The 72,089-nt window shown below is 40.3% G+C and overlaps 2 protein-coding genes and 1 long non-coding RNA gene across 6 annotated transcripts in view; 1 reads left to right on the top strand and 2 right to left on the bottom strand.

The window, feature by feature from the left end:
• The window catches only part of LOC125380023 (putative uncharacterized protein DDB_G0282133), a 4,312-nt gene extending 915 nt beyond the window's left edge, over nt 1–3,397 (bottom strand). The window contains exons 1-4 of the mRNA XM_048395995.1: nt 3,320–3,397; nt 2,363–2,733; nt 547–1,983; nt 126–512 (exon numbers count right to left, since the gene is read on the bottom strand). Of these exons, the coding sequence (XP_048251952.1) occupies nt 126–512; nt 547–1,983; nt 2,363–2,733; nt 3,320–3,397 (2,273 nt within the window). The remainder of the gene's footprint in view (nt 1–125; nt 513–546; nt 1,984–2,362; nt 2,734–3,319) is intronic.
• A 17,958-nt stretch (nt 3,398–21,355) lies between these two features.
• Nucleotides 21,356–65,866, bottom strand: LOC124138733 (proteoglycan 4-like). 4 transcript variants are annotated; one of them, XM_048396181.1, is made up of 5 exons: nt 65,826–65,866; nt 27,247–27,350; nt 26,210–26,327; nt 22,960–23,414; nt 21,356–22,851 (listed from the first exon to the last, which is right to left on the bottom strand). In XM_048396181.1, the coding sequence occupies exons 1-5, from the start codon at nt 65,846–65,848 to the stop codon at nt 22,112–22,114; spliced, it is 1,440 nt and encodes a 479-aa protein (XP_048252138.1). In that variant the 5' UTR covers nt 65,849–65,866; the 3' UTR covers nt 21,356–22,111. The 4 variants fall into 4 exon arrangements, with proteins under 4 accessions (XP_048252138.1, XP_048252136.1, XP_046361535.2 ...); XM_048396179.1 differs by lacking the exon at nt 65,826–65,866 and adding exons at nt 30,026–30,125; nt 30,278–30,464 and having other exon boundaries at nt 21,356–23,414; XM_046505579.2 differs by having other exon boundaries at nt 21,356–23,414.
• On the top strand, nt 37,674–59,378 carry LOC124138735. Its single transcript, XR_006861684.2, has 4 exons — nt 37,674–37,777; nt 58,245–58,301; nt 58,666–58,921; nt 59,129–59,378. It is a non-coding gene; the product is annotated as an uncharacterized LOC124138735 (long non-coding RNA).
• Nucleotides 65,867–72,089: the final 6,223 nt, after the last annotated feature.

Raw genomic sequence — 72,089 nt, 5'->3', positions numbered from 1 at the left:
CTGTTTGTCAGCGTTCTGGCTGGTGGTGTTCTGTTTGTCAGTGTTCTCCCGGTTTATGTTCTGTTTGTCAGCGTTCTGGTTGGTGATGTTTCTGTTTGTCAGTGTTCTGGCTGGTGTTGTTCTGCTTGTCAGCGTTCTGGCTGGTGTTGTTCTGTTTGTCAGTGTTCTCCCGGGTGATGTTCTGTTTGTCAGCGTTCTGGCTAGTGGTGTTCTGTTTGTCAGTGTTCTCCCGGGTGGTGTTCTGTTTGTCAGTGTTCTCCCGGATGGTGTTCTGTTTGTCAGTGTTCTCCCGGGTGATGTTCTGTTTGTCAGTGTTCTCCCGGGCGGTGTTCTGTTTGTCAGTGTTCTCCCGGGCGGTGTTCTCTTTGTCAGCGTTCTGGCTGGTGTTGTTCTGTTTGTCAGCGTTCTGGCTGGTGGTGTTCTGTTTGTCAGCGTTCTGGCTGGTGGTGTTCTGTTTGTCAGTGTTCTCCCGGTTTATGTTCTGTTTGTCAGCGTTCTGGTTGGTGGTGTTTCTGTTTGTCAGCGTTCTGGCTGGTGTTGTTCTGCTTGTCAGCGTTCTGGCTGGTGTTGTTCTGTTTGTCAGTGTTCTCCCGGGTGATGTTCTGTTTGTCAGCGTTCTGGCTAGTGGTGTTCTGTTTGTCAGTGTTCTCCCGGGTGATGTTCTGTTTGTCAGTGTTCTCCCGGATGGTGTTCTGTTTGTCAGTGTTCTCCCGGGTGATGTTCTGTTTGTCAGTGTTCTCGCGGGCGGTGTTCTGTTTGTCAGTGTTCTCCCGGGCGGTGTTCTCTTTGTCAGCGTTCTGGCTGGTGTTGTTCTGTTTGTCAGCGTTCTGGCTGGTGTTGTTCTGTTTGTCAGCGTTCTGGCTGGTGGTGTTCTGTTTGTTAGCGTTCTGGCTGGTGGTGTTCTGCTTGTCAGCGTTCTGGCTGATGTTGTTCTGTTTGTCAGCGTTCTGGCTGGTGATGTTCTGTTTGTCAGCGTTCTGGCTGGTGTTGTTCTGTTTGTCAGTGTTCTCCCGGGTGATGTTCTGTTTGTCAGCGTTCTGGCTAGTGGTGTTCTGTTTGTCAGTGTTCTCCCGGGTGATGTTCTGTTTGTCAGTGTTCTCCCGGGTGATGTTCTGTTTGTCAGTGTTCTCCCGGGCGGTGTTCTGTTTGTCAGTGTTCTCCCGGGCGGTGTTCTCTTTGTCAGCGTTCTGGCTGGTGTTGTTCTGTTTGTCAGCGTTCTGGCTGGTGTTGTTCTGTTTGTCAGCGTTCTGGCTGGCGGTGTTCTGTTTGTCAACATTCTGGCTGGTGTTGTTCTGCTTGTCAGCGTTCTCCCGTGTGATGTTTTGTTTGTCAGTGTTCTGGCTGGTGATGTTCTGTTTGTCAGCGTTCTGGCTGGTGTTGTTCTGTTTGTCAGTGTTCTCCCGGGCGGAGTTTTGTTTGCCAGTGTTCTCCCGGGTGGTGTTCTGTTTGTCAGCGTTCTGGCTGGTGTTGTTCTGTTTGTCAGCGTTCTGGCTGGTGTTGTTCTGTTTGTCAACATTCTGGCTGGTGTTGTTCTGTTTGTCAGCGTTCTCCCGTGTGTTGTTCTGTTTGTCAGTGTTCTGGCTGGTGTTGTTCTGTTTGTCAACATTCTGGCTGGTGATGTTCTGTTTGTCAGCGTTCTGGCTGGTGTTGTTCTGTTTGTCAGCGTTCTGGCTGGTGTTGTTCTGTTTGTCAACATTCTGGCTGGTGTTGTTCTGTTTGTCAGTGTTCTGGCTGGTGTTGTTCTGTTTGTCAGCGTTCTGGCTGGTGTTGTTCTGTTTGTCAGCGTTCTCCCGTGTGTTGTTCTGTTTGTCAGCGTTCTGGCTGGTGGTGTTCTGTTTTCTCAGCGTTCTGGCTGGTGTTGTTCTGTTTGTCAGCGTTCTGGCTGGTGTTGTTCTGTTTGTCAGCGTTCTGGCTGGTGATGTTCTGTTTGTCAGCGTTCTGGCTGGTGTTGTTCTGTTTGTCAGTGTTCTCCCTGGTGATGTTCTGTTTGTCAGCCTTATGGTTAGTGATGTTCTGTTTTTCAGTGTTCTCCCGGGCGGTGTTCTGTTTGTCAGCGTTCTGGCTGGTGGTGTTCTGTTTGTCAGCGTTCTGGCTGGTGGTGTTCTGTTTGTCAGTGTTCTCCCGGGTGATGTTCTGTTTGTCAACGTTCTGGCTGGCGGTATTTTGTTTGTCAGTGTTCTGGCTGATGTTTCTCTGTTTGTCAACGTTCTGGCTGGCGGTGTTCTATTTGTCAACGTTCTGGCTGGTGTTGTTCTGTTTGTAAACGTTCTGCCTGGCGATGTTCTATTTGTCAACGTTCTGCCTGGCGGTGTTCTATTTGTCAACGTTCTGGCTGGTGGTTTTCTGTTTGTCAGTGTTCTGCCTGGGGGTGTTTTGTTTGTCAGCGTTCTGGCTGGTGTTGTTCTGTTTGTCAGCGTTCTGGCTGGTGTTGTTCTGTTTGTCAACATTCTGGCTGGTGATGTTCTGTTTGTCAGCGTTCTGGCTGGTGTTGTTCTGTTTGTCAGCGTTCTGGCTGGTGTTGTTCTGTTTGTCAACATTCTGGCTGGTGATGTTCTGTTTGTCAGCGTTCTGGCTGGTGTTGTTCTGTTTGTCAACATTCTGGCTGGTGGTTTTCTGTTTGTCAGTGTTCTGCCTGGGGGTGTTTTGTTTGTCAGCGTTCTGGCTGGTGTTGTTCTGTTTGTCAGCGTTCTGGCTGGTGTTGTTCTGTTTGTCAACATTCTGGCTGGTGATGTTCTGTTTGTAAACGTTCTCGGGCAATGTTGTGTTTCTCAGTAATCTGTCGGGCGGTGTTTTGTTTTTAAGCAGTAGGACTCTTGAAAATCCGGATAGAGAATATGTCTTCAGCAACCCATGCTTACCGTAAAAGGAGACCATGCTTGTCGTAAGAGGCGACTAACGGAATCGGGTGGTCAGGCTCGCCGACTTGGTTGGTGCATGTCATCTTATCCCAATTGCGTAGATCGATGCTCATGATTTCAATCACTGGATTGTCTGGTCCAGATTCGATTACTTACAGACCGCCGTCATATAGCTTAAATACTGAATGCCGCGTTAAACAACAAACAAACAAGCAAACAATCGTCTATACATTCCACCGACAAGAATAATAATGTATCCCTTTGATGTGAGACCAAATATTGTACTCGGATTAACACGGAGTGATTGAATGATGAATATATGTTGATTTCACACTGGTGGCTATTTCATTTACTTAAAACTATGTATCCCCTCTTAGTAATGATCAAAATGGATATTAAACTAATTAAATTTGGAAAACCAAACACATCGTCAATTAAACAACGTGTTGCCGTTTACTGACATTCATGATGTTCACGACTCGACATTGCAGGTTACGGAAAGGTGTGACGAACAGTGTACCTTCATGCCCCTCCGTCATCTCCGTCCGCACAGCGTCACTGATGAACCTTACAACTTCAGACAGACAGACAGACAGACACAGACACAGACACAGACAGACAGACACAGACACAGACAGACAGACAAACAGACTTTCGCCTTCGGCAAGTGACTTTGTTCAAAATGTGTCTGTTCATCCAGCAGTGCATGGGTACCTGGTAGGGTGGCATGGTAATGTGGCATTAATTAATTAATTAATTAATTTATTCATTCATTCATTCATTCATTCATTCATTCATTCATTCATTCATTCATTCATTCATTCATTCATTCATTCAGACAGACAGACAGACAGACAGACAGACAGACAGACAGACGGTACAAATGAGGTGACATAATAATTTGCCACGTGGAATAGTTGCAGGAAATAGTAAACTAGGCTCTGTATAAAAGAAACACAAGATTTAGAAAAAAATGCTTATGTCAACTTCTTTATTGTGAGGTACACAACGTTTCAGAGTATATCCTTACTCGTTCATCAGGTGAATGTCCTAAGTCTTCACCTGATGAAGGAGTAAGTATATACATGTACTCCGAAACGTTGTGTTGCTCATAATAAAGAAGTTGACACCAATAAATTCTCTTCCTTTGAGTGAATATAGTTAACATCCTTCGAATTTAGAACATTGATCAACTTATGCCCTTGAGCAGCACGAACCAGGACATTTGTCCATTGCACTGTACAAAGCAACACATTTCATGATGTTCACGACACATGGGGCAATAACTCCATATGTGAGACTAACGCCTGTTGCTTCTCTCTGTCTCTGTCAGACACAAGCCTGACACATGTCGGTCTGACGCATTCTGTCATGACTACACGCAACTTGCAGGTAGATGACATGGCTATATCCAATCTTCATTACTTCTATGTGTCTAAAAGAGGCATTTTAAATAGAATAACCTGTTCATGTATTTGGAAATAGCATTAGAAATGGCACTTGAGTGATTTATGAAATTTATGAAGTTGAGTGAATGAAATCCCCTCTTAATTATTCCAAGAAATGACAAGAAAGTGTGGTTTTGTCTGTCCCCTGCTTGATTTATGATGTTACCCGAACGACTTGTGTGATGTTACCCGAACGACTTGGGCTCGTATATCATTTTTATTGTTTTACGCCGCTTTTGTCAATATTCAGACAACATCTCGGCGGGGACACCGAAAATGAGCCTCGTACAATGTTTCCATGTTGGAATCCAAGTCGGGTTTCGGCGTGACGAGCGGACGCTTTAACCATTAGGCTACCCCACCGCCAGAGACTTGATAAGTTTACATTTAACATAAACATATCACGCTGTTCAACCGCATTTGTGAAGATGTCAAGCCCTAATATTGTAATCAACATCATATGTTGTATACAACCTCATAAAGACGCGGGCAACACATTTCTCTGTCCTTAGTCAACCAACCACCCAGTCATACCTCACACTGTCCTTAGTCAACCAACCACCCCAGTCACACCTCACACTGTCCATAGTCAACCAACCACCCCAGTCATACCTCACACTGTCCTTAGTCAACCAACCACCCCAGTCATACCTCACACTGTCCTTAGTCAACCAACCACCCCAGTCATACCTCACACTGTCCTTAGTCAACCGACCACCCCAGTCATACCTCACCCTCTCCATAGTCAACCAACCACCCCAGTCATACCTCACACTGTCCTTAGTCAACCAACCACCCCAGTCATACCTCACACTGTCAGTCAACCATCACTCCAGTCATACCTCACACTGTCCTTAGTCAACCAACCACCCCAGTCATACCTCACACTGTCCTTAGTCAACCAACCACCCCAGTCATACCTCACACTGTCCTTAGTCAACCAACCACCCCAGTCATACCTCACACTGCCCTTAGTCAATCAACCACCCCAGTCATACCTCACACTGTCCTTAGTCAACCAACCACCCCAGTCATACCTCACACTGTCCTTAGTCAATCAACCACCCCAGTCATACCTCACACTGTCCTTAGTCAACCAACCACCCCAGTCATACCTCACACTGTCAGTCAACCATCACTCCAGTCATACCTCACACTGTCCTTAGTCAACCAACCACCCCAGTCATACCTCACACTGTCCTTAGTCAACCAACCACCCCAGTCATACCTCACACTGTCCTTAGTCAACCAACCACCCCAGTCATACCTCACACTGCCCTTAGTCAATCAACCACCCCAGTCATACCTCACACTGTCCTTAGTCAACCAACCACCCCAGTCATACCTCACACTGCCCTTAGTCAATCAACCACCCCAGTCATACCTCACACTGTCCTTAGTCAACCAACCACCCCAGTCATACCTCACACTGTCCTTAGTCAACCAACCACCCCAGTCATACCTCACACTGTCCTTAGTCAACCAACCACCCCAGTCATACCTCACACTGCCCATAGTCAACCAACCACCCCAGTCATACCTCACACTGTCTGATTCAACCAACCACCCCAGTCATACCTCACACTGTCCATAGTCAACCAACCACCCCAGTCATACCTCACACTGTCCTTAGTCAACCAACCACCCCAGTCATACCTCACACTGCCCATAGTCAACCAACCACCCCAGTCATACCTCACACTGTCCTTAGTCAACCAACAACCCCAGTCATACCTCACACTGTCCTTAGTCAACCAACCACCCCAGTCATACCTCACACTGTCCATAGTCAACCAACCACCCCAGTCATACCTCACACTGTCCTTAGTCAACCAACCACCCCAGTCATACCTCACACTGTCCTTAGTCAACCAACAACCCCAGTCATACCTCACACTGTCCATAGTCAACCAACCACCCCAGTCATACCTCACACTGTCCATAGTCAACCAACCACCCCAGTCATACCTCACACTGTCCTTAGTCAACCAACCACCCCAGTCATACCTCACACTGTCCTTAGTCAACCAACCACCCCAGTCATACCTCACACTGCCCATAGTCAACCAACCACCCCAGTCATACCTCACACTGTCCTTAGTCAACCAACAACCCCAGTCATACCTCACACTGTCCTTAGTCAACCAACCACCCCAGTCATACCTCACACTGTCCATAGTCAACCAACCACCCCAGTCATACCTCACACTGTCCTTAGTCAACCAACCACCCCAGTCATACCTCACACTGTCCTTAGTCAACCAACCACCCCAGTCATACCTCACACTGCCCATAGTCAACCAACCACCCAGTCATACCTCACACTGCCCATGGTCAACCAACCACCCCAGTCATACCTCACACTGCCCATAGTCAACCAACCATCCCAGTCATACCTCACACTGTCCTTAGTCAACCAACCACCCCAGTCATACCTCACACTGTCCTTAGTCAACCAACCATCCCAGTCATACCTCAAACTGTCTTTTCTCAACCAACCACCCCAGTCATACTTAACACTGCCCATAGTCAACCAACCAGCCCAGTCATACCTCACACTGTCCTTAGTCAACCAACCACCCCAGTCATACCTCACACTGCCCATAGTCAACCAACCAGCCCAGTCATACCTCACACTGTCCTTAGTCAACCAACCACCCCAGTCATACCTCACACTGCCCATAGTCAACCAACCAGCCCAGTCATACCTCACACTGTCCTTAGTCAACCAACCACCCCAGTCATACCTCACACTGCCCATAGTCAACCAACCATCCCAGTCATACCTCAAACTGCCCATAGTCAACCAACCACCCCAGTCATACCTCACACTGTCCATAGTCAACCAACCAGCCCAGTCATACCTCACCCTCTCCATAGTCAACCAACCACCCCAGTCATACCTCACACTGTCTTTTCTCAACCAACAACCCAGTCATACCTAACACTGTCCTTAGTCAACCAACCACCCCAGTCATACCTCACACTGTCCTTAGTCAACCAACCACCCCAGTCATACCTCACACTGTCCTTAGTCAACCAACCACCCCAGTCATACCTCACACTGTCTTTTCTCAACCAACCAACCCAGTCATACCTAACACTGTCCTTAGTCAACCAACCACCCCAGTCATACCTCACACTGTCCTTAGTCAACCAACAACCCCTGTCATACCCAACACTGTCAGTCAACCAACCTCCCCAGTCATACCTCACACTGTCCTTAGTCAACCAACCACCCCAGTCATACCTCACACTGTCCTTAGTCAACTAACCACCCCAGTCATACCTCACACTGTCGATAGTCAACTAACCACCCCAGTCATACCTCACACTGTCCATAGTCAACCAATCAATCCAGTCATACCTCACACTGTCCACAGTCAACCAACAACCCACTGTCCTTAGTCAACCAACCACCCCAGTCATACCTCACACAGTCCATAGTCAACCAATCAATCCACTCATACCTCACACTGTCCACAGTCAACCAACCACCCCAGTCATACCTCACACTGTCCACAGTCAACCAACCACCCCAGTCATACCTCACACTGTCAACAGTCAACCAACCACCCCAGTCATACCTCACACAGTCCACAGTCAACCAACCACCCCAGTCATACCTCACACTGTCCATAGTCAACCAATCAATCCAGTCATACCTCACACTGTCAACAGTCAACCAACCACCCCAGTCATACCTCACACTGTCAACAGTCAACCAACCACCCCAGTCATACCTCACACTGTCCACAGTCAACCAACCACCCCAGTCATACCTCACACTGTCCTTAGTCAACCAACCACCCAAGTCATACCTCACACTGTCCACAGTCAACCAACCACCCAAGTCATACCTCACACTGTCCATAGTCAAACAACCACCCCAGTCATACCTCACACTGTCTTTACTCAACCAACCGCCCCAATCGTACCTGACACTGTCCATAGTCAAACAACCACCCCAGTCATACCTCACACTGTCTTTACTCAACCAACCTCCCCAATCGTACCTGACACTGTCCATAGTCAACCAACCACCCCAGTCACATCTCACACTGTCCATAGTCAACCAATATGTTGACATATATATCAATAGCAAACTTCCCAAGCTGATCAGTATTCACATTAATCAAGGCAACGACTGCACTGGTGTATCGTGTAATGCAACATACATGTTATGGTTGTTTATCTCTTCTGTCATATGTCCGCACAAAGAGTGTAATGGATATTAAAATGCAAAGACACAGTGGTCCGTCAGATTAAATGATGCATACTAATAGGTGATGGTGTGTTCCTACCAAGTGAGCTAATGTTACACTCCGTTGCCTGGCGACGGTACCGACAGGGTGCACATGCTGAGTGAGTGAGTGAGTACGCATGCTGTATATGTATGCCTTTTTTGCATACACACATATCTGTCACCTCCAGCCATAACACTATCCACCAATCCATGTTTTGTCAGAGCATAAATCTTACTGGAGCCTCCACGCGTCCGGGAGTCAAAGTCGGAACAGATTTCAAGATGAAGAGAATATATATATAATCTCCTAAATGTCACATTCAAGCTGTAGATTCCATGCGGAAATGTTGGCTAGCCGTGGATATTCTTGTCTGTGAAAAACTGCATGAGCACCTCCACACAGTCTGGAGGAAACCTGGTAAGATGCAGTGAAAGTCGAGCCGACGATCAGAAGCGGTACTCTTAAAACACAGCATAACTCACAGCATAACTCGATAAGACTGCGATCAGACGGAAGGGGGAATATGAGTGAGTGAGTGTGTGAGTGAGTGTGTGGATGTTTGAGTGAGTGAGTGAGTGGACGGTTGTGTAAGAGAGTGAGTGGGAGAGTGAGTGGGTGAGTGAGTGATTAAGTCAGTGAGTGAGTGTGTAGATGGTTGAGTGAGTGGGAGGGTGAGTGAGTGAGTGAGTGTGTGGATGGTTGAGTGAGTGGGAGGGTGAGTGGACGGTTGAGTGAGTGAGTGAGTGAGTGGGAGGCGTTGAGTGAGTGAGTGTGTGGATGGTTGAGTGAGTGAGTAAGTGAATGGGAGGATGAGTGGGTGGTGTTAAGTGAGTGAGTAAGTGAGTGGGAGGGTGAGTGGACGGCTGAGTGAGTGAGTGAGTGAGAGGGAGGCGTTGAGTGAGTGAGTGTGTGGATGGTTGAGTGAGTGAGTAAGTGAATGAGAGGATTAGTGGGTGGTGTTAAGTGAGTGAGTAAGTGAGTGGGAGGGTGAGTGGACGGCTGAGTGAGTGAGTGAGTGGGGGGCGTTGAATGAGTGAGTGTGTGGATGGTTGAGTGAGTGAGTAAGTGAATGGGAGGATGAGTGGGTGGTGTTAAGTGACTGAGTAAGTGAGCGGGAGGGTGAGTGGACGGCTGAGTGAGCGTGGATGGTTGAGTGGATGGTGAGTGGGAGGGTGAGTTGGTGGCTTTGAGTGAGTGAGTGAGTAAGTGGGTGGGTGTGTGGGTGGGTGAGTGAGTGTGGATGGTTGAGTGGGTAGTGAGTGGGAGGGTGAGTGGATGACGTTGAGTGAGTGAGTGGACGGTTGAGTGAGTTGGAGGGTGAGGTGAAATGGGGTGAGTGGACGGCTGAGTGAGTGAGTAAGTGGGTGGGTGAGTGGACGGCTGAGTGAGCGTGGATGGTTGAGTGGATGGTGAGTGGGAGGGTGAGTTGGTGGCTTTGAGTGAGTGAGTGAGTAAGTGGGTGGGTGTGTGGGTGGGTGAGTGAGTGTGAATGGTTGAGTGGGTAGTGAGTGGGAGGGTGAGTGGGTGACGTTGAGTGAGTGAGTGAGTAAGTGGGTGGGTGAGTGAGTGTGGATGGTTGAGTGGGAGGGTGAGTGGGTGACGTTGAGTGAGTGAGTGGACGGTTGAGTGAGTGGGAGGGTGAGTGGGTGACGTTGAGTGAGTGAGTGGACGGTTGAGTGAGTGGGAGGGTGAGGTGAAATGGGGTTTAACGTCCCACTTATGTAGCCGATTTATTGATGGTTGAGTGAGTAAGTAAGTGAGTGGGAGGGTGAGTTGGTGAGTGTGTGGATGGTTGAGTGAGTAAGCATGTGAGTGGGAGGGTGAGTGAGTGAGTGAGTGAGTGGTGAACCATGCCGTCGAGCCATAAACCCAGTCACACGATCCATGAAGTCATAATCTGAGAGGGTATAAAGTATGAAAAACCAATTATCACAATAAGGGCGAATCCTAGATTCGAACCCATTATCATAAGATCCTGACACGCTTAAGGGACGCAACTCGAATTCCGGCGCCTTCGACGACTCGGTCACCGCTGTCCCCTGTCCCTTGTCGTAAAGAGCGACTGACTGGATTTGGGGTCAGACTCGCTGATGTAATTGATGCACGTCATCGCAAGACAAATGCGTAGATCGATGGTCATGATGGATTGTCTGGTCCAGATTCGATTATTTACAGACCGTCGTCATATAGCTTGATAATTCCAGTCTGCGGCGTTGAACAACAAACAAAATAAAAAATAAAAAAGCTGATGACTAACAGCATAACATCATAGTCAACAATGACACCACCTTCTTATAAAGGCTGCCGAAAAATACGGCGTTATGCGATACATATGTATTGTACCGCCTCCTGTCCGCCATATTTGATTGAAACAACTGATACAGCCGCACTCGGCAGGCGTTACTGTTACAAAAGTATGTCAACGAAACTCAAAATTAGCAGAAAAATGGCTCCGCTTGTATTTGTGTAGGTTAATATAATTAAATCACAAAATGAATATAAAGGCAGTTCATAAGCATCGAAAATTAGACATCTAAAAGGTATAAAATAAAATTTACATAATGGCGTGCGACTACCTCATCAACGACATTCATCGGAGCCACATTTCAAACACACACGTAGTATTATGTATTAACTTTAGTAACTAAAAATTACATTTACTTACGAAAATATTTAATTCAAACAGTTCTTTGCGGCAAGGATCTGATATTTAAGAGAGGCGGCAGAAAATAACGTCTGAAAAACTAAGAAACTGTTAGTAAGGACTGAGCCCTTACCAAAATGGCCGAAGGTGTCTGGTATAGTGCTCTGCTATACTTTGCACTCAACTATTCAGATTTATAAACCCAGCATGAGAGATGACATTTATGAAACATAATATCAGCATTCCTGCCTTCATTGTCATAGGTAGAGCTGGACGACATAAGTAACTAGGAGTAGGAATGTGTTTAACACAATGACACAATGCGGGGCATCGGGTACAGAACACGTCACACAGAAGCCTGGGGCATGTGTGGACGCAGGATGCCAAGACCCCCACAGTTTACTACCCTACACGTGAGGCAACACTAGTTGAACTTTCCACGTTCCGAATGAAATGATCAAAGCTGGATCTTATTCAGGATATGGGGTTCTCTATGGCCGTATGTAGGTGACGTTAGGTGACGTTTGGTGACGTTAGGTGACAAGAAAATGTGTTAGTTTCGGAATAAATCCATAAATCAGGGTCCCTCTGCAGACATACATTCAGGTAATGATCTCGGGCAACGTAGGCAACCACGTCAAGAAAGAATAGTGATTTAGGTGAAATGACTTGGTTTGTGTGTGTTTGTGTGTTTTGTGTGTGTGTGTTTGTGTGTGTGTGTGTGTGTGTGTGTGTGTGTGTGTGTATATGTGTGTACGAGTCTGTGCATGTTTGTGTGTGTGTGTTTATGCTTTTGTTTGGATGTGTGTGTTAGTTGTGTGTGTGTTTTGTGTGTGTATATGTGTGTACGAGTCTGTCTCTTTGTGTCTTTGTTTATGTTTTGTTTGGATGTGTGTGTGTGTTTGCTCTCTCTCTCTCTCTCTCTCTCTCTCTCACTCACTCACTCTGTGTGTGTGTGTGTTGTGTGTGTGTGTATGTGTTTGTTGTCACAAGATAAGGTCGCACACAGTAATATTCTGTCTGTACGATCTGGGCCAGACGTTCCATATATGTTTGCCCATTCGTGCATGTGTATGTGTGTGTTTGTGTGTGTGTTTGTGTGTGTGTGTTTGTGTGTGTGTGTGTATGCGTCCAAAGTGTGCAAGACAGTTTGATATTGAAATCCACGTGTTTAATATTGCCGTGCACTGAACAACATGTTTTTAAAACAGCCGAACATTTTGGGGTATTTTTAACGATTACTTACGCTATCAAACATCATCATTCAATTTGGCCTTCACCACCTTCCGTGTTCTAATGACTCATGTAGTGTATACAAACCCTCTCTGTCATAACGAGCGATTTAAGTTACATCTACGAACCTTGGTACAAAATATAGCGGCGTATGTGTTACTGACACAACTGTCACGTGATGGATGCGGCTGCAGTATAATGTTCTTATTTTACTTTAGTTATAACAAACATCTTTAATACACTACAGGATTAAAATTAATCTCATATAGATTATTAAAAACACAGCTAAAGGCTGACGTCACATCATATAATACACTACAGAGTCAAAAGTGTTTTAATACATGATCCGAGGCGGAATCTGAATGAATGATTGATGAAATATACATAACGTCAACGCCAGAGAATAACCAGTCTCGCTTATCTGACAGACTGATTCCATTGGGCATAAACGTGAAAAAAGCGATGCAAATTACACGAATGGATCACTGAAAATCAGTGATGACACAGGTGTTCGCGAAAGGAGTAAGCATGTCCTGCTCTATCGGTAGAACCCGCCACTCACACAAACCAATCATGTCATTGTATGTCCCATTCAAACAACTCATCTTGAACATAATTCCACAGCTATGTTAAATGTTTTTTTATAAGATACCAAATATGTCTACCTTCGGAATATGTTCCTGAATTTTTTTTTGCGAGAGTCTGGTTCGCTCTTCATTTAGTCATAGAAATACATCGCTATATATGTGAACTTATCTTGAACGTGACGTTAAGATCAATTTCTTCTCATCACCTTCATATAGTTAACTTCATTTTAAGGGACCGAACATTTGATGTTCTGGGGGGGGGGAGAGGTACCTGGGGTTTTATTTTTTCAACTACATCTACAAAGCCAGATACTTTTTTATTTAGAACTGAGCCTAATTTGTTTAAAATAAAAACACAATGCGACAGTGTAATTTTGTGGTAGAGAGTTTCCTTTTTTGTTTAATAGTCTGAAGCATAGTCATGTTTTTTTTAAGATTATCGGGGAAAAAATTGTATTTTACGATACAATCCGAGGACTCCGAGACCCGTGAAGAATCCGGGGTAGAATAGGTTTTCAGCAACCCATGCTTGCCGTAAAAGGTGACTATGCTTGTCGTAAAAGGCGACTAACGGGATCGGGTGGTCAGGCTCGGTGACTTGGTTGATGCATGTCATCGATCCCAATTGCGTGGATCGATGCTCATGATATTAATCACTGGATTGTCTGGTCCGGACTCGATTATTTACAGACCGCCGTCATATAGCTGGAATATTGCTGAGTGCGGCGTTAAACAACAAACCAACCAACCAAGAACAATGGGGTCAATTTTGACGTGATAAGCAAACATTAGATTTAATACACGAAGGAGCAAGCGTGGCTATCCTTGACATGATCATGGCGGTTTCGTGTACTTTGATGTTTATGTACTTGTCCGACTCATGTACGTTCAAAGAACGGGCACTCTGGTCACCAGATGTCCGGTATTTCCGAGAGCCAGTGCCGTTACCTACTAACACCAGAATGTTGATGTAGAGCCGTCATCTCAAGGTTGTCGCCGTGTATGACGGGGACGGGGTCGGGGTCGAGACGTTAGAGTCCGAGCGAGGGACACCGCTAATATTTCACACTTCATTCATTACCATAATGTATAGAGTTTCGTCACACAATAAAACCCATGTTGAATCTCTGCAAAGCATCCCCGTGACCCGTAAGCCATACTGCCTTATAAGGTAATCAGGAGCGTTGACTGGAAATTTCAAGGTCACGGACGTTTTGCGGACAAATGCAACTGTGAGTGATTATGAAGGATTTGCTAAAAGGATAACAAGTAATTTTGTTCTCATGAAAATCTCCAGCCCTTTAGGGTGAAAAGGGGTCATGATACTCTGAATGTTTTCTTAATAAAAACGACGTTTCTTAAACGCTGCTCAAGAGAGTGATGGAGGAGGTAGTGCGGACGTATCTCAACCAAGGTCATGGTTAACGAGGTATCAGGTGCCTGGAGCAAAATACAGCCCTGTATTTTGTTTTTTATCTAAAAGGTTAATGAAGAGACGTGCACTTTTAAATTCACGATTTAGAGTCATATTTCCTTACAAACAGATAGTCTGTTACATCCTCTCCGAACCGAGGAACACAAGACATAGCACCTCTCAGATGTGTTTGATGTTCAATTGAAAATATCTTAGTTATCTAAGTCGGCAATATCGTATCAACATATTGAACAGTACTGGCGCTTAGTCAGCACTTAAAAAATATTTCAACATGGTTTTAGTTTCAAGAATATAATTTAATTTAAAACTTTTAAAAATTAAAAATAGACATCAAAAGACATCTTGTGTTTGAATATCAATATATTTGCTCTATTCGGCACAAATTTACATTTTCAAACATGGAAAGGTCATGTGGTTGCAAATTTATTTCTTACCCCAGTCTTCTTTGAGCCAATATATTTTTACAAAAAAATGCCCAGCCACAGATTACATTTTCAAACAGTTGCAGGAATGAGTGAAAGTTATATAGACAATCAAATATAACAACAGTTCTTTCAATTTTCAATTGCATAACAAACACATTCGGCATACTTTCTTTTGCTCCTCAGTTTATAAACATGAAAATGTTTTTCATTTTCGTATCACAACAAACAACCAGGCACCTCATCCTCCCCGGAAAAGAGACAAAAGCATTTCCATAATCACAAGACATCGCTGACAAAAGCATTTCCATAATCACAAGACATCGCTGACAAAAGCATTTCCATAATCACAAGACATCGCTGACAAAAGCATTTCAATAATCACAAGACATCGCAGACAAACGCATTTCCATAATCACAAGACATCGCTGACAAAAGCAAAGTTCATTGTGGGATTTCGACTTGTATAAGCACGTATTTTATGAATCATAATCAAATATTGGTGACATCAGGTGTCCTGCAAAACCGATGACACCCGTACCAAACACATGCAAAAGCAAATCAATTGTTCACCTAACATCACAGGACAACTAATTATGTCATGGCTTGATATACAGAGCAATATTCAGACAAACGTACATTTTATTCTGTATACGATGATTAACAAGGCACAGTTTACATTAATTAACGATTTGTTTTCTTCATATAAATATCCTATCCAAATAAATTTAAGGAACACCCGATTCTTTCGTATTAAATAATCTGTCATCAAGAGAATACAAGACAGCGCTACACATAACACCAATGTTATTGTTCTGTAGAAGATCTATATGAGAGTGTACAGATCTTTAAGAAACTTAGAGATATACGTCAATATAACACCAATGCTATTGTTCTGTAGAAGATCTATATGAGAGTGTACAGATCTTTAAGAAACTTCGAGATATACGTTGTCCTATTGTCAGAGTCATGATCACAGATAAGTAAAACATGCATTCAATGTCCAATATATTAAGCTTTTAGATTTAGATTTACAATACATAAAAAGGCGGTAATACTCTACCTTGTCATAACGACCAGTTTCATATGTTAAAACTGTTATTAAATGTAAATAATATTAGCATTGTGATGAATCAGTCATAGAGGAATGCCATGACCCCAACAGAATCTCTTTACCATCAGTCCCGTGAAGATCCGGGTTAAAATTGGTCTTCAGCAACCCATGCTTGCCGAAAGAGGCGACTAACGGGATCGAATGGTCAGGTTCTCTCTTGTTTCATGCATGGCATCGTATCCCAATTGCGTGGTACAATGCTCATGATGTCAATCACTGGATTGGTCTGGACTCGGTTATTTACAGACAACTGTCATTTAGCTGGAATATTGCAACAAAACAAACAAACAAACAAACAAACAAGCAAACAAACCTGATTGGACTCTTAAACAGGTTTCAAGTGGAATCTGTCACATACATTCAAGACCTTGTCATTAAATCATGTTCTTCCAATTCTTAAGAAATATTTCGAAACTATTATCGGTATAGATCCACTAATGTTGCAATGGGAAGTTTCCAATGTTTGAAGCATATTAAGAAGTGAAAGTTATTATTGAATCAAAGCTCCTTGAAAACAATGTGCAGACAAAACTGCCATTCTGGTCGCCTTGTTTGAGGTTAATACAAGCTTGGTTGGAATGGAATTAGATAAGTTCACCTGTAAAATACCATTTCTTATAAGAGCGAAACGGGCCACTATTATCTAAAAAGTTTATTTTTGTCCAGATTGGCCTTCATACCTGATTCATTACAAAATAGTTCAAGGTCATTTATCTATTTCTGTATTTCAATATAAGTGTCGGAGAGAGCAGAAACATCAACATCAAGCATAGTGAGTGAGTGAGTGAGTGAGTGAGTGAGGTTTTACCCCGCTTTTAGCAACATTCCAGCATATATTACGGCGGGGGACACCAGAAATGGGCTCCACACATTATACCCATGTTGGAAATTGAACCCGGGCCTTCAGCGAGACGAGCTAACGCTTTAACCCCTACGCTACCTCAGCAGACATAATAACAGGCATCTGTGGTAAATGTTAAACATATGTTATGTTTTGGATTACACTTTCTTTTAAAGTACAAATCCTAGTACCTTTTTGGGTGGCGTCCGGAATTCGAACCAACACTCTTAGAGTCAGGCACCTAATCGCCAGCACACTAAGTCAGCAATCTAACCAACTCATCCACCGATGCTTCCGAGAAATGGAAGTCCGACAACTGGCAGTTAGTACAAGTGTAACACCTGACCACTATCTAAAAGGCATTGAGTGTTCAGTGATAAACATTCCTTCACCCTCACTTTACATGAGACCCGTGAAGATTCCGGGGTAGAATAGGTCTTCAGCAACCCATGCTTGCCGTAAAAGGTGACTATGCTTGTCGTAAAAGGCGACTGACGGGATCTGGTGGTCAGGCTCGCTGGCTTGGTTGATGCATGTCATCGATCCCAATTGCGTGGATCGATGCTCATGATATTAATCACTGGATTGTCTGGTCCAGACTCGATTATTTACAGACCGCCGTCATATAGCTGGAATATTGCTGAGTGCGGCGTTAAACAACAAATCAACTTTCCATGAGAACCCATAAGTTATGACCAGCCATGAGATAAGGAACCTTATGGGTGAAAACTCATTTTTTGACTTTTCATTATATTTTAAAACTACAGCATCTTCTGAAAAAAAATACAATTCACAAGCTTCAATTCATATTTATTACAGATACATGACATTAAACACTTGGAGTCATTTTCCGACTTATAACTGTTTATGTAATAATTGCAGTCATTAGACATAATGTCCGATGAATTGAAAATGAACATGTATGCTGAAAGGTTTAGAAATACTGTTTTATTACATTACAAACTAACGATAGAAAAATAAGATATATTTGTATAGTCCGCACACATTGCGATCTTCACTGAAGTAAGTTGACGTCAAACGTCTTTATGACGTCAAAGCACAATTGTATCCTTGTACCCATATGGTCCTCTTCTGGTGGATCACAGTTATTGATAACAGCGAAGAACATTTGGGGACTTAAAATGCAACCCTGACGGGTATCGATATAAAAAAAATCTGCTGACAGGCCTTTTCAAGTTCTTACACAGGCTGAAAGAATATCATACATAGATGCTGTTAAAACTTTCCACATCTTCCAGTTTTGCAGAGAATCTATGAAGACACATGACTCAGAGGGGCAAAAGCTTTAGCATAATCGATAAAAAAGCAATATGATCTACCTCTTTACCTACAACTTTGTTCAATTAATATAGAAGCTGACCCGTTTGACGAACTCCTGGTGTCCACACGCAATGGTGTCGTGAGCCGATAGTGTAGATTTTCCAAATGTGTTCCAATTTCTTAGTTCTCCTGGTCGAACACCTCGTATGAAGAACCCAAGGACAGTACCATCTTGACAGTGTAGTCGTTTGACACTTAACGGCAGTATTCGTTTGGACAAGACGGGTATTTGTCAATCAGTAATAATAGACGTGCCTAATAATAAACGAGGGTAGGAATGTCGTAGAACGCCTCAACTTGGATACTGTTATATTCCGGCTAAACCAAATTTGATCTGTTTTGTTTTGTGTGTTTGTTGTCTAACGCCACACTCAGGAATTAACCAGTTATATGGCGGCGGTCTGTAAATAATCGAGTCTGGACCAGACAATGCAGTGATTCATGTCATGAGCATCATCAAAGCAACTGGGATACGATGATATGCATCAACCTAGTCAGCGAGCCTGACCAACCGAATTGGCATAAGCTATACACAGTAGTTCGTGGGAATAGCTAAGATATACACATTTATGACATTTTCTAGCATAATAAAACTTGCAGGTATTGCCAAGGGTAATAGCATATAGTTTTTGTTTTTAGGTTTTACTTTTTCCAAGTATTTTAATACCGTGTGTGAGGTTTTATTTTTTCCAAGTATTTTAATACCGGATGTGAGGTTTTATTTTTTCCAAGTATTTTAATACCGTATGTAAGGTTTTACTTTTTCAAAGTATTTTAATACCGTGTGTGAAGTTTTACTTTTTCCAAATAATTTTAATACCGGGTGTGAGGTTTTACTTTTTCCAAAGTATTTTAATACCGGGTGTGAGGTTTTATATTTACCTTGCAAGATCTGATGTGTTGAGTAGCAGACAAAGTTTGGACGTAGTGTTTCAAACGTCTACTGTTCTAAAATCGAAGACAAGAGTTAAACCCTTTTCATTATGGATGACGGGAATCGAACCCACAACCTTCTGATCAGTCGTCAGGCACTCTAACCATTGGCCCACATCACTGAGGTACCGTGTTTAAGCGTATATTTCCTGGCCTGATATATTTTACGAGCGTTTGTGTAGACTGTCGTAAGACACGCTTATACATAATATTAAACAAATATTAATAAATGTTATTTCTACGGTTTATAAGTCGGATACAACACCCGGTGTTGGTAAAAAATGTAAGCCCTCGGTTCATTTTCGCCTCTACATAAATCGCATAAAATATAATGGACCAAATCGGTATTGGTGGTTCAGCAAATATATTTTATGGCATCTTCTTTTCTTTCCAGAGAAAAGCGACGTCTCTTCCCCATCCTCTGTGCAAATAGAGTGAGTGAGTGAGTGAGTATGGTTTAACGCCACTTTTAGCAGTATTCCAACAATATCACGGCGGGGGGCACCAGATATGGGCTTCACACATTGTACCCATGTCGGGAATCGAACCCGGGTCTTCGGCGTGACGAGCGAACGCTTTAATCACTAGGCTACCCGACCGCCCCTTGTGAAAATAGAAAACACAACACGCCATCTACAAACTGATGCCGTATGTTGAGTTGGTGGATTTCTAGGTGACTCGCTTCTGTGAAACCCGGTTACTCCGGTCGGTACCATTCTCAGAGAAATCTACCGGATTAACAAATCTGGATTAACGAATCAAGGATAAACTCTTTTGTTCCTGAAATCCTTCATCTCCGTCCCAACAGTGAGTGGTCGGAATCCGGGGGTTCCGGACCAGCAGGGTCCTGACTATAGGAGTTCCACTGTATTCCTACCCAGTTGTGTGGCTTCTGGGTAATATATTGACATGGAAGATGTCTCATTTTTGTCTACAACGTATCTTGAGCTAAATTCGGCCAATCGAATACAATCGAATAATGCTTCTTTGGAATACCCAAACCTGATATTTTCTAAGTAAATGTATACAACCGTCTCATCAGATTTGTTTTTGAATATTTTTTCAAATCCACACTCCGCAATATTCCAACAAAATGACGGCGGTCTGTAAATAATCGAATCTGGACCAGACAATCCAGTGATTGAAATCTTGAGCATCGATCTACACAATGGGGATACGATGGCATCCATCAACCAAGAGAGAGCCTTTAGTCGCCTCTTACGACAAGCACGGGCTGCTCATGACCATTTCTGGATGGGATCTTCATTTGCACATAATTAATTAATTAGTGCTGCATCCCCACGTGACTACATACTGAATAGAACTACTTACATATGAATGCTATTTTCACGGGGTGGAGTAGGTCTTCAGCAACCCATGCTTGCCGTAAAAGGCAACTATGCTTGTCGTAAGAAGCAAATAACGTGATCGGGTGGTCAGGCTCGCTGACTTGGTTGATGTATGTCATCGTATCAAAATTGCGTGGATCGATGCTCATGAAGTCAATCACTGGATTGTCTTGCCCAGACTCGATTATTTACAGACCGCCGTCATATAGCTGGAATATTGCTGAGTGTGGCGTTAAACAACAAACAAACCAACAAATTTCACGGAAAAGGGATGAGGTGAGGTGAAATGGGGTTTAACGTCGCGTCCAAGATTATTGCACTTATATAGCGACGTGCATGTACGTGTATGTGTGTGTGTGGCTGCTTGTACTAGTCCGGACTGATGCCGATTTATAGTGCTAGCTCACTGGGATACCATGCCGCAGTTTAACATGAATACCCCACTCAGACACAGTATACTGACTCCGAGCCGACCAGTCCTTGTTTTAGCCCCTTTATGCCGAGCGCCAGACAGGGTAACAACAAGTACCATCTTTTAACGTCTTTTGGTATGACGCGGTCGGGGATCGAACCCCGGACCTTCCGCTCTCCGGGCGAACGCTCTACCACTAGACCACGGAGGCGGTCGGAAAAGGGATGAAAGAGCATTGACATTGCATCATTAACGAAAGAAACGAAACGAGCGAAGGCACTGTACACATCTGAGAGATATTTAATATCGTTTAACACTATTAATACACAAAAGTAACAGGAACTACAGGTTTAAAAACATTCCATCTGAATTGTATGTTAATTGTATTGACGTGTCTTATGCGTCTGGGTCGTGATAAGCATATTGGACTTGTGGTAACGGATTGACCAAGACAGTTTCGTGCCAAATATGCTAAAATACATTCAGTAAGATACGTTTTCAAAATTTTATTTTCATTTTCAAAACAAATTAAATCATAAAATCAAATCAATATAATGTGAACTTTTATCCCATGTACCTGACCGTCCAGTACTGTGACCACTATTGCCTCCGACTATCGGAACAATGACCTGTTCTTGACATTATTCACTATACTCACACTGGTATTATAGTGCCACTGATAGTATAGTTTCATTCCCACTAACACCATTACTTACATAGGGTATTGTTTCGGTATTACTTATGGGACCAGGGGCGGTCGGGTTGCTTAGTGGTTAAAGCGTTCTCTCGTCACGCCGAAGACCCGGGTTCGATTCCCGACATGGGTAATGTGTGAAGCCCATTTCTGGTGTCTCCCGCCGTGACATTGCTGAATATTGCTAAAAGCGGCGTAAATGGGACCGTGTATTTCAAGATTTAAAGGTTCAGTTTTCAAGGACTGTGACATTTGAAATTTCCGATACATCTTCTATGTAGTATTTAGTGACATAACAAGCTGTATCCTATGGGTCTTCGATTTGTAATTGTTGTGTTCTGTCCGATGGACGAAAACGCACCTTTACACAATTGCGTGTTGTAAATGAACACATAAATGAATGTAGATGTATAACATTTAGGCATAAATGCTTCTGTTGGATTTGTTTTACTGATAATGACCTGGTGTATGTCATCTTGGTCAGCCTGCTTGTAGATCTCCTGAAAACTATCTATTCATCAGTTCAATTCCTACGTTACTCGCCTGTTGGAGATCATTTCTTTCTCATAGTAGGCATTTGAAGGTCCGATGTATCCGGAGCTTCTGTGGGCAATGGAGGAACACTGACTTCTTCTGTTGTCAATACTTCCTCAGTAGCGTCGCCTGTTGGAGATCGTTTCTTTCTCATTGGAGGCATTTGAAGGTTGGATGTATCTGGAGCTTCCGTGGGCAATGGAGGAACAATGACGTCTTCTGTTGTCAAGATCTCCTCAGTAGCTACGTATTCCGCCGATCGTTTTTTTCTGAAAGCAAGTGTTTCTACTTGGGTAATGTCTGATGCTTCAGTTTCTGCCTCGGTGACTCTTTCTTCACCTTGTGTTATTTCTTCAGTAACCATACCATTGTGTGTGTTACCATCTGATCTCTTCCTTCGCACAAAATCTGTGTTGTCCGTTGAAGCTGCTGGTGATTCGGTGGGTATGGAAAGAATCACCACTTCCTCTGTTGTCATCTGCTCTGCTGTAACATCAACGTCCGCGTCTCTCCGAGTTCTCTTCATCCTTGGAGATGTTGTATCTCCCCTAGCCTCCACATAGCCTCGTGGAACCTCTTGAGGTTCTTTGTCATATTCTTCGGTGAACATTTTATCGTTTTTCAGAACTCCAAGAAGGTTTAAGCGTCCCTTCTTTACCGTCTGGTCACTACGGGATACAGATGCTGAGTCTATTGGATTCATGTCACTGACTGAGCTGGTATCTGGTTCGTTGCTCACACTGACATGTATGTCCTGGTGTGATATTGTAACGTCAGTATGGACAGGTGATTGTCCAACACCAGGCTGTGGCGGAGCATGGGCAACAAGCGCAGGGACATCGGGATCACTCATGGTCTGGTCCTGATGTGATATTGTAACGTCAGTATGGACAGGTGATTGTCCAACACCAGGCTGTGGCGGAGCATGGGCAACAAGCGCAGGGACATCGGGATCACTCATGGTCTGGTCCTGATGTGATATTGTAACGTCAGTATGGACAGGTGATTGTCCAACACCAGGCTGTGGTGGAGCATGGGCAACAAGCGCAGGGACATCGGGATCACTCATGGTCTGGTTGCTATCAGACTCCGGGACATGGTCGACTCCTTGCATTGGATCCAGATTCTGCATTGGCACTGGATTAGCTTGAAGACTCTGGCTGACTCTGGGGTCCAATGCGACCTTCTGTGACTGGTCCATTATCTCCACTGATGTGAACGGAGGAGCATGGAAGCCCTGTCCCCACTTAGTTGGTGGTACTGGTGGAAAGTTAAGATGATGTGCAGGGCAGTTGTTGTCCACTGCGATACAGTCAGCATCACTGCAACACATAGTAGCACTTAAAGTTACTGTCAGTGTTAAAGTAAAACTAGACTAAGCTCCGTGATCTGATACGCGTTTCACAAAGCGATCTTAGTTCTGTGATTGTCTTAATTCCTGTTCTACCATAGATCTAACGAAGCGCTAAGAGCACTTTGTGGAACGCCCCCAAACCCCCATCCCCCCACCCACCCCCTGGTGCCTACTCTGTAAGAACAACGAGTACGTCCTTTATGTGTGTGTGTGTGTGTGTGTGTGTGTGTGTCTGCTTGTACTAGTCCGGAGTGATGCCGATTTATAGTGCTAGCTCACTTAACATGAATACCCCACTCAGACACAGTATACTGACTCTGAGCCGACCAGTTCTTGTTTTAGCCCCTTAATGCCGAGCGCCAGACAGGGTAACACCAAGTACCATCTTTTAACGTCTTTTGGTATGACCCCCGCACCTTCCGCTCTCCGGGTGGACGCTCTACCACTAGACCACAGAGGCGGTCCTGTGTCTCGTTGAAGTATATGACATGATGTTATTAGTTAAAGTGTCTTTCGTAGCCACGTCCAGTATATTTTTCTGCTTGCCTAATATGACAACGTATGCGGCAATTAAATAAAACATAACGAATTTATTATGCCGAAACGTTTACACTATCTGGTATTATTTTATCGCAAATGTCATGTCAAAATGAAAACTTGACTCTTACAACCAGTGAAAATGACAGGTCCAGTACATGTGTTTCCGATACAACGCTTTAATGTAAACACAAACGTTAACAATGGAATATATAATGCACTAAACGTGAACGTTTAAACAAGTATTGTAGCTAAAATGAATAGAATTATCATAAACATGTCCGCATGCTGAATCAGAATACTGCGGGCCACTGTAACCTGATAGCAGTCCGCTTTTCCCTATTTGCTATGTGACGTCATTGCCGTCACGTTTCTTTTTGTGTGACGTCATCCTATATTATGTTCTATGACGTTGCTATTTGTAAATCAGTGACCTGATGGGTTTTAACACATAACAGCCACTACAAGTATGTTGCTGTGTGTTGCTTTGTTCTTTTGGGGATAAGGTAAAAATTCTATCCATTTTATCTGTAGTTACGTTAAATCAATTTTTCAGGGCATTATCATTTGCTGAAGTCTTCTGTCTGTTCAACTGCCCTCCTTCGCCGACTACTCTATATGTTTAATTAAACCACGCACGTGATTTCTTTAATAATTGATGACCTTGCACATTAATGGTATACAAACACAAAACAGTTTCGAATCAACGAATTTTGAACCAGAATGTTCATGTGAAACATGTGAGATGACTGTTACTGACGGTATACAGTCTCATATTAGGTCAGTAACAACCATCTTGGATTTTTACTGACAGTAGCAGGAAAATATTGGGCGATGCATGAGCCGACCCACATATTTTTCTGCTAACCTAATATTATACCGTATACAGTAACTAAAGACACCATAACGAATTTATTATTTATTATTACTTGCCCGTGAAGAGATCACCCGTTTAATAAACATACAGCTTTATTACACATTGTGTAATACCAAAACGCGTGCTTATGTACTCTCGGAACACGTTTCACGAACAAATATTGAAAGCTCTCAACATCCCTTGGCTTATTCAACGACATTGCGTGTGGAGTTGATAGATCACTGAGAGGAGCTTATGCACACTCGATGACCCCAGCAACCTTGTTGCTAGGCTGACGTCACATGGCATTGTTTCGCCGATGGATCTTGCATCAAAATTCCACAAATTACGTCATCGGGTATTGTGACGTTATTGAAAACTTTGAGGTGCAAGGCCCGTTCCACAAGGCGATCGTATTGTAGCGCAACGACAGTCGTTGGTCTAAGTTAAAGTATGTGAGATGCGAAAGTCTTAGCCCTACGATAATTTTGTGAATTCTAAAGGTAGACCCGTTGTATGGTATGAAATGCATACGTTTCAACTTTTGACGTGTTTGAAGTATTATTCTGTTAAACTCATGTCGTGGATCATGTAGGTGTCAGCCTATTCGTACTCAACAGTATAACTAAACTCGCTCCCGTGTAAAACCAATTTTATGAAACTCGTGAATAGTTGTGGTATCTGACTCGCTTTCGCTCGTCAGATACCACAACTATTCACTCGTTTCATAAAATTGGTATTACACGGGAGCTCGTTTAGTATTCTATATTTATGCTGCTTTGTTTTGCTATCTATTCTATTGCTTTTCCCTATTACATTCATTTGCTATGTGACGTCATTGCAGTCACGTTTCTTGTTTGTGACGTCATCCTATAGTATGTTCTATGACGTTGCTATAACTCAGTGACCTCCGTTGTAAGCTTGTTTTACTCTATATTTCTTATAAATAAAGTCACGAACGTGTCTTTGCTCATCACAATTAATGATAAACACAAAACTGTGTCAAATAACGAATTTCTGTACCAGAATTTCCATGTGAAATATGTGAGGTGGGTGTTGGAAAATCCAAAATGGCTGTTACTGACGGTATACGGTCTCATATTAGGTCAGTAACAACCATCTTGGATTTTATGACGGTATACGGGCTCGTGTGGGGTCAGTAGTTTTGCTCTCTGATTGGTCAATCTCAGTTTGAGGCATAATAATAATAAATTATATGGCTGATTCAAGACCGGTAGAATAACAATTTAATCTGATAATCTCCCTGCTCTACCCCACAGAAAATATATCCACATTAAAGTTAAATAATTCATTTTGAATCTACATTGAATTAAAAGATGTCATACATGTACAATGCTGGTGTATCCTACCTGCAACAGAGGAACATCTTGTTATAACAGGCACACCTCAGTCCACATCTGGTTAGAATAGTCCCATCTACAGCCACCATGTCAGGACTCGATAAACGAACCCGGATGAAACCATCTCCTACAATATGCAGAGAACGATTGATCAGGAAAGTAACAAACTATGTTCACCCATGATGGTTACCTTTGCTGTTTAACGTCGCACTCAGCAATATTCCAGCTATATGACTGCAGTCTATAAATAATCGAGCAATTGAGCAATTGAGATACGATGACATGTTTCAACCAAGTCAGCGAACCTGACCACTCGATCCCGTTAGTCGCCTCTGACGACAAGCATAGTCGCCCTTCGGGTAAGCATGGGTTGCTGAAAACCTGTTCTACTCCGGATCTTCACGGGTCGCATTGTCATCTGCCTGCTTTATTTGTTTCGCCAAATTGGATGCAAGCAAACCTCACAGCTCAGTGATTGGTGTCATGAGCATCGATCTACGCAACTGGGATACGATGACATGCATCAACCAAGCCAAATTTATGTGCACTAAGGTTGTAAATGGCCTTTTTCAAAATTTGAAAAGAAAACAGCGGATCTTATTTGGGGCCAGTTGTTCCTTCTGGAAATATGGTAACAGAAAACTTTCGGCCATGCTAATTCGAAACTTCATCGCCTAAGAATACTGAGTCTCGATCACCTGCAAATTCCATTGGGCGTAAAAGGCAAATTAGTCAAAACAATCGTATGACTGCATCATTGCAATCTGCGATGACACCGGGTGTTCATGAAAAGGGTTTACATGTCCTGCTCTAGTGGAAGCACCCTCCACTCATACAATTTGCATGAAAACGTAAGCACGCAACTACAGCTCTTATCAAACATTCAAAGGTCGCTGAAAATCATTCTGTCAGACATGGAGGAAGTGTTAGGATACACACCGAAATGTTGCCTCAATTTCCTTGTTCATGACGCCAACTTCTAAATACCGCTTAAAGAAGATAGTAAATAGCAACTGAAGTGCACTATTTCCTCTTATATTACCTACCTGTGACGTATACTGAGAGTGACTCATCATGACAGTCTCCGTATGTGCCTGACGTCATAAAGCCGATGCACGCCAGCAGGACGTTCCCCAGCCGCATCTTGTTACTGAAACACGGGGGACAACCCTGGTATAATATAACACACACATAGATGTGGTATGGGATATGGGCCGGCTGGTTGATACGTGGACATAAAGTACTGAAACACAGTGGACAACCATGCTATAATATAACTCACACATAGATGTGGCATGGGATATGGACCGGATGATTGGAACATGGACATAAAGTACTGAAACACAGTGGACAACCATGGTATAATATAACTCACACATAGATGTGGTATGGGATATTGACCGGATGATTGGCACGTGGACATTAAGTACTGAAACACAGTGGACAACCATGCTATAATATAACTCACACATAGATGTGGTATGGGATATGGACCGGATGATTGGCACGTGGACATAAAGTACTGAAACACAGTGGACAACCATGCTATAATATAACTCACACATAGATATGGTATGGGATATGGACCGGATGATTGGCACGTGGACATAAAGGACTGAAACACAGTGGACAACCATGATATAATATAACACACACATAGATGTGGTATGGGATATGGACCGGATGATTGGCACGTGGACATAAAGGACTGAAACACAGTGGACAACCATGATATAATATAACTCACACATAGATGTGGTATGGGATATGGACCGGATGATTGATACGTGGACATAAAGGACTGAAACACAGTGGACAACCATGATATAATATAACACACACACAGATGTGGTATGGGATATGGACCGGATGATTGATACGTGGACATAAAGTACTGAAACACAGTGGACCACCATGCTATAACACACATACACACTAAGCGTCTGTTGTGGACTTGATGATTGACATGGGAACATACAGTACTGAAAAACAGTGGACAACCATGTTATAACACACATATACGTGTAGAGTGGGATAGGGACCGGACGATGGTCACACAGAGATACAGTACTACAAGACAGCGGCCAACCATCCTAAAACACACATATACACTTAGCGTCTGTTATGGACTGGATGATTGACATGGGAACATACAGTACTGAAACTAATGGCCAACCATGATATAACACACATATAAACTTAGCGTCTGTTATGGACTGGATGATTGACATGGGAACATACAGTACTGAAACAAAATGGCCAACCATGATATAACACACATATACACTTAGCGTCTGTTATGGACTGGATGATTGGTATGGGAACATACAGTACTGAAAAACAGTGGACAACCATAATATCACACATACGTGTAGCGTGGGATATAGACCGGATGATGGTCACACAGAGATACAGTACTACAAGACAGCGGCCAACCATGCTACAACACTCATATACACTTAGCGTCTGTTATGGACAGGATGATTGACATGGGAACATACAGTACTGAAACAAAATGGCCAACCATGATATAACACACATGTACACTAAGCGTCTGTTATGGACTGGATGATTGACATGGGAACATACAGTACTGAAACAAAATGGCCAACCATGATATAACACACATATACACTTAGCGTCTGTTATGGACTGGATGATTGACATGGGAACATACAGTACTGAAACAAAATGGCCAACCATGATATAACACACACATATACACTTAGCGTCTGTTATGGACTGGGTTATTGGTATGGGAACATACAGTACTGAAAAACAGTGGACAACCATAATATCACACATACGTGTAGCGTGGGATATGGACCGGATGATGGTCACACAGAGATACAGTACTACAAGACAGCGGCCAACCATGCTACAACACTCATATACACTTAGCGTCTGTTATGGACTGGATGATTGGCATGGGAACATACAGTACTGAAACAAAATGGCCAACAATGATGATTGGATGATTGACATGGGAACATACAGTACTGAAACAAAATGGCCAACCATGATATAACACATACGTGTAGCTTGGGATATGGACCGGATGATGGACACACAGAGATACAGTACTGAAACACAGCGGACAACCATGCTACAACACACATATACACTTAGCGTCTGTTATGGACTGGATGATTTACATGAGAACATACAGTACTGAAACACAGCGGACAACCATGATATAACACATACGTGTAGCGTGGGATAGGGACCGATTGATGGACACACAGAGATACATTACTACAAGACAGTGGCCAACCATGCTACAACACACATATACACTTAGCGTCTGTTATGGACTGGATGATTTATATTTATAATCAGACTAGGCAGGGCGGGACAACTTAGGAATGGCCAGGAGTCCGAACTTGACCACACAGAAGGAAGCGAGCTACAAAAACATGTTTTATATCACTGGAAAGCTCTCGAGGAGACGAATCCAAATAATGTGTGTCCCAGTGTGTTCACATGTTCATAAGCTCAAAAATTGGCTCAGAAAATGCATTACTGCAGAAATTTCTGGCAGAATTTTTTTTATCTGCAGAAATTTCTGGCAGTATTTTTTTTTTCTACAGAAATTTCTGGCAGAATTATTTTTTTCTACAGAAATTTCTGGCAAATTTTTTTTATGCAGTAATATTTAGCAGAATTATTTTAATTCAGGAGAAATAAGATTCAATCATTGGATAGTTTAACCTTGAGTTGCTTCAAATGACCTTTTTCCTCAAAACAAACATTTTTAGTTCACATGATTACAAGCAATAAAATAAAACTAATTTCGTGAGATATTTCAAAAAATTATTTATTCACATGCTATATTACAAGACAATTCCTTGGGAGACTTTGCACTTTTCATTCTCATGAATGAGTCGTATTTTCTTGGGTGAGGTGATTTTTTCAGAGATGGGTCCTGTCACAAAAGAAAATAGATGTATAGATGAGATGGATCCATATTGTCTAATATAATGGATAATGGCAGCCTATACGCAGCTAGAGTTTAACTTTACAATAGAGCCTGCGGAATAAAATGTATTATGAATGTAAATAGTGTGCTTTACTTACGTTTTCTTCTCAACATACTTGAAATGAAATTTTTTTTCGTCTGGTCATTGAAAGCTATGTGCACATATTCTGAAAAGATATGAAAAAAACATTAAAATGCTTTTCATTTCAGTAATTAACACATTCCACAAGCTTTAGACACATGAACAAAGTAAGATAAGTGAGGTGAGTTGAAATTGGGTTGAATGTCGCGCCCAGGTTATTGCACTTATATAGCGATATGTGCGTGCGTGCGTGTGTGTGTGTGTGTGCGTGCGTGCTTGTACTAGTCGTCTGCATCTTCCGTTTTGTACAGGTCACTCCATAAGTTGTCAGTGACTGCATACTTGTGTAGGGGGCACTCAATGTTCACACTGTCATGAAGCTGAAATTATATAAGGATGAGTATACTGCGAAAATTACATTGGATTAATTCGTTAAAAGAGACTTATGTATCATGTTTGGGAGAGGCATTCAGATAAGCAAAATTTGCTTGTTTGCCAATCCCTCCACTTTTGGAAATAAATATGTTTATATCAAGAGACTTCTAAACCATAACCGAACTCAGAACTAACCCCATGTGTCGTAAATGGGTGCTCTAAGGTAAAAGGATGGTAAACACGTGTTTCATTGGCAAGGGATACTCAACCCTTATGATCGGAAAGGGGGTCCAAGGACAAAGGAGAGACCAGACCTACTACCCAGAGGGGCCAGCCTGGTACAAGACTTAGTGTAAAGCTAGCCTAGTCTATGTCATCAGCAGCTGGTCACTGCGGCGGAATGTGGTTTTGGCGTTGCTGTTCAAGTTCGAATTTCCGATAGGCCTGTCTCCACTAAAAAAAAATAGATAAATTTTCGGACAGCATAATCTGGTGTCAGATCTTAAAAAAGGTTCCGAACGACTGTGAAACCATGGTAAGAAGTATTATTATTAATGAAGCAACCTTCCCAAATGTGTGTGCTGCATAAGCTGGAGTGGTTCCCCTTGAATTTTTCAGAATATGAAACGACAGACGAAACGAAAATTAGTTTCGCTTGACATATCCAGTTGGGGGTTATTCTTTTTTAGTTTGGTGGAAAAATGATATGAAACACTGGGGTCTGACTGACTGTAAATTGTGCATTTTCTTTTACTTGCAAAGATCGTCCCTCAAAGGATCCAAATGATGCGGACTATGTGCCAAGTCTGTTTTCCTTCAAAACAGAGAATGCTGCTACCACAAAACAGAGAATAAACAGGCAGAACCGTTTGAAAGAGAGGCAAGAGAACGTTCAGCGCAGTATAGCTGCATCAGCTCTTCTGTCTATTGCTAGTGTAAGTTCTCACTGATGTATTATTTTCATGGAATACCATATGCCTTTTAGTTTAGTGCAAGTAAAATTATACTTTACATACTATAGTAATCTTCCAGGGTCGGGCCTTGTGCTTTTAGCTCCTAAATTTGAAAAAAACACCACATTTTCAAATATAATGGGACATTTTAACATTGTGCTGTACGGGCCGGTGTGGTTGTACCTTTGGTTATTTGAAATTTTCACATAAGGGCCCATGTCAGAAAATTCCTAGAGTGAACCCTGATCTTCTCACAGTTACTTGTTTTCTTGAACATTTTGAAGATAATTTTGTACTGTTTAAATTAAAAATAGACATATTATGTTAAAAAAATACAAATTATGTTGTTTTTGTCAACTACAAATATTTGATTGTAAAAGACAGTATGTGTTTCACAAAAGAGTTTGATAATGTGCATAATTACAAAGCATGTCTGTGCTAAGTTGTAAAGACTTATATTGTTTCTGCAGATTGATGATGATAACAGCCCTGTCAGTGTTAGTGTCCAGACTGATCCAATGATGACAGCTCGATCTTGCTATCCTGCATCATCGCAGACTAACATACAGAACCGCGAGATGGAAGACCTGCTTTCCTGGAAAGAATATGCCTTGCATCTTGAGATGACCAACCGTGTCCAGGAGAAGTACATCAGCACATTGGAAAAGCAAGTTGACCTCACACAGACCCTAGTTCAGTCCTTACAAGTTGACATATGTAAATTGAAGAAAACTGTATCAGAGCTTAAAGTGGAAAATACCTGAGTATGCTGCATGAAGAACATTAAAAAAACTAATGACAAACAGTTGTCATTATATACAGGTCTACAGAATGTTAGTGTATTTATGGACATTTGCAGCGAGACTTCTCATCATGTCAATAGGAAGAAGAACAAGCTTTCTGATGAGGATGAACTCCTCCTAACTCTGATGAAATTGAGGAAGAATTTATGCATGCAGGACTTGGCATACAGGTTTGGTATATCTTAGTCATCGGCTACGAGGATCTTTCACGCATGGCTTGATGTACTGTACATCCACCTTGGAAGACTAGTGATGTGGCCTGATACTACTGAAATGCACCTACCCAAGTGTTTCCGCAACAAGATTTTCAGAAGAGTAAGATGCATCATTGACTGTACAGAAATCTTCATCGAGAGAGCCAGTAACAACAAAGCCAGATCCCAGACTTACTCAAGGTACAAGCAGCACAACACAGTGAAGTTCCTTATTGGTATCAGTCCATCAGGAGCCATCATCTTTCTGTCCCCTGTATGGGGTGGACGAGCCAGTAACAACAAAGCCAGATCCCAGACCTACTCAAGGTACAAGCAGCACAACACAGTGAAGTTCCTTATTGGTATCAGTCCATCAGGAGCCATCATCTTTCTGTCCCCTGTATGGGGTGGACGAGCCAGTGACAACAAAGCCAGATCCCAGACTTACTCAAGGTACAAGCAGCACAACACAGTGAAGTTCCTTATTGGTATCAGTCCATCAGGAGCCATCATCTTTCTGTCCCCCGTATGGGGTGGACGAGCCAGTGACAAGACCATAACTCTTACAAGTGGCATCATTGACAAGTTTGTGCCAGGTACACATGAAACAATGGTATTTGTAAAATAATTTGTATATATGCTTTATTTCCTGATACAGTTTTATTCGCGAGGAAATTGGTATTTTATCAATGAAGCGTTGAATCAGGGTTGCATATAGATAGTTTTAGCTAGAGACATTTTTATTAAGATTTCATAAAATAATTAGTGCAAATGTTCCAAGGAATCTTAACTATACTTTGATTACATTCTTGGCATAGTACATTTTGAAAATATGATGTGTATTTGTGCATGTATAAATGTAGGCAGTAATTATTATATAACTAAAAGTGGTATACATTTCTACAGGTGATGTTGTTCTGGCTGACAGGGGCTTTTTCATCGACACTGAATTAGCAACTCAAGGGGCACAGCTTATGGTACCAGCGTACACAAAAGGCAAGAACCAGAGTATATTCCAATGTGCGGATACATGTAGACTGGGGTGTGATGAAAGGTCCTCTCCCTATCACTCTTGTCAAGAAAGCGAACACTTCAGCAGAGACCACTGTCGGAAATATGGTTCAAGTATGCGCAGCTCTTGTGAACCTGTGTCCTCCAATACTAGAATAGTGGTCTACATAGTATACATGTATATAACATAAGTATTGGTAATGAAGTTGTGCTGAGTAGTGGATCAATTTCAGTTGACTTGATAAACATAATTGATCCTAGTACTACTGCTATGTTCTATATCCTTGTTCTGCTAAGTTAATTTTGAACAAGTAGATGTTAAATTACCGGTACATGGTAAACACTTTTTGATACAAAAAAAAGGAACTGTTGATGTTATCAACATGTATTAATGTACAGATATATTCAGCTTTTTGTCTTAATATTTCATTTATCATGACAGGTGAATTATATACGCATTGAAGCACATGTAACACGTGTGGCGTCTCCTTGGGCAAGTGACTTTGTTTGAAATGTGCCTCTCTTCACCTAGCAGTGAATGGTTACCCGGTAGGATGAGATGACAACGCGGTAGGATGAGATGACAACGTGGTTGTTAACCTTCTATCACCTAAAAGGCAGCTTGGGTTGTATACTGTAAACAGGGAATTTTTTGCGACCGTTTTATTATTGCGAGTTTTGTGAACGAGACTCAATCGCAAAACTTAGTGTATGTATAAATAATACATACATACTTTATTCATTGCAACACGTCATCAAACGTTGAAATCTTCAACCAGAACCACAAGTTACTCTAAAAGTTAAAATCACAAATGAATGCAGAATGGTCACACAATACATCACAAATGACAGTGTAAACAGACCAATTAGTGTCACTGTTACCTCACAGTAATCAATTATCAATTATCAACACATCAACTCGCAAAAATATCTTGTCGCAGTATTGTCTTTGGTGTGGTATTCGGAATATTTTAACGGCGAAGAAATAAAGCTGTCTACAGTACTCCCCAGGGAGCTGAGAATGATTCTTGAGTGCACATTGACCCAGTGACCAGGGTAATAGCGCTTTGAGCATGCCCCTGAGTGGGGTGGAAACGTGCAATATAAATAGCATATTATTATTATAATTATTTATCACATATAAACAAACTAAGAAATGAGGTGTTTATATTTGCTGCATATCACTCTTTCCACACAAGTGCTACAACTTAAGTGCTTCCAAACATAATTATTGATGTGTGATGTGTAACAATAAGTTCATGAACAACTGAACATGATGAAGACAAATGGGAAAAAAATTAATTGATGAACTTTGAGATTTAATTTAGTGTACTTTGGCTTTGTAGGGTTATATAAATGGACAGTAACATTAAAAATGCATTTATGTACATTTGTTTGTTTGTTGTTTAACTCTGCAATCAGTAATATGTTAGCTATATGACAGCTGTCTGTAAATAATTGAGTCTGGACCAGACAATCCAGTGATTGACATCATGAGCATCGATCCACACAATTGGGATATGATGACACAGTTCAAACAAATCAGCGAGCCTGACCACCTGATCACGTTTGTAGCCTCTTACCACAAGCATTGATGTACATACATTGCATTGTATTATTCATACTTTATGCAGCGACGCCTTTCTCTGGATACTGGGTGAACATGGTTCATCTTATGGTCATGTGCTCTAGTCAGTAGTTCAGGTAAAACAATTCTCAAAAAGTAGAAATCTAATTTCACTTTCAGTGAGTTCCAAAATGTAGTGTCTTTTATGACACGTTCAATATGGATACCCTTTCTGGACCAGACAACAAAGTCACAATAATTCATATCACAGACATGTAACTGGCCTTGCACCTGATGATAATAATTGTGGCTAGTTTGAAGCGAGTTTATACAAACAGGATCATATTTTACATGAGGTTTTAGATAGAACTGATTATCACAAATTTCACAAGGATGCTGGTCTCTGTATTTAAAGAGACACTTAACCTCCACAAGACCCTTACCACAACAGTCACATGTCACATATATGAGTCAGGTGTAGCACCTAAGTGGGGGAAATCTGGGTTGATGACAAAACCGGATTTCTGTAAGACAAGGTTGGTATGACCAGACATCATAATAGTTTTATATTGATCAAGAGCGTCATTTTCGTGGTCCAAACCCCACTCACAGGGAGCATACACTCTAGCTTGGTCATGTTTATTACTGTCAGAGTCAGTAGTTTGGTCATATTGCATGATCTTTTTCAATAACGAAACCTGACTGGGTTTACACTGACAATGATAAATACTCCCAAAATAAGAGGCAGTTAAACGTCCTATTCTGTACTCAAACCAGGTAGCTGATCCACTCTGACAGATGGTTTCTTTCTCCAACACTGTAGCTTCCTGCTGTGTTATTTTTAACTCATCAGAAAAAATATTCTCACATTTACATTTCAACTCTGCCTCAGTCAAATGTTTATATTTCTCATCAAATAAAAGTGATAGTGGAGAAGGAAGTTGGGCATGTTCTTCTTGGGACCAGTCGGTAACCGGGTTTGTAATAGTAAATATGGCTGCGGAGGGTACACTTTTTCTCAACTTTACTAAAAGACTAGAACTATCTGCAAATTAAACTGGTTGTCTCTGGGCCAGAGGTGGTGCCAAGTGCACCTTCTTGACTTTGGAGAAGTTTATGTCTGCCACCATAGCTGGTTCAACCTGAAAAAAATATTCACATACAGTTGCTGAAAGGAATTTCACATTTAAGTTAAAAAATCACATTACACAGTTTTAAAATACTGACATGTTTTCAAACTTGTCTGTCTTGAGGAAAAATACAAATCAGCCTGATATTTAAACCACCACTATTATTTTTTTTAGACTAAGTCAGTAATGTAATTCAACAATGAAATAGTTCTCAACCTCCATTACCAATTTGTTTAAAACGTTATAAAGGAATATGGGACATACTGTGGTGTAAAATCAACACCAATATATTGTTCTTTCAATTTTCATATTTTGCATGTTACCTTCTTTGTGAATGTCTGATTCCAGGAACAGGGCATGGACGTACAGGAAACTTTGTTGTACTCAAATCGTACACAGGCCTCCACTTTAAATAGGATACCAGCAACATGTGAACAGACTTCACCCAATCTGAATTTGAACAAACATTTAACTAAACTTTGAACAATTAATTTACAATTTTTGTCTGAAATATATGAAATTGAGTACAATGGGATTTATTAACCACAACAGATGATCATATTTGAAAGAAAACCTATTTACAGAAATATTTATTAAATAAATAAATCTAATACCCTGCCATGCATGTACAGTGTGCACACTCCACCCTGCCACTCTTATCCGGACCAACCCAGGCTTCATGGGGCTTCTCTGTCACAGCTTGGGATCTGTGAACCTTGGCCTGAAAAATCAATCAACATTTAAAAAAATTATAAATTGCTGTCACAGACATTCTGCGATTGGTTGATTTTAATATTTGATATTCAGTGGTTTCTAAATAAGATGTTATTTTTGTTTAAACACAAACTATGGATTAAGAGTACACTGACCATGGAAAACACATACTATGGCGCCGCATAGAATTATATGCCACGACCGTAAAGATAGGCCTAATATAATGCATGTTCAGATAAAAATATGAACATTGATGACTTACCTTAATTATGCACTTGGTCTGTGAAGAGTTGTACCTGATGAGACACGTATGAACCCATCCACTTTCAAACAAAGTATAGGCCTCTAGTGAACGAAAACATCGCAAATTCTTTCTGGTAAAAGGACCAGGCGAATCTATTAGATACGTGTATAGATCGCCATACTGCAAGTTTGGCCACTGGGAAACGTCGTCAATCCAGTACTTATGGTTATATATGGTTCCCAATCTAGCGAAAATCCAAGTAAATTAAGTTTTTCTTCGTAACGAAGCTTGTCTACTGCACAAAGATGTTTGTAGTAGGTACTCATGATAAATGTGTAAACACGGAACGTAAATACGGCAGCGCGAAGTTTGACAGCTCTGACCTTGACAGCGCGGTTCACTTCCGTGGTCTTTTGCTGCACGCACGATGCGCATGCGCGACCGGAGACGGAACAGCAAGTCTGCTGCAACTCATCTTATGGCTTCGCGTGGCATTATATTGGTGTTACGTACGTAGTATACTAGGTAAGTGTTGCCCTCGTTGCCCACACGGCCATGACTTAATTAGGGTGCGAGTTGGTGGGTGGCTCGGTCTACTCGGTGGTGCTAACAGTAGGCGTAGGGCTAGGCAAGTTTACGAGACATACTCTCACGTGGACCTAGTGATAGAACCCTTTCTTCGTTTTGAGAGGACATGTCGATATCGAATTTCGCGAATTTTCTTCTCGAATTTCTGAAAGCCCAGGAATATTGCAAAATCTATATTAATAATTGCTGTTTCCAACTGGATACATATAAAAGTGATCTTCAAAATGGAACCGAATTTAGCATGGAAACAATATTCGATAAACGTAAGGGTTTGGCAAGGAGTATTACTGATAAGACCTTGAATAACGTATCAATACCAACTATATACATACACTACCAGGCATTGCAATTGGGCATTTATTGTTGGTTTGAATCCCTGTTCGCCCAATGTTTCTAGGTTGTCAGCACCATATCTGTGCTCGTGGGTTTAATCGGAGTGGTAAACGATATAACTGGAATACTGTTAAAAGCGGTGTTAAACCAAACACAATCATTCAAGACTCACAACTTTACCGTTGATCCAATGTTTTCTGGTGCGTGTGGGGCTATGTTAGTGATGAGTCACAACTGTATATTTTAGGTTTCCCAAACATGCTTCTAACATTTTTATTCTAAAATGATATGTCATATTATCACAGGAGCAGTAATCATAACATACAAATAAGTTGACAGCATTGATTGCTTATTCCTATGTAATAAGAACGTGAAGTGGCCCACACAAGCAGGTGTGTCACGTCTGTTAACAGGTGAATGGGTTGTCTGATATGGTCTTGTATGATAACACATGCTGAAAGTAATTAGTACTATTGCACATACACAGTATCAATGAATGTATTTCTTTGAACTATTGTTTCATTATTACTACAGTAGTATAGGTAATGATGGTTCTGGCTCACTTCCACTGGAGCCGGATTCATATACCTATACTGCTACTACAGGGGGCATTTTTTATGCCAAAATGATTATGCGATTCAATGATAGTCATGAGTTGTATTAAACGAAACATCAATATTAATTAATAATGGATAAAATTTACTATAACCCACGAGGATATTGGAAAGGTAAAGGAGCAATAAAAAAATTAGCCACCGCGGCTAAGGTATCTAAAGATGTGGCCAAGGATTGGTTAAAGAAACAAGCGATGTGGCAAATATATTTACCGGCACCGCGTTATATACCGAGGAAGAAGTTTGATATTTTTACAACGAATGAAGTTCATCAGGCTGACCTCTTGTTTCTTCCCCATGATAAGGTAAAACGCAAAACGTATAAATACGCTTTAACAGTAGTGGATGTGGCTAGTCGATACAAAGAGGCTGAGCCATTAACCTCGAAAGAATCAACAGAAGTAGCTAATGCACTGAGTCGCATATATAAACGCGGACCGCTAAAATGGCCTATGCTATTTCAAGTAGATCCCGGTCGCGAGTTTATGGGATCGGAAACTAAACTGTTAACAAAGCACGATGTCGAAATCAGGCGTGGTGAAAGAGAGGCCCACCGCAGTCAAGCTATCGTCGAAAGATTTAACCGGACATTAGCTGAACTTTTGTTTGGCTATCAGTATGGGATCGAAATGAAATCAGAACGATAGAGATCAACCGAATGGGTGACACGATTATCAGCCGTTGTATCAGTGCTGAATAATGAAGTAACGAGATTAATAGGGAAGAAACCATCCGATGCTATTAAAATGAAATCCGTGACTTCCGAATCTTCAGCACCGAGGAGAGGCAAAGAACGAAAACTTCCGGATAGAGTAAGGGTAAGATATTTATACCAGGCAGGTGAACTCGAAGGAGGCCTACGTCGCGCAACCGATCCCATATGGTCCCTTAAGACGTATAACATTAGTCGATTGGTTACGGAAGAAGGAGAGCCTATTCTTTATTATCTTCAAGATGGACCGGGTAGGGCATTTGTACGAGAAGAGTTGTTCATAGTTCCCGACAGTGCGGTATTACCACCATAACCATAAGCATAGGTAGTTACACCATCATTATCAATCCATCTCTTTGTATCTAAGGGGGATAATGATGTCTTGTTCATTCTTAATCCATATATCCTATGATTGTAACTTCTTAAAGAGTTCATCTCGTGTTTGAACGTTCTACCGTTGAATAATGATTCTTTATACTGTTCGTGTTTGATATGCTTTTTTACAACGTACTTCTTAACACCCTTGGCTTTTCTTATCTCTCCATTATCAGACTTCTTTTTAGAATACATCTTAGGTCTTAATACTACATACTCCGCTATAGGGGTCCCAGCACATTCATCCTTCCTCTTACCTAACACCTTTTTATTTACAACGCTGTGCAGTGGATTATCTTTTGGGTAACCGCTCGTGTCGTACATATCTATTTTTTCTGCCATATCTTTATACACATCCTCGGTTTGTATTTCCATCAACAAAGAATCTGTGTCGGTATATAACACCTCGCATCTATCGCCGTATTGCTTCTTAAGTTCGTTGTAATAAAAGTCATACATAAAGTGTTTTGACAAGTCGAGAATACTCATACCAACGTACACCGGTCTGTTGAATTTTATATTACTCTTCTGCATATGCAACGCGGCTAAGTCGTTATCGAATATCTTGCTTCTGTTAAAAGCCGGACTGGCTATAAGTTTCCTGAGTCTTTCTTCCTCATTAGATCTGACTAATTTAACATCAACACGCTTCCTTAGATTCTCCATAGTTTTACCAAATACTGAGTTATTCATGAGCTTATAAAGATTCTTTTCGAAATCGCTGGTAGCTATCTTTCTTAAATCTGTGTTCAACCTTATATAGGGCTCCATCCAAGGGCTTTGATCAAACTTTAGAACTCTGTGTATTTTCTTAAGTTTCATACCTAACAATAGATACAACTGGACATTTCTGTAGTGAACTATATATTTTGTCTTATCCATCAAATTTGGTACGAGTTTTTCTACGTTAGCTAACCTACTATTACCCATCAAGGAGCGTTGATATTCCGACATCCAATCTTTATTAACCATTAATCTTTCGGGAGCTAGCGGATAACTGTTATGATCTTTATGTAATGAACTTGGATATTCCAAGTCAACTTCTAGTATGTACCCTTTATTCTCATCATTATTATGGATATTAATAACATTGATATTATCAATATCATTGACCCACTCAAAACCACCCGTGGGTAAAGGTTGACTCATAGCCCATCCGTACAAATTGTTAGCGTCAAGATATAATATGTGCGTGTCGGGTTTACTAGGATCGTATCCTTCCACTAATTTATTATTAGCCTTAGAATACCTTTTCGCTGCCATCGATATACCCCCTCTTAATCCTTTCTCAATAAACAAGTGCATATCGTAATCTGTGAGTAGTTTTAGTTCTACGCCGGTCTTCTTCAACAATGCATCCCACGATAGTCCGGGACTGGAATAGTACCATGCCGGGTCCAAGCCGAATTGTTTTAAACATGTCTTTCTAAATATCTCGAATATATCGGCGAGTAACAGTACATCGGTTTTTAAGTACAGATCGTGATAATCGCCTAAATTCTTACAACCTAATTTATCCCACACCGTCAGAGCATGTTCATAATCGGCATCTGTTATTCTAGATTCTGTTAAGTTACTATAGAATGATTCGAGGGGTGGTAATTCAGTTTCTTCGAATCTAGACCAATCATCCATATATTCGTAAGGATATACACCTTTTCTCAGCAACAAATGACGAGTTATCTTATCAGTATATCGATTTGTTATCGCAAAGTCATCGGGATTGTTCGCATTAGCTAAATTGTCCAGGGAAGATAACAGAAACTGTACGGAGTCTATGAATCTAAGCCCATTACTTTGCTTTATTCTAGATTTCCCATCCTTGTCCCTATAATGTATAGGTTTAGTCAAAGAGAACGATATGTATTTTTCCATATTGTTAGGAATGCACGTTAAACCGCCGTCGGTCTTTGAGATAGCTTGCATAATGAGATGTGAATCGTATCCCCTAAGGTTGTGAAACACAACGGGGATGGGTATTGTTTGAGAATTCATTTTTAGTTTCAAGTTACACTCGTTATGTGCGGCTCCCCGATAATTACCCGTGACGTGACAATGATCTCTTACGGAATCCCCATCCAGGGGTTTATTGCAAACATGACAACTCGTTGACTTCTTATGGGCCCTCCAATCATCCCTCGTCATACGCATGGGTTTCTTACACGATAATTTTTCCCTGATTATTCTCTCTTCATTTTGTAGATATTCTAGGAACTTTCCCGCTGCATCTGTAAATCACGGGCGGGTTTGTTTTCCCATCATACCTTACAACTATATTTCCAAACCCACAAGGAATATGTTCTTGAGTTTTGTACGTAAAACTATCTTGATTATTATGGTTGTTATTTTCTATGGGTTTGATAAGGGCTTCGAAGTTGGCGTAAATTACGTACGGTACTGGCATTTGATTACAATAATGTTCAAATTTTAATATATTTTTTCCCTCTTTAGGCATATCGATCCTGATAGCGGTCTGTCCAACACCTCTACAGTCTTCTTTATGCGCTTCTAATAGATCTTGTCTGCTGTACCCATGTAGGCATCTTTCACAGAAATATTTCTTTCTAGCATGTTTTGTTTGATCGTATAATAGCCTGTTTAAACTCTTTATCCATGTATAATGATATTTTCCATCTTTTTCGATCAGAAATGAATTGATTCTGGGAATATGTTCCGGAGCGCAGCTTATCCTGTGTACAACAATTCCTTTAGAATGTCCGAAAACATTTATAGCTAAATTATTTTGCTTTTCCACCTTATCAATTTGCGATATTGGTGTAGGTTCGTCTATACCATGAAAGTTGAGTCCATCGTTTTGGGGATAGCTAGAAGGTCTATCCGGATTTTTGTCTATGGGGAACAATGCAGATCTTATCATCATTCTTAAACAGTCATCGGATTTATTTTTTACGTTAATTATGGCTTTTTTCTTCTTATAATACGGGGGTAAATCTATATAAGATCCACCTTTGAAAGGCATATAATTCGCTATATCTAAATATAAACTATCGATTTTATCCACACCCCAACCAGAACCTCTATTAGTCCAGCGTTCTAAAGTTTCCTGTATTCTCTAAATTGATGTATCTAATGATGAGTTTATAGTATCGGATTCGGTTATAACTTCTTCATGCTACGGAAATATGGTTCGGTATATTCAACGCTATCGTCTGTGTTACCTTTACTCAATGACATTTTAATCGTCAGCTGGTATTTTATACTATGTAAATCATCTAACTCCTCGTTAATTTTACTCGATATGATGGGCTTAATATCGTTAACATCCATGTTGGAATTAATATCCATCTTCCAACCTCTTAGATATTTACCAACACCGGCGGATGTGGGTACAAATATTAATTCTTGTTGTTGTTGTTGAATATCATCATCATCATCATTATGTTGAATATCAACATCATCATTAGGTTGATTATTATCTAGTAAAGCGATCAATTCAACTCTTCTCATTCGAGAATAACCTCTCAGCCCACTGTTTCTCGCTCGAACTTTGAGTTCTCTAACAGTCTGGGGTTTGTTGTATTCCAAACCGAGTAAGGTTATCAATTCAGCTTTTCTCATACGAGAATATCCACGTAGACCACTTTGCTTTGCCATAGCTTTTAACTCTCTGACAAAAACCATTGTGGTTGAATGGTATATGCAAAATGAGACAAATGTCTAATTGGTTGTTTTCATATATCTAAATACGTATTCTCCCAAACCTATTCCTCTCATTGATGTAATCTTTCTTCCTAGCATAAATAATCTGGTTCCTGACCCTATCAGCACCGTGTTTCTTACATAAACAATAACGACCTTTGACCCCTATCCCGCATTCAGAACACGTATAGTTTATGTGTCCGCGCCTGATGTAATAATTGTGTATACCACAGTAAATATCAACACAGCGTCGATTACATAGAGTCGTCTTCCCCATGAGTGTAAATTTGCAATTATTTATGGTTATACATCTATCATATCATTTGTCTAAATGCAATGTTCATACATCTATCATATCTTTTGTCTAAATGCAAATCACAGCTACACTGGTGAGATATTGATTAGGCTATTTATAGATTAGCTGTCACTCTGACTCTCCTAACTAGCCACAGCTGTCACTCTGACTTATGCATAATTGTATAGCTGAAAATCAATAGAGCAGATAACCCAATAATTATTTATGGTTATACATCTATCATATCATTTGTCTAAATGCAATGTTCATACATCTATCATATCATTTGTCTAAATGCAAATCACAGCTACACTGGTGAGATATTGATTAGGCTATTTATAGATTAGCTGTCACTCTGACTCTCCTAACTAGCCACAGCTGTCACTCTGACTTATGCATAATTGTATAGCTGAAAATCAATAGAGCAGATAACCCAATAATTATTTATGGTTATACATCTATCATATCATTTGTCTAAATGCAATGTTCATACATCTATCATATCATTTGTCTAAATGCAAATCACAGCTACACTGGTGAGATATTGATTAGGCTATTTATAGATTAGCTGTCACTCTGACTCTCCTAACTAGCCACAGCTGTCACTCTGACTTATGCATAATTGTATAGCTGAAAATCAATAGAGCAGATAACCCAATAATCACAAATGTGACCTCGCGGTTCTATTGTTCCTCTGACGGTGTATAAAACTGACTCATTGTTGGTCTCGGTATTGGGTCTATTTTTTCCCCAAAAACGAGGTAGTATTCGTGCATGGCATATTCAACATCATTAAACGTTTTAATTGAATGTTCTTCCTTAATCAGTTGTTCATGAATAAAGTCTAATCTCTTAATTTTATGCCGCGTATATTGTGACTGGGCTGCTTGGAGTTGTTCCATTGCCTTGTTATGTCGTTTACGTTCCTCTTCAACTTCTTTAGCGTTTGATTCCCTCATACTAGAAAAAAAATAATTACTCCCCGAAAAAGCTAGAGCATTAACAACAGCTCCACCGACCATCATCGCAATTGATGCCATATTTATATGAATATAAATATTCAAATGTTTAATTACTTCATTATGTCTCCGGGATAAGTCCTTGTTTGATGAACATATCCTTCGTTGCCATTGCTAATCCAATATCCAGAACCATCATACCTATATCAAATCCATTAACATCTAGCTTGGGAGGTGTGGCTTTAGTAATCATTTTAGCCATACGAGCATAGCCAATGGCCAAGCCGGTGACCACCGCTGAATGATAAGTCGCGTTTACCAACATTTTACCGTCTGTAACTGGAGTAGTCATGCTTCTTATAGCATTATATGAGGTCTAACCTCTAATTGAACTTGTTGTTGTATTGGGGGTGATGTTTTCCCTTCTCCGGTCTTATAAAAGAACCATACAGCCGCTATACCAGCAACTCCTACAAGTGCCCATGTTTTAATCGGATTAATTTTTGAATTATTTATTAATTTCGCTTTGCGCGCCAGTCCTCCCTTCCTTCCTGCAGCTATTTTCAAAGGATTCTTTGTCACTCTGGGTTGTTTTTGTGTTTGTTGTTGTGTTTTCTCCTTCACTGGTGGTGGTTACTCATTCACTCGTTGTTCCGCAATCTGTTTTGGTTCCTCTTTCACAATCTGTTGTGGTGTCATCAGTTGTGATTGTGTCTCCATTTATATTAATAAGTGGGCACGTATGTTTAAATTGACAATACCTAGCCGTTATTAAAGTTGTGGTGAACGGAGCTAGGAACATTCCGAATCTATGATAAAACTCACAGCTCACTGCGCTTATAGCGTGTTCGATGAATGGGTCTATCTCGAGAGATTCGCATAAATACATGCGATGTTCTGCCGGGATGGGGAGAAACGTACTAGCTACGACTGTGTATAGTTGTAATATAGAAGACCCTATCGTTTTAGTCATGGTAGCTCCCAGTCTAGACTCGTAACGCACGTACAGTTTTTTAATCTCTTCGTCGGTCATGTTATCAATTTTTTCGATGGTATAATTTTCCCCCAAATATTGGGAACATTTTCCACCGGCTACCAAAGCCGTGAGTCTTTCTCTATGTTTATCTAAAGATTTTTCTACATCAGGCTCAGATACTTTGAGCATTTGTTCGATGAGTTCGTCGCATTCCATTATGTAATACCTAAGGAGATATTTAAGTCTAACATAATATAATATGGCATATCCAACACATCCCGTAATAATGAACTGTTGCGAAAGAATGAGGATTTCGAACCACATTTTATGTAATATTAACCGCTAATGTTCAATTTGCTATAATTTTGCTACATTTTTGCTACATTTTTGCTACATTTTGCTACATTTTGCTAAGCAATTGCATAAGCAGCTGGTTGATTGGTTTTTAATACGAGTTTACAGTGCTTCGTTGCCGCTAACAGTTTTCTGACTTTATCTCGTTCAATCTTGGTATAAATAACATCATTTTCGCGTAAACATTTCTCGAATGAATCTCTGTCTTTGCAATGAAACAGGACTACCCATTTGGTCTGCTCTCTGAGATCTTTCAGGACAGAGTTGTATTTTTGAGTAGGTACCCAAACGCTATGCTGAGTATGCTGTCCTGAGAATGCTAAATACGGAAGCATATCTTTCTTTTTTGTGAGTTCTTTACTCGCGCTGCAATCGTCTATTACGAAAAGGGTTGATTCTCCTTTGTATTTTTCGTGACATACTCGGAGACAGTCTTGTAAACGATCGCCCGGATCGACTCTGTGTACCCCGTTGTCATTCATTACCCAATCTCTCAATAGGTAGGTTTTATTAACGCTTATAGTCGGGCACAGAATAATAATATGATCGAAAACGTCCCGATAATGACTTTGTAAAATATCTAGAATAAAAGCTGTTTTTCCTCAGCCCGTTTGCCCGCATATGATAGCGCAGTGAGGATCTTTAGGTAAAAGATTATTAATAGATTGCTTGCACGAATCGTCCATTCTGTATATTAAGTTGCGCATCCATAATCACGTACAAATATATGTTTAATTTACCAGCCTTTTCCTGAAGCTTCGTTATCTGTATGGTGGCACCCTCGCTAGCATTTTCTATTCTCCTCCCACTGCCGTGTAGTTGGTCATCGTCCGTTGTTCGCATGTCGAGCCATAGCACGTACTTCGTGGTGAGGTATTCACCCATCGATACACTCCCGAGAGACAGATCTTTCACGACCGCGTTAACTTCCGGGGAACGTTTTATAGAAGGAAGTTTTTTAATCTCATCCCACTGGTGATACGCTAGCATTCCTTGGCTGTATAGTTGATTAGTCAATTCTACTTTTGTAATCTTTGGATTGTAGAACTTCTCGGTATTTCTTTTAAACGCATCGGAGGGGTCCTCGAACAACATTAAAATACACTTCAACGACCTCGTGGGGACGTTTAGATTGATATTCCACATCGTATCTTTTTTGTCCCTCGTGATCTTTCGATGTCGCAGCACGCGATCGTACAAAATGGCTAAACTTCCCGAATAATGGTTACGAATTTGTCTGGCTAAATCAGGATCCATTATCATATCGTACTCCAGAGAGATATTATCAATGGAATAGCTAGCATCTTCAGCAGCTCTGATTACTCTTCCGTAGTCATTAAAAGTGAGTTCGTATTCTAACCTATTGCCTAGGGATGCTTGATAAAAGGGCATGTGGGAATCTAGTAATTCAAAGTCTAGGGGAATATAGAATCGGTTACCTAATGCGTCGGCAACGGCCTTATTTTTTTCGTTGGTATCAACACCATTTTCAGCACCTACACGCAGTCTCAATGTGTTCTTATTACAAATACCTTGGTACTGTAAGTTTTCCCGCTCTTTATCCGTTCTCCAGAGATCCATGTAGCAATAGTATACATCGCTATCGTTGATACTCAAAACCTCATTACCGCTAATTTTAATCGCGATTTTCTTAACGATAGCACGACCTATGTTCTGAACGGGCTCCCTGTTAACGTCGGTAGAAGTCAAACTAATCATAAATGTTCCCGGAACTAACACATCGTGTGCGCCGAGATTAGGAAAGCGAACCAGAAGCGTTTGATTCTGATCGATGGTACAAGGGTTATTAGTTATAGTTACAGACTGACGAATTGCTTTGACCCCTAATGGATCTCGAATTCTACGTTGTGGGTTTAACTTGCGTCCGTATTGCGAAGACATTGTTACATTGAAAACATGTACCCTATGTTTAATATAAAAATGACTGATTTTGATATTAATGACTTTGATCTAAGTACCTTTGATGACTTTGATAACCAGAATCCAATCGAAGATACTGATGAAACCAGGTTTAGTTGTCTTAACGATGAACTTTTACAATCAAACGTCAATGATTATTACGATGCCTTAAAAGAAGATAAAAATTATGTCAACCCAATAGGCCGTGACTATTCAAAGTTTACGATAGATAGTAAAGGAATATTGCGACTGCGTGATTCTCCGGATATTGATCTTATGAATTCTCGTACTCGTAAGCCCCTAGCCTTGTCTACTATAGCCGGTAAACACGGCACCGTGTTTGTTCGTGATATATTAGGTTTTGTAGACTACTCGCGGCTTTCCGCGAAGACTACTAAGGTTCTTCGAACCGTGCGTACTGATTTCGGTAATACAGATGATTTGGAAGCAGCCTCGATGGTGGCCTCGAACGGACTCGGAGAAATCTTAGATACCTATTACGATAATTCCACGTTACAGGTATCAGAGTTTAGTATTAGGGATTTACGAGGTCTTGACAAGGCATTGCAAACAATGCGGGGAGAACTGATAAATAATATGGCCAAGATATCCGAAATCGACAAGCATATAGCTCAAGAGAAAACAAAACTTGAACAGGAGGGCGATGAGTTCAGTAGACGCTGCGTAGCGGAAAGATTGCGTAACTTAGAAGACGAAAGATCGGCCCGCCTCGAAGCAGCTTCCAGCTTCCAGTAATAGAAAGGCACTTCGTTCGCAAATCAGTCGAATTCGAGAAACTATCAAACAAGTCCTCAACGATGATACTACACTGGCCGATAAAATTAAAACATTGTTCAGAGAACAGGGAATAACAATTACCAGTATTTTAACCGCGTTGGGATTTATTATATCGACTTTGACTCTCTCGTTAACAGGTGGCAGTACACCGCCTAGTGATAAAAATGGTATAAAAGAGTGGATAAAAAAGCATTTAAAAGCATTAGGTTCAGCACTGGGAAAGCTCGCTGAGAAAGCCGCGGCCGCACTTCCCGGTATAATAGGGAGTATTGTTTCCTGGCTATTGAATTTATTAGCTAAGACCACCACTTGGCTTAGGCAAAACTTGTGGGGGCTGATCGTAGCAATTGCAGGGCTGTTGTATGTATTCACTAAGAACTATTTAACCAAATCAGTTCGCTAAGAACTATTTATCCAAATCATGAGTAAACCAACCGTGACTCCACCCACTACAAGCGCTGTTTTTTCATCGATATGTTGATGATTTTTAACCTCAATATGCGGTGGCACTTGTGCTTCAGTAGATGTTTGTGAAACATGTGGTGTTTGCGGCTTGACTATTCCCTTTTCGCCCGTGATTGTTTGCGTTATTAATTCGACGTTCATATCTGAATTTATACCTGGTTTTTGTTGATCGGTAGCGATAACAATTTTATTATTATAGCCTATCACTTGACCGATCTTAAGTTCCATATTACTCGGAGACATGTATAGTCCCGGCGCATAAACAAAGTCCACTTTGGATTGAGCGTACTGTAATGCATCTTGAAAACGCTTTATAGACGATGGTATGTCAACTGGTAAATTAATGGCGTCCTCCACGTTTGCGACAAACTGTTTTTGCGCATCGAGCGGCGTCCCAGTACCGATGATTCCCGTTCGTGTTTGCGATTGTGCACCGAGAATTGCCCATACATAAGTTCTTATCGATTCATTAAATCTTACAAATCCTGGGTTAGTAAAATTATTTTCCGTTTTATCATTAAGAAATTCATTCCAAGCGTCTCCAGGTGGTTGCTCAACCTTTTGGATGGTGAAAGCAACACCACCCTTAAAGTTCATACGATCATCTCTCCACTCGTTACTTGAGAGAGCAAAGCTCGGAAGGAGCCGACCCCTTTTCAGTAAATCATCGCTGACTTCTTTAACAGAGTATGCACCAGCGTACGGAATACCTAGACCATCGTTTGCTCCTTTAATACGCCAATCTTTACTCGTAGAAACATTAAATTCATTACAAATACGTTCATACGCCCCCCTATTATACGGATTATTTGATGCATTCCACGCTCGATCCTGCGGTAATGGAGCACTAATTTCTTTAAGTATACGTCTAATCTGATAGTACACGTGAAATAATAAAACAGACTTATTTAGCATATATCCTGGGGCATTAACAGATACACCACATCCCGTTGTGGCACACCATACGGCAAAGTTTAACTGATTCTGCCAAAATTGCATCGGATTGTGAAACCAATCGTGCACCATTTTATCGCTAGTTGGCGTGATCCTGTACTTTTCAAAGATATCGGGGAATTTAACGGTAAACTCAGCACCAGAAGCAGTTACTATAATCGATTGATTAGTAATGTGAGTCGATTTCATATTTAAGTTATGATATAGTATCATTGTATATTTAATATGTATGTTACACTCCCGGGAATAACAAATGGCCAGTCTATTGAACTGCTTCATACTATCGATAACTCGGATGGACAACTCGAAGTCGCCCTATGCGAGGTAACAGATTACCCACTGTGGACCAATATAAGTGCTGCGAGGGGTAATAATAAGATATTTATATCAAGTGAAAAAACCCTCATTATTATACCTGATGAGTATAACAGCGTACGCTCACTCAATGATGAATTTTTTAAGCCTAATGGAGCTAGTCTCAAACAAAATGAATCGAATGGGATGTTGAAATTCAAACATGGAGAAAAAAGAGTAACTTTTTACAAGGACTTAGCAGTTACATTTGGATTTGCAGGGTTAGTAGTATTAATACCAAAAAAAATAGTGCCCGATTCAGTTCTGCCCGATTTTGTTCCCTATAAAGAGTTGTGCATCCATCTTGATCAAATAAGCACGACGAATAATATTCAACTAGAAAGTCCTTCAACTCTGCTCAGAAGTGTTCCAGTGAAAAATGAAAAATATAATAGCGGTAGAACGGAATCTTTCTCATCATTACAATATAAAAAATTAAAGTGGGGTATTATTTCAGACCTCAAAATTTCTATATTAGATGTAAAACACCAACCTGTACATATAGGATACTTAAGTGTAACACTCCATATTATAAATAATGGTTAATTCCATATTTAAGTTATGATATAGTATCATTGTATATTTAATATGTATGTTACACTCCCGGGAATAACAAATGGTCAGTCTATTGAACTGCTTCATACTATCGATAACTCGGATGGACAACTCAAAGTCGCTATCTGTGATGTAACGTATTACCCGCTGTGGACCAATATAAGTGCTGCGAGAGGTAATAATAAGATATGGATATTAAATGAAAAAAATCTAATTGAAAAATTCATTATTATACCTGATGGGTATTACAGCGTATGCTCACTCAGTGATGAAATTTTTAAGCCTAATGGAATTAGTCTAACACAAAATGAGTCGAATGGAATGTTGAAATTCGACGCTGGAGAAAAAGGTGTACGGATTGTAGGGAACTTATCAGCTACACTTGGATTTACATGTGGAATTTTAGCAATATTCAAGGCAACATTTGATGGAGAGACATTGTCCGATTTAGTTCCCTATAAAGAGTTGTGCATCCATCTTGATCAAATAAGCACGACAAATAATATTCAACTAGAAAGTCCTTCAACTCTGCTCAGAAGTGTTCCAGTGAAAAATGAAAAATATAATAGCGGTAGAAAGGAATCTTTCTCATCATTACAATATAAAAAATTAAAGCGTGGTATTATTTCAGACCTCAAAATTTCTGTATTAGATGTAAAACACCAACCTGTACATATAGGATACTTAAGTGTAACACTCCATATTATAAATAATGGTTGATGCATCAGGCCCTGGAACACTAAGACAATGTAATACAATTGCGCTTTCCGATCTCGGAGACACAGAAGGATTTGATAAACCCGGTTACAATGGTAAGTTATACGCTTTACACTTACAGGATAATGTATACAAGCAGAAAGAAGTCACATTCACAGGTAATCTAGAAGATTTAAGCGATGTCGACGTTAGTAGACTCATTAAAAACACTTCGTACAATATTATTCTCAACGGCGAGAATAAATGGACTATGGTCGAAGCAAACATCGAGTGGCTACTGAATATCGTCATTACCCCACCTTATGTGATGATGGGTATGGGACATAATTTAACTAAGATAATAAATAGTGGCATCGTACTCGCGGCTTATATCCCATCAAAACGAAAAAGTGTGTTAGTTACCCCCCTGCCAGAAAACCCAGGTCATATGTTATATAGTCGTCCGGCCTTAAAAAATGTTACTTTAAATTTGATTACTGAATTCGAAGATATTAAAGGTAACTTGAGTGCAATACCTAATATTTCCACGCTTATTATTGAAGTCTTGTTCGGAGATGTACCGGAAGATGCCTTCGAAATATTACCAGGTCTATCGATTAAATGGCTCAAGAAACACGAGCGTCAACGTTGCAGTATTATTCATATCGGAGCATGGCCCGTTGCAACCCTCAAGGGGGTTCAAATTATTAAAAGTGGTAGTATTTCTCTTTCTAAGATATTCTTGCCGTATAATATACATTTGATAAGGTTGATGTATAGTCTCAAAACATTTAAGCAAGACCAATTAAAGACTATTATATGATCGTAATATACACTATGAGTTTATATCCAGCGCTCGATGAAGCATTTGAAAAGATGGAAACTGTTGATGGATTTTGATTACATCAAATAAGCGACATAAAACATCGAATAGAGAAGGAAAGGGAGTTGAGACTTGGATTGTATAAAAAGTATCGCAGAGCCGTGAATGCTCTGGACGGAGTTGACACCGCTCTTGTAGTGGCTAGCATGGGACTCGGTGTAGCGGGTATCGGTTTACTATCAACTATAATCGCCGCGCCTATCGTGCTCGGCATGGAAATAACCGCTGGAGTCTCGGGACTGGCAGGAATAGCGATTAAATTCATTTCTCGTAGGTTACAAAAGAAAGCATTAAAACACGATAGTATTCGGATACTCGCCGATGCAAAGTTGAACAGCATTGAGGATCATATTTCGACAGCAATGGCCGATTGTAAGATATCAGAGGATGAGTTTCGTTTAGTGCTGTCGGAACTCACCATATACAACGAAATGAAACAGGAGATTCGATCAAAATCTAATAAGACCAGTGGTATTAGCGAGGATGAGAAAAAAAAGTTCATAGAACAGGGGAGGCAACAAGCGCGTCAATTATTCCGTGCCAAAACCAAAGAACTGGTTGGAGATTAAAAATAGATTGCTTACTATCGTTTGATCACATTTAGACAAATGCTTACATAAATATATAATAATTGAGAAAGCTATATATGGAGAGAATTACCACAAGGTTTTTATTATATCAGTGATGTCAAACCAACCAAATACGGTTATCAATTGTTTCTTATCAATTTACAAGAAGAGTGTAGTTATATAGTCTGGTCTCCTAGTAAAATGAACGAAGAACTTAATAAAAATGTTGAATATCGCTTTATCGATAAAAATAATGAAGAATATTTTTATTACCATTTAGGCTCATCTAAAGCAATGATTGGCCCCAGGTATTGGTGAGCTGGAGCCAATTTAACTTAATCTTATAACTATCGTTAAATCGCATAATCATTTTGGCATAAAAAATGCCCCCTGTAGTAGCAGTATAGGTATATGAATCCGGCTCCAGTGGAAGTGAGCCAGAACCATCATTACCTATACTACTACTACAAAGCACACATTTGCTATCTGCATAACAAACCTAACTAATTTCTCATCAATTTACAAACAAGTTAAACATTATTAATTTTCATTGAAATAACTTGTTGATACAATAAGGCAAAACCTTCAAATACGTATATGAATAGATTCCATTCTCTATGCACAAGCCAACAGTTGAATGTTGTGATTACGAAAGGTTGGGAGTGTCAGATCATATGTACCTGGTAACTCTTTTTGGGACAAAGTGTCTAAAACATAATTTAGTATTTATTCATATTCAAGGCATCTATTCTCAAATCTCACATATTATCATCTTTGGTACATACTTTTTCAACCAAAATTTTGTGAAACAGGAATAATCTTGTGAAAATAATAACATGTCTTTGCTCCCTGAGGTAACAAGGTTATCAAAAACATTGACAAGAATCATTCATCACCAGTCAGAATGTGGATAAGCATTAAGGTTCTTTGACGAATCATTCGTTCATATAATCGCGAAATCGTCATTACAAAGCACATCACTAACAGAATTCTGTTGCATAAATTGTAGTAATCTTTTTTATATACAGCAACATGTGAGCGTGACTGTAACATTGATGCAATTATATGATCTATAGGATCTATAGGCTACATGTATCTGAGAGAACTTGATTAATCTTGACAAATGTTGTATGATTTATTCATCATTCTTGTTGTGAATTTCAACCAGTTCCGAACACTACATCTGTGGCACTGACAATATGGCCCAAAACCATACAGTTTATGTTAAGTGTGCAAGACATTGTCACAATACTTAATGATAGATTGTCATTTTGAAAATACATGACACTGATCTTATTGCATCACAGTTTTGTGAGATGTTTGTTTATGAATGTTTTTTTGTATTGCATTATCAAAATGTTTAAAAATCAAGTTTTCATTAAAACATGACATTTTCAGTATTACATGACATTTTCAGACTAACTAGTTTCTGTAGACTTGTAATTCATATCATTCTCATGTTACTGTCACTCTATCTAACTCTATTAATACCTATATATATGCTACCAATTTTATCCAGTATTTAATCAGGAGATAAAAATACTGTGTTTTCAATGTTTCACTTGGTAACCTGTAAACTGCACTAAATTGAATTTGGAAACGAAAACAGAGAATGAGGTTTCAAATCTTAAATTAAGCATGGATAAATCTACAGGTAACCGTGCTCCACGTTAAAAACATGTTGTGTTTATGCTTGTTGTAAGAGGCGACTAACAGGATTGGGTGGTCAGGCTTATTGACATGGTTGACGCTTGTCACCATATCCCAAATCATAGATTGATGTTCATGATGCTAATCACTTTATTGTCCGGTCCAGACTTCTGTACAGACCACCGTCATATAGCTGAAATATTGTTGGAGTGCGGTGTTAAACAAAAAAGTGAACAAACAAACAAAATCACCGACACTGGTGCTGTATATGCTTAAACAGTTTGTTTACACACAGGTCAGGCATTAAAAGCATGTAGCACAAAAATTACCATGAAGTGGGCACCCCAAAAGAAAACTAAGCTAGCCACTAGGATGACATATCACTCACTGTGACACAAAAGATATGACGTAACAGTCCTAAAATGAAAAGTGCCAATGTCAAGCTCTCTGTTGTCCTCAAAACTTGAAATTCATTCTCTCTGTAGCTTTTTTATGGTTTTCTGCATAAAATGTATTGCCACACATCCTTTCAATATTGTAGTGAAACTTTGCATGTTGTATCCTATAAATTTTAAAATGCTTATTGACAATGACTGTAAAAAAAGTACTACTTTATAAAATATTAGTTTCCAAATCAGCCTTTTTAATAAGAGGGGGATTATTGTGATTTCATAACCTGATTGTCCAATCAGAATCAAGTTATTTCCATCAAGTATTTGTGGGAAATCAACTCATCAAATATGGAATTGGAATTGACTGCCACTTAGCCATCTTAGATTTAGAACAAATCTACTCCAAAACTTCAAGAGTGTTGATGCCATAACAACAATACTGATAATGCTATTTATGGCCATTACTTCTGAAGTCATTTTTGTTTGAAAGGTGATACATGTGCAGTAATTTTAGTGCTCTTGTTAAATTATACATTTTAACTTGACCTCATCACATCCAGCTTTCGAAAAGATGAAACTTCTTTTGGACATTACTGAGCCATGTTTGTACAGTATGTAATGAAATCCAGGAGAGATTGTAATGGGGATCATCACAGATTCTGTTTTCGTAATGTTTTATATTTTGACCATTACATGCCCTTAATTTGCACTCTCTCAAAATGCAATTATTTGCACAATACAAGCAATCTTCTCAAGAGACCACTGGACAATGAAACTTTACCTGATTGAAAACCCCAATTTCTTGAATTGGATATTTGCCACCCATAACTAGGTTATTGCTCAAAATAATGAAATTTGGTTAGTTGGTAGTGGGACTCAACACTTGTTCCTTTTCGCATTATAATGACATAATAATTCTTCCAATATTAAGGGTGTTTTTCACTTCTTACTCCCGCGGTTTATATTCTTTAGTGCAGAGTTTTGTCCCTGGATGTGTTGGGTTCATGGTTCAGCAACATACACATGCTCATGGGTTTGACCAGTGGTAAATGTCTAAGACCTACATCACACTGGGCTTTCCTCCCACATCAAGTTGATACGCCGTGATATACCTGAAATACTGTTCAAAGCGGCGTCTAACCTAACTCACTCAATCATTCCAGGTGAGCGGGTGTTCATGTGCCACAGTGAATAAAAGAAACCATAATTATTATAAGGAATTATGTTGCACAAAGTTATTTAATTAAATGTTACATCCAGTTTCATAGTAAGTCAATTTGTCCATGTGTCTCAGTAACTGATGGCAACCAATGAAACAACACTTTCAGTACAAAGGTTCCCCCAAAGTACTAGTTACATGTGCCATAAGCCATAATTAGCTGCCCGCTGCGGCTCAGTGTATACTCCTCAATGAAATTTGCTAATATTAGCCATATATATGACATGCATAGTTGTCACAATAGGTCTCCAGCAACCCATGCTTGCCATAAGAGGCGACGATGCTTGTTGTAAGAGGCGACTAACGAGATCAGGTGGTCAGACTTGCTGACTTGCTTGATGTGTGTCATTGTATCCCAATTGCGTAACCTGATGCTCATGATATCAGTCACTGGATGGACTGGTCCAAACTCAAATATTTACAGACTGCTGTCATATAGCTGGAATATAGTTATAGAAACAAGCAAACAAACACAACAATGAGTTCACTGCTGCATCCTAGCAACAGTATTTTTAGAAACTGCTCATTTGTAAGCCTGTTCTGATTGAATAGATGATATTTGGCAAAACACACAGCCATTTCTGTCCGTATAATTGTTTTTTTTATGTGCATGCAAGTTCAGTTCGTTCATGTATTACTGCATTATGGATGTTGAAACCTTCATTGCTTTCTTCTTTACCCTCGGGTGGTTGTGTAGCCCAGTGGTGAAAGCGTTCGCTCATCACGCCAAAGACCTGGTTTCAATTCTCCACATGGGCACAGTGTGTGAAGCCCTTTTTATTTGTTGCATTTCATGTAAAACAGAAAACGACTTCCATGTTACAAAAAAAATGTATGCCATGAAGACCAAAATTTATAGAATCTGTCTTATACCCACTCATAAATGCTGCTCATTTAATAACTGCTTTAATAAAACTACTTAAGTTCATTCTGGAAGATCTGGAATGATGGAATATGCCTTGTATCTTTACATGAAAAAAAGATTTCTGCAAAGAATAATTAATGGGTCATTATAGTGTAATTGGTATCCAAGCACAACATGTCTTTTTGTGATATTTCCTTTCCAGTGAATTCTATGCTTGTCTTAAGAGGCGACTAACGGTATCGGGTGGTCAGGCTCGCTGACTTGCATTGATGCTCATGATATGAATCTCTGAAATGTCTGGTCCAGACTCGATTAATTACAGACCGCTGTCATATAGGTGGAATATTGCTGAATGCGGCAGTAAACAACAAACCAAAACATATATTACTGTCTACATATCCTATTGGTAGGGAGTTATGTAGATTCTTATTTAGAAACCAGTGGAGCTTAGTATCCACAGTGCACATATATGGGTTACGTTATTGTAGTTTGTCCAGTATTATTAGTAAAGGATGTAATGGGATTTGTTTTGTAATGGGATCGTGCCATGTATGTCTCGACACATCTGTTTGTACATTATATTTGTAACACACGTTTAGAAGGATAGAAATTTATCTTTGTCTTAGCTAAATGCTTGGTACGGGCCTGTTGAATAAATTCAATGTTTGTCTGGTAGGCTTGTCTAATTTTGGAGGAATCGTGGATTTCTGAGAATGGAAATTGGCAATTGTTGTATTTGTATGACTAACCAATTACATTAAAGTTGCAATTTATGTATTGTTCAAATATTTATTTGACATGTCCAGGACCAGTAAAGCTGCAAGATTTTGTCGGCCAGTCAAAAGTGGATGCTGCAATCCAAGGTATCACTTTTAGTGCTATCATGAAGATAGTTATCAATGAAATTATTGGTATATGATTCCACATACAATATCATGTATAGCGTATTTATTCCTTGAGGCTATACTATACAATTCAAAGTAAATGCTGAAATCACATGTGGTTAATATTTTTATAATTTATGTAAATTGTTATGTAAATTTCATGTCCAGTTGCTCATCCTAAGTATAAAAGAATCTGCACACAATGTTGAAACTTTTTAAATGCACAAGATTGATTTTTCTCTCAATATTCTCAATACTCAAATCAGTATTCTGTAAATAAACAAGTTTTGTACAATTTTATTTGTTTTCATAGTGATAATACTGATGTAAATACTATTTTCAGGTGAAACTTTCTTTCTCATGGTGGGGCACATGCATGAAGATGTGGATCAACTGTTTAGTGTATTTGCAAGGGAACTTAGACAGAAGCCGGCAACAACCCGCGATGCCCTCCTTCAAGATGGGGGACATCCGGACACCCACCATCAAGCTATCAGACTTCAAGCCCTTCATGCCTGCCCCAAGGGAAGCGACAACCCTCCCAAGAGATTCAAGAGGCAATAGAGAAGAACAATGAAAAACTGCAAAAACAATCAAAGGTAATTTCAATAAATATTGCATTTCTTTTGAAATATGTATTGTGATGTGTAATATTAGGGTTAGTCAGCGTTACTTAGAATATGTTTTAATGTGGGCAGAGAAACAACCCAACTTCATGAGGTTACTATTTTTGCTTTTATTGTATAGATGCACTGTGATTTTAATTATGTTCTCATATTCTTTACATTTTTTTTCTTTACTTTCAGATCACTCTGACAAAGCACCGAAGACAAGCGTCAGTATCAGAACAATAAAGAAGGAGCAGCAAGTTTTGCTGAAATGAACATTTTTTGTCTAAGCTATGTGGCTGAGATATTGCCGAGGATTGCATTGCAGGAGTTTTGTACTTAGTATGTTAAAGCTGTGTATTTAGAATTGTATATATATATATACATATATAAGATGAGATGTGCACAATGAAATTTATGAAACAATATATGCAGTTATATTGTAAAATCTTGGTTGTGTTCTATTTTTTTTCCATGTCTGAAGTTAACCTACTTTCAGAGTACCGTATATCACATGTAGGTTGTTTCTTTGAATTCCAACAGGGGATTATATATTTGGTTGGCCCCATGGAATAATTATTAAATTTATTTTTTGAGAATCACATTCACCTTTAATGTTGTACACTTCAAAGTCGTAAAAAGGCCATTGAAGATGGTCACTGAAATTCTCATAATAATTTAGATAATTATAGGGTAAGCTCAATGATTTGCATCTGTCTTAGTATACAAAGGTATGAGGCCAACATATTGTTCCATTGTTTAATTCGAGTGACGTCAACTTTTCTTGATAAATTTGGTAAATATAATACCAACATAAATATCTTCAATTGCTGAATTCAATTTAAACTCTCCAAAGATTGATGGTTGATATTACTGCAGAAAAAAATTCTGCCGGAAATTTCTGTAGAAAAAAATAATTCTGCCAGACATTTCTGTAGAAAAAAAAAATACTGCCAGAAATTTCCGCAGAAAAAAAAAATTCTGCCAGAAATTTCTGCAGTAATGCATTTTCTGAGCCAATTTTTGAGCTTGTGAACATGTGAATACACTGGGACACACATTATTTGGATTCGACTCCTCGAGAGCTTTCCAATGATTTAAAACGTGTTTTTGTAGCTCGCTTCCTTCTGTGTGGTCAAGTTCGGACTCCTGGCCATTCCTAAGTTGTCCCGCCCTGCCTAGTCTGATTATAAATATAAATCATCCAGTCCATAACAGACGCTAAGTGTATATGTGTGTTGTAGCATGGTTGGCCACTGTCTTGTAGTAATGTATCTCTGTGTGTCCATCATCCGGTCCCTATCCCACGCTACACGTATGTGTTATATCATGGTTGTCCGCTGTGTTTCAGTACTGTATGTTCCCATATCAATCATCCAGTCCATAACAGACGCTATGTGTTATATCATGGTTGTCCACTGTGTTTCAGTACTGTATGTTCACATACCAATCATCCTGTCCATAACAGACGCTAAGTGTATATGTGTGTTATATCATAGTTGGCCATTTTATTTTAAAAATTTAGTCTGTACTACAAGACAGCGGCCAACCATCCTAAAACACACATATAAACTTAGCGTCTGTTATGGACTGGATGATTGACATGGGAACATACAGTACTGAAACAAAATGGCCAACCATAATATAACACACATATACACTTAGCGTCTGTTATGGACTGGATGATTGACATGGGAACATACAGTACTGGAACAAAATGGCCAACCATGATATAACACACATATACACTTGGCGTCTGTTATGGACTGGATGATTGACATGGGAACATACAGTACTGAAACAAAATGGCCAACCATGATAGAACACACATATACACTTAGCGTCTGTTATGGACTGGGTTATTGGTATGGGAACATACAGTACTGAAAAACAGTGGACAACCATAATATCACACATATGTGTAGCGTTGGATATGGACCGGATGATGGTCACACAGAGATACAGTACTACAAGACAGCGGCCAACCATGCTACAACACACATATACACTTAGCGTCTGTTATGGACTGGGTTATTGGTATGGGAACATACAGTACTGAAAAACAGTGGACAACCATAATATCACACATATGTGTAGCGTTGGATATGGACCGGATGATGGTCACACAGAGATACAGTACTACAAGACAGCGGCCAACCATGCTACAACACACATATACACTTAGCGTCTGTTATGGACTGGATGATTGACATGGAAACATACAGTACTGAAACAAAATGGCCAACCATGATATAACACACATATACACTTAGCGTCTGTTATGGACTGGATGATTGACATTAGAGGTGTAACGATACGGGAGGGTCGCGATACGATACGTATCGCGATACAGGGGTCGCGATACGATACGTATCACGATACAGTGTTTACTGGTACAAGCTAAGCCAAGTTGATGTCTTTCTGCTCTCTAAAAGATGTGACAAGTACAGTTGAAGAAGATATAAGGCGTTTATTTACTGTTATAGCAAATTGTCAGCAATACAGTATGTTTTACTGAAACAACAAACTGGCTTTGAAATTGTTAAACGTATTTCATGTTTAAAAGTACCGTATTTTCTTGAGTATAGTGCGCACCTATGTATAATGCGCACCCCCTCTAGCGGGTTCAATATTTTGGAAAAAAAAAGAAATTTGAATATTATGCGCAGAAAAAAATTACACCGTACCCCTTCAGCGAAGTCCGGCAAACGAACGGGTGATGAGAAACTTCGTCAGTACAAATTCGAAATTTGAGATTAAAAATCACCAGACATGTTGATTTACCGTTTAAATTGTATTTTTTGTTCAGCTAGGCAATGTTTTATATCCAGGGATTAAGATTACCTTGTGTATTTTCTCGTAAACTAAGCCGGACACAGCAATCAGCTGTACACACGTTTTCTTGGAATCTACCGGTGATTCGGTCAAGACACACCCAATGATATAACTTTACAGGATTTTAATGCAAGGATCGGCAAAAGTTGTATCTGAAACTATTTTTTTTATCAGGAATAATATATTCCAATATCTTGTTAATTTAGATGCAGCTTTTACTAAACATATTTAAAATAATAATAACCCTAAGCGAAGCAGCTGATCGCTATTGTCGGGTATTATTTTTTACATGGAACCAGTCTGACCAGTCACCGTCAAGGCTCCCGTGCACGTGATCGCGAGAATTACGTGTTGACATAGAATCGTCCAACAAAAACAAATATGACTTTTAACGAATCAAAGTATGGCATTTATGATATATGTATCCATTCTCTGTCAACTAAAGTTCGTTTCAAGGCGTCAATAGCGGTAATCTGACCGTGGTTGCTGTTAATAACGGTGAGTTGTGCGATCTTCCGATCGCTCACACACGATTTCGCCGAAATTAATAAAAACAATATTAAAGGAATTTTGAATAGAATTAATGAAATAAGTTACAAACATAAGTCCAGATATACAAAGAACACTTTTTATAGCCAGACAGTGTAATTACATGAATAATTTGCGAACTTCAGTATGGATTTGTTGACATGGTATTTCCGGTGTTACGTGCACGGTAATGTCTTTCCATGGGGGAAAAACATCAAAACTCATTAAGTAAAACTGTGTCATGAAAATATCGTATGTATCGCGATACATGCTTTCCAAATCGATGCATCGTATCGTGGGCTGTGCATCGGGATACAATACTGTATCGCCGTATCGTTACACCACTAATTTACATGGGAACATACAGTACTGAAACAAAATGGCCAACCATGATATAACACACATATACACTGAGCGTCTGTTATGGACTGGATGATTGGTAAGGGAACATACAGTACTGAAAAACAGTGGACAACAGTATCACACATACGTGTAGCGTGGGATATGGACCGGATGATGGTCACACAGAGATACAGTACTACAAGACAGTGGCCAACCATACTACAACACACATATACACTAAGCGTCAGTTATGGACTGGATGATTGACATGGAAACATACAGTACTGAAACAAAATGGCCAACCATGATATAACACATACGTGTAGCGTGGGATATGGACCGGATGATGGACACACAGAGATACAGTACTACAAGACAGCGGCCAACCATGCTACAACACACATATACACTTAGCGTCTGTTATGGACTGGATGACTGACATGGGAACATACAGACCTGAAACAAAATGGCCAACCATGATATAACACACATGTACACTAAGCGTCTGTTATGGACTGGATGATTGACATGGGAACATACAGTACTGAAACAAAATGGCCAACCATGATATAACACACATATACACTTAGCGTCTGTTATGGACTGGATGATTGACATGGGAACATACAGTACTGAAACATAATGGCCAACCATGATATAGCACACATATACACTTAGCGTCTGTTATGGACTGGATGATTGGTAAGGGAACATACAGTACTGAAAAACAGTGGACAACCATAATATCACACATACGTGTAGCGTGGGATATGGACCGGATGTTGGTCACACAGAGACACAGTACTACAAGACAGCGGCCAACCATGCTACAACACACATATACACTTAGCGTCTGTTATGGACTGGATAATTGATATGGGAACATACAGTACTGAAACACAGTGGACAACCATGATATAACACACATATACACTTAGCGTCTGTTATGGACTGGGTTATTGGTATGGGAACATATAGTACAGAAAAACAGTGGACAACCATAATATCACACATACGTGTAGCGTCTGATATGGACCGGATGATGGTCACACAGAGATACAGTACTACAAGACAGCGGCCAACCATGCTACAACACACATATACACTAAGCGTCTGTTATGGACTAGATGATTGACATAGGAACATACAGTACTGAAACAAAATGGCCAACCATGATATAACACACATATACACTTAGCGTCTGTTATGGACTGGATGATTGACATGGGAACATACAGTACTGAAACAAAATGGCCAACCATGCTATAACACACATATACACTTAGCGTCTGTTATGGACTGGATGATTGACATGGGAACATACAGTACTGAAACACAGTGGACAACCATGATATAACACATACGTGTAGCGTGGGATAGGGACCGGATGATGGACACACAGAGATACAGTACTACAAGACAGTGGCCAACCATGCTATAACACACATATACACTTAGCGTCTGTTATGGACTGGATGATTGACATGGGAACATACAGTACTGAAACAAAATGGCCAACCATGATATAACACACATATACACTTAGCGTCTGTTATGGACTGGATGATTGACATGGGAACATACAGTACTGAAACAAAATGGCCAACCATGATATAACACACATATACACTTAGCGTCTGTTATGGACTGGGTTATTGGTATGGGAACATATAGTACATAAAAACAGTGGACAACCATAATATCACACATACGTGTAGCGTCTGATATGGACCGGATGATGGTCACACAGAGATACAGTACTACAAGACAGCGGCCAACCATACTACAACACACATATACACTTAGCGTCTGTTATGGACTAGATGATTGACATAGGAACATACAGTACTGAAACAAAATGGCCAACCATGATATAACACACATATACACTTAGCGTCTGTTATGGACTGGATGATTGACATGGGAACATACAGTACTGAAACAAAATGGCCAACCATGCTATAACACACATATACACTTAGCGTCTGTTATGGACTGGATGATTGACATGGGAACATACAGTACTGAAACACAGTGGACAACCATGATATAACACATACGTGTAGCGTGGGATAGGTACCGGATGATGGACACACAGAGATACAGTACTACAAGACAGTGGCCAACCATGCTATAACATACATATACACTTAGCGTCTGTTATGGACTGGATGATTGACATGGAAACATACAGTACTGAAACACAGTGGACAACCATGATATAACACATATGTGTAGCGTGGGATAGGGACCGGATGATGGACACACAGAGATACAGTACTACAAGACAGTGGCCAACCATTGCAATACCACACATATACACTAAGCGTCTGTTATGGACAGGATGATTGACATGGGAACATACAGTACTGAAAAACAGTGGACAACGATGATATAACACACATATACGTGTAGCGTGGGATATGGACCGGATGATGGACACACAGAGATACAGTACAAGAAGACAGTGGACAACCATGCTATAACAAACATATACATGTGGAATACAGTGTAGTAAAGTTCTCTGAAAAACCACCATTACATCACTGGAATGACCTGACCAGGCCTTTGGTGGTGAACCATTGATTATAAACCCTAGTTGTAAGACACGTCCTAGTTGTAAGACACGTCCTAGTTGTAAGACACGTCCTAGTTGTGAGCAAAATGTGTCCTTCCGTGAAATTGGAATAAAATGTACATGCTCCAAAGTACCACAGCAACTGAGAAATATAGACACCAGAAGCTAATGGCATATTGGTCAACATGAAGGGGAAGTTCACGACTTTAATATCGAGGTCATCCTTGTGGTACAATTCGGTACAGAGGCTGCCATCATGTTAAACTCCAATGTGCAGATCCAGATAAGATACTTCATATTGTTTCTCAGCATTGATTTCCAAATCTGGTGGATAGATTGGGAAATCTGGTGAAAGTCCTCATTTATTTTGGCACTGTTCTAAGAAATGAAGTTGAAACTTTTGTCAATGTGTCCATTCTTCGTATGCAAAGAGAAGCATGTCAACTAAGAGAGTCACTCCCCTAGTGTCCACGGGGATATCTAGTACTTATCTAAATGTTCCGTATATTCTAATAATACAATACCAATTACCTGATTGTTACGTAAGTTCAAGTAAGGCTTTAGGAGATGGGAGGCCAGGGAAATCACGGATGAAATTGATGCCATACGTACCTGTACCTTGTAAACGAGCCCATCGTGTCTGCTGTCTTCACTTCAGCGTATGGTTATGTTTCATATATCAACGCAACAGCTTGTCAACTATTGTGATATGGTTACTAATCGTCCCCGTGTATTTTATTGCGGTCGTGACATCTGGTTTAGTATTGATTTCCCTCACGACATCCCCCAAAAGAACACATTCCATAGCCGATTCTGATTACGACAAAATAGGTCGCAGTTATTAAAGGTTTGTCCCCTGCCTGTTACCTCTTTAATTACACGGATTAACCTATTCAAAGTATCAAGCTGTATGGAGATAATAATAATGACAACATAAATGATTGTGATATGATTAAAAATAGTTCCCGTGTATTGTATTGCGGTAGTGACATGTGGCTTAATAACTGATTTCCCACACCTATGGGTTCAAATTCAAAACGTTCTAGGGTAGACATGTTGATCATATTTCCAAATTTGACACATTAGTGAAAAAGAAGATGTATGCTGCAATTCCCTTTTTGTCTTTTATGAGCCCTTTTTTAGGGTAACAATTGTGGAACAGGATACGCCCACCTTCTTGGTAACACCTGGTATCATCACAACATTGACGACCGCCCCCGTGGTCTAATGGTAGAGCGTCCGCCCGGAGATCCCCAGCCGCGTCATACCAAAAGACGTTAAAAGATGGTACTTGTTGTTTCCCTGTCTGGCGCTCGGCATTAATGGGCTAAAACAAGGACTGGTCGGCTCGGAGTCAGTATACTGTGTCTGAGTGGGGTATTCATGTTAAACTGCGGCATGGTATCTCAGTGTGCTAGCACTATAAATCAGCATCAGTCCGGACTAGTACAAGCAGCCACACACACACACACATACACGTGCAATAATCTTGGACGCGACGTTAAACCCCATTTCACCTCACCTCACCTCACAACATTGACACTCAAACTTGACACCTCACACACGATCTTGAGGTATTCAAACTGCTTAAATGTACAAGGACCGTTTTCTTTTGAGAAGAGTGCGCTCTCCACTGTGCACCACAACCATGGGTTGCTGAAGACCCCGGCAGAAATGGTCTTCAGCAACCCATGCTTGCCGTAAAAGGCGACTATGCTTGTCGTAAGAGGCGGCTAACGGGATCGGGAGGTCAGGCTCGCTGACTTGGTTGATGCATGTCAACGCATCCCATTTGCGTGGATCGATGCTCATCACATCAATCACTGGATTTTTTTGTCCAGACTCGATTATTTACAGACCGCCGTCATATAGCTGGAATATTGCAGAGTACGACGTTAAACAACAAACAAACAAACAAACAATGCCTACGTCAAACTAAATTATAGTGTCATTAAAGTCATAACAATTTTGTCGATATTTTAATCAAAAAGTGCGATTGCCTGTAGTAGCTAGAATTGGTATAAGTACGGACGAAAGTCAGTCACACATCCCTCTGTGGCTGACATAGACACTCACTGTATATTCACTGAGGTCTTGTGTTGTAGTGTGGGCTAGTCCTGAACAGTGGTGCCTCTACTAAACGAGATGTCCCCGTCTCGCGCTTTAATAATACAAACCCTTACACAAAGTTTTAAACTAGGAATTCACTTTCATTGCGTTATCAAAACGTTATTATATTGACTGTAGAGTTGACAGTGCTGTATTGTTTTGTGATTTTACCCCACCCCAAGCTCCCTAACCCCTACAGTCGGCTCTAGGTTGAGGCAGAGATATCTTATAATTATGGATATGCTTTTTGTCATTTATATTATTTTCTAAAGATGGCCACACAGTCCTTTATCTTTTAGTGCGATGATGTCAAAGCATATTTACCAAATGCGTATTTGGTACCCGGTTTTGAAAGAGGTATTGTGATTCAACCTGGTACAACTGTATCAAGTTGGAGTCGTCACTTAGTATTGACCAATCATTTCAGCGAGTTAATTTTAGATATGATGACGATGATGATGTTGTTGGAGATTTAACGAGCCGTTCCGGAGAACCCGATTACGTACTTGCCACGGAACAGTATTCAAGTTTTATCACAACGTGAAAACCACAAGCACAGTTATAGTGCTGACAAACCTACAAACATCATCAAAGCGAATCTGCGATTCGAAACCACAATCATAGGTTTCTGGTAGGCCCAAGGGAGGTAACACGGCATAGTTAATTGCAGCGCCTTAGACTGCAGTGGTCGTCTGCTTACGTTAACTATTACATTTCCGAAATTATATCTGTGTTTTCATTGGTTGCCAAAGGGTCACATGACCTTCTTTTAATCACGGTTGCCTTAAAATCCCTTGCTCCGTGCAGTGATCAAAAGTGGTATTGTGTGGAGACAATGGTCTGAAAGGAAAGATATTTTTTCATCCGATCAGCGAGAGCGTAACGCAAAACTTGTACTAGCAACTCAGATTGAAATATTGTTGTTTTATATATTATGCAATAAAACAATTATTGACCACCATTTGGGCAACATGATCTTTTATGGATCCAAGAACCTGTCATTCCCCTCATGAATGGTCAATATTTGGTAAGTATCGACCTCTTTTTACCCACGGGATGAGGAGACAGATGGTGATGTACTAAATCCGTACGCTCTGATTGTTTGCTATCTTGTCGAGAGCCTATTGGATGCTGTGTTTGTATAGCTTCGGTGTTGTGTTTGATTTTCTGTGGAAACACTGGGGACACAAGGTCGTAAAGTAGAGATGAAAGGCTGGGGATCGATCCCTGGTGACACCAGTCACTGTCTGGCCATGAATCATGCGATCATGACAAAAAAGATCTTTGTCTGATATGTTTTCAACAAATCAATATGGAATCTCGTGGTAAGTGATGGAGAAGCCAACCTCGAACACCTTACAAAACATTCTCGTAGTTAAGCATGTAGTGCAGGCTTTGCGATCTTAAGATCTAGTCGAAGCTCGTGGCGAGCCAGTCTTGTTAGGAGACTCAACTCAATCCTCGGCTCAAATCACCCTGAAGTGATTTGGGTCTTGGATGAGAATACTCTAGAGTGACTTGGGTCTTGGCTGAGATCATTCTGGAGTGACTTGGGTCTTGGCTGAGATCACTCTAGAGTGATTTGGGTCTTGGCTGAGATCACTCTAGAATGACTTGGGTCTTGGCTGAGATCATTCTAGAGTGATTTTGATCTTGGCTGAGATCACCCTGGAGTGACTTGGGCCTTGCTAAGATCATTCTAGAGTGACTTGGGTCTTGGCTGAGATCACTCGAGAGTGACTTGTGTCTTAGCTGAGATCACCCTGGAGTGACTTGGGTCTTGGCTGAGATCACTCTAGAGTGACTTGGGTCTTGGCTGAGATCACTCGAGAGTGACTTGTGTCTTAGCTGAGATCACCCTGGAGTGACTTGGGTCTTGGCTGAGATCATTCTGGAGTGTTTCTAGCCAAGGCTCTGATCACTATTTCAAATGTCCATGTTTGATTGCATGTTCTGGTATGTTTGTGTAGTTACTATGGTTACACTTAAATAGCAAAATATAGCACTGTCAACTTTACTATTAATATCATAAAGTTTTGATAATGCATTTAGGTTACATCCTAGTTAAAACTTTTTTAATACGTATTTACATGTACCAATCAGCTCCTGCTTATGGTCAGTGAAGAAGCTATACTCTGATAATTACAGTTCAACACATTTATGTACGACAGACGTTTCTAGGTTACCAAGAATTGCACGTTGATTTGACGTGTCTTTACCACGCAGCAAGAAGTGTTGTGTAAGTAGCAGAGATTACTGAAGTACCGAATGATTACAAGACATTAATGCTCACTTCACCCACTTGACAACGCATAGTATTAGAGACGGACGAATATTTAGCTCAAAGGAGACCGCACGCCTCTTTACAACAGCCTTAAAAGGAATAGTTCCCAGTACACTTAGGCAGTGTGAATCCCTCGAGGTCGTGTGTGTCGTACCACGTTGGAGTGAGACTGAAGTGATGATACCAGGTACCACCTCAAATACATGCAAGGGCAAGTCAAATGTTCATAATTTACCTTTTGTAATTGTAGATTAGTCCGTTGGACCTAACCCATGAGAGTAACGATAAGCTGAGAGAAATCAACGAGGTTGACAATCTTCTTATCTGTTGGATGATTCAAGATATTTATGTTAATATATGACAATAACTATTCATTGTGCTTTGGAAACATTCCTTTCTATTTTTTAAACGTATATTTCCAAATCAGAACAAAGATTTAAAGAGCAGAGTTGTTTCAACAGATGAGTGACAAAAATCAGACCAGTCATCAGTTTTTCGTTTTAGCATTTTCATACTTATTTGTTGCTATAAACTTTGTTGAATTCTAAACTGAAACCATCGTAATTCGGTAATACATTTAATACATTACACATTTTCATCTACTTTACATATACGTTTTCATATACAGTCAAACATCAAACATAATCGTTGCAGCGGACCCATTACCTTCCTGGGGGTACTGCTTTTACAGCTTTGTTTTACATGTCTCATCATGCCACTGCATTGTAAAACGTTAAGCTTCATTCTATATTTCATCTTTATGGCCATAAACGATTAATATTCACCTTGTTCTTTCAGTATATCATTGCCATTTCTTATTCTTTGATAATACTCATTTTTATCAAAGAGTTTACCTCTTATTTGTATTTAATCATTGTAGCATAAACTTTGTGATACTATGTAAAGTTGGTCATTATGATTTATACAGTACAATTTTTCAAAATTTTCCCTTGCTGAGAGTTCATCGGCTTATTTTTCACATTACTTATTTTTCATATTCGTATTTGCTAATACTAAGAGGCTGCTAACACTCTGTAGGCTATCTAATCAAACTTGGATAATGACTTGAAAGATCATACTATTGATATGTATGTTCTTACTCAGACATAAGTCTAAGCTATGTGCTTGATGATCAAAATGTGCTACTTAATTTGTCATACTGTGCATGTTTATGTGATTACACAGAAACAATAAGTTGAATCTATGTGCTTGATGAAAAAAAATGCAATTTACGTTGTCATTATTATTATTATCTCCATACAGCTTGATTCTTTGAATGGGTTAATCCGTGTAATTAAAGAGGTAACAGGCAGGGGACAAACCTTTAATAACTGCGAACTATTTTGTCGTAAGCAGAATCGGCTATGGAATGTGGGTGTTTGGGGGATGTCGTGAGGGAGATCAATACTAAACCAGATGTCACTACCGCAATAAAATACACGGGGACGATTTTGTAATCATATCACAATCATTGACAAGCTGTTGCTTTGATATATAAAACATAACAATACGCTGCAATGAAGACAGCAGACACGCTGGGCTCGTTTACAAGGTACAGGTACGTATGGCATCAATTTCATCCGTGATTTCCCTGGCCTCCCATCTCCTAAAGCCTTACTTGAACTTACGTAACAATCAGGTAATTGGTATGGAATTATTAGATAAGTACTAGATATCCCCTTGTCCCTCTTTTAGCTGATATGTTTCTCTTTGCATACGAACTTCTTCCTAAGAATGGACAATTTGCCAAAAAGGGCAACTTTTGTGTCAGATTTTTTGATGACCTTATTTCTTAAACGCATGCTCTTGATATAGTCGAAATCGTACAATCGACTCTTTATGCAGAGAATTCTTTTGGACGTGGATTTTATCGCTATATTTAATTAGAACAGTCCAAAATAAATAATGATTTTCACCTCATTCACCAGATTTTACCATCTATCCACCAGATTTGGAAATCCAAGCTGAGAAAACATATTTAGTGTCGTATCTGGATCAGTACACTGAAGTTTAAAGTGATGGCAGACTCTGTTCCAAGTTGTACGATAAGAGGGATGACCAGTTGTGAATTCCCCCTTCATGTCGACTAATATACAGTAAACTACGGTTATAACGAACTCAAAGGGACCGCTAATTTTAGTTCGCTATAACCGTAGTTCGTTATAAGCATATATACAACAAATGGACGGGACTAAAACATAAGTTCGTTATATCGGTCAGTTCGTTATAAGCGTGTTCGTTATAAGCGTAGTTTACTGTACCATCAACTTCTGGTGTCAACATTTCTCAGTTGCTTTGGAGCACGTACATTTTATTCCAATTTCACGGAAGGACAAATTTGAATTCGGTGGCTGAGTAGGTTAGGACGCTGACGTTGAGCACTGGCGATTAGGTGCCTCACTCTGGCAGTGTGGGTTCGAATCCCGGACGGGCTCGACTCAAAAAGTACGAGAATCTGTACTTACTGAGAAAGTGTTATCCCA

Source organism: Haliotis rufescens, unplaced genomic scaffold (assembly GCF_023055435.1).
Source record: "Haliotis rufescens isolate VD_foot unplaced genomic scaffold, xgHalRufe1.0.p SCAF_15, whole genome shotgun sequence".
NCBI classification, from domain to species: domain Eukaryota; kingdom Metazoa; phylum Mollusca; class Gastropoda; order Lepetellida; family Haliotidae; genus Haliotis; species Haliotis rufescens.
The sequence above is the reverse complement of the archived record's forward strand: the minus strand, read 5'-3'. Positions and strand labels throughout refer to the sequence as shown.

What these genes read in the sequence shown, in the direction of transcription:
- LOC124138733 (XM_046505579.2), bottom strand. Translation starts at nt 65,848, where the DNA reads ATGGGCTCGTTTACAAGGTACAG. An exon ending in ACTCTCAGTATACGTCACAG is followed by an intron (nt 26,328 to 27,246) that starts GTAGGTAATATA and finishes TGCATATTGTAG; the next exon opens with GAGATGGTTTCATCCGGGTT. An exon ending in AAGATGTTCCTCTGTTGCAG is followed by an intron (nt 23,415 to 26,209) that starts GTAGGATACACC and finishes TATGTGTTGCAG; the next exon opens with TGATGCTGACTGTATCGCAG.